The sequence below is a fragment of the Stigmatopora nigra genome, chromosome 15 (assembly GCF_051989575.1).
Source record: "Stigmatopora nigra isolate UIUO_SnigA chromosome 15, RoL_Snig_1.1, whole genome shotgun sequence".
NCBI lineage: Eukaryota > Metazoa > Chordata > Actinopteri > Syngnathiformes > Syngnathidae > Stigmatopora > Stigmatopora nigra.
The window spans coordinates 9,255,578-9,327,666 of NC_135522.1; the positions used below are offsets into that span (position 1 = coordinate 9,255,578).

The window sequence follows — 72,089 nt, forward strand, 5'->3', positions numbered from 1 at the left end:
TATTAAAATTACAAATCCAATTTGAATTGAATTTAAACTAAAAAATCCCAAATGAAAACCAATATGAAGTTACAAATGAAAAAAAACAAGGAATAATGACAGTCAATTGCATGTTCCTTCATTTTTTCAACCTTATTTTGCAAAATTCTCGCATCAGATGGACTTTTACAACCAGGCCTGGCCTGTATATGCATCAAAATGACTGCTCAATTTGATTCACCATGAATGGGCTGTCATTTGATTATGCTGGCGTATCAAAAACTCCATATTATGTGTTATTTCCTTAAACAAAGCTGAATAGTGTGTCCTTATCCCTCCATTTTTTCCACAGCAATTCAGTCGAAATAACAACTCGGTGCAAGCCAACAGCCTCAAAGACCTTCTCCAAAGTAAAATCGACGACTTGGAGAAGCAGGTGTTGTCCCGAGTGAATAGCATTGAGGAGGGGAAACCCGGACTCCGGAATGAGACAGCTCAGCGTGGGAGAGTTGAATCCACACTCACATCTTTGCATCAGAGAATCACCAACCTAGAGAAAGGTATGTGCAACCAAAACATATACAACAAGTTACCTTGCCAATATCTGGTAGGTTTAGAAAGGGTTCTTCGAGAAAGGGCTGTGTGAGATCAGATCTTTTCTGATTTGGCAGGTTCATCGACTCGTGAGGGAGCAAATATTTTGGGAGGCTTTGCTGTGCTTCCAGCAGATTAAACTATTTTATCCCTACATTTGAAAGCTAAAACTAAAAATGTGTTTAGGACAGCCCTGATCTGTTGGCAGTGGCGACTGTATAGTCGCACGAGATGACGGTTTTAAAACGTCACTACTCCTCAGATGTATTTATCAAATTGAGATTAAAGCAAATCTAGAGCGTTTCGATTGTGGATTTGTTGTGTAATGTATAATTCCAATGTACTAAATCCCTCGTGTGAGTGTTAGGATTGATCTGTTCACTGGACACTGGAACATTTTGATGTGAGATGAACAGAGAAAGTAGCTTCTGCTCATTAATTTCATCTGAATATTGATTCTAAAAAGATATCCCTGCAAAAGCAAAAGATACCAAGAGGGAAGTATCAAACAAAAAAAAACACAAGTAAACACTGCATTCTAATTGCAAATGTTAATATAAAAAGGTGTTAGAGATGAAATCATCAATGTTTAGCAATTGTCAGTTTTTCGGAGACATGTTGCAAAAGAATATGAAAGAAAATAGCTTGAAGGCTCTTTTGTTTAGCAATAACTTTTCATTTTGACAAATTTACAGAAAACACAACACTACAACCATTCCTGTCACAACATTTTCAGACACTGAATCAGATTAGATTGCATGGATTAGATTTCAGATTACTTATACATTCAAATTGCCATAGTCTGACAAATGAATACACAGATCTATTTAAATTTCAATCAAATGCTAATCTTTTCAGTAATAAATTCCCATAAATGGACTTATGGATGCCCTTATTGTCATATAAATGTGGTGCCAGTCCTAACTGGCTTTAGATGTGAGGTGGAAAACACGGCAGAATGGTCACCAAGAAAACCGAATGCATATATCGACAATCATCCATTTAGAGTCATGGCATGTATTATATATGCCATAGGAATCATTAGTCTTCAGTGAAACTAACAAGGAGAATCTGGAATGAAGCAGGCTGAGCAAGTTAACTGCACATGAGCCTCACTCACATCTTTTCCAACGTGTTGCCTACTCCGTCATGATGTACTATACATAGAGAATTGTTAGTAAGCTAATAAAAAATGAATTGAACAATTCTCAGATCAAATAAATAAATTACTTTTATGCTTTGGCTCTATAGCAGGGGTGTCAGACTTGGGTTGGTTCGTGGGCTGTGTTAAACGTCAACTCGATTTCATGTGGGCCGGAGAATTTTAGATATAATATTTAGATTTTTTATTTTATAAATGGATTAAAAGAACTGGATTAAAAGCCCTGAATATTCATTTTTTATAGATCTAAAACAATGTTTATTTAAGCTTTTTTTTTTAATATATTTTTAGATTTTACAAAATGATTTTTGAACTAAAAACACAGTAGAATTGATTTGAAAAAATTACAATTATTGATTTAAAAGGGGGATAATCAGGAAATGTAATATACATCTATACTCTTCATTTTAATTTGATCCTAGAATAGAAAGTCATAAATTACTTTCCCGGGCCATACAAAATGATGCGGAGGGCCAGATTTGGCCCCCGGGCCGCCACTTTGACACCTGTGCTCTATACTTTTGACTTAATCATAGTCAAACATTGACATTGAGGAATTTTGTATAATTTACTTGCCTTGTGTAGGAATGCAAAAGACTGCCTCTGTACTTAATAAAATGACTGTAGATCTCAGTGCCTATGTTTAAAAAAAAATGGAAACGGGTTAGGGAAACATTTGTGGATAAAGATATCCACCCGCAGTCTGCAAGATGACTGCATCATCTAAAATACTTGCCATGCAAACACAATTTTTATTTCCTCTAAACAGGTCAGCGGGAAAATAGGCCTCTGGATAAATTCCAGCTTACATTTCCACTGAGAACCAACTACATGTACGCAAAGGTGAAGAAAAGTTTGCCTGAGATGTACGCCCTCACTGTTTGCATGTGGCTCAAATCCAACGCATCCCCCGGCGTGGGCACACCTTTTTCCTACGCCGTTCCTGGTCAGGCTAATGAGCTTGTGCTCATCGAATGGGGAAACAACCCGATGGAGATTCTAATCAATGATAAGGTATTACATTTGAATGAATGACCTTATTGTAGTCCACATTTGACATTATGCCTCCGCCCTCGTAAAGGTTGCAAAACTACCATTCCTGATCAATGATGGCAAATGGCATCATATCTGTGTGACCTGGACAACTCGTGATGGTGTCTGGGAAGCTTTCCAAGATGGTGTCAAAAGGGGGAGTGGCGAGAACTTGGCCCCATACCACCCTATAAAACCACAAGGACTGTTGATACTTGGTCAAGAGCAGGTAATGTCTTTAAAGTGTTTTCATTTTCACATGTACAAGCAAGATTTGTTTCCCCAGGGCCAATGACAGGCCACAGTTGATAGAACTTGTTAGAGTTCAAATCTTGGTCCAGTACATTCATTCATGAATTTTTCATGGGAAAAAACCCTGTTAAGGGCCTCCTTAAGGTGAAATATAAACTGAAACCTGGGTCTGTTTATTACACAGTGACTGTAAACACAGTACAGAGTAAAAAAGTAAATAAACAAACACACATTTACACTAGGCCGCCTCGTGGTGTAGATTCCCATGAGTGGCGGTATGATTGTGAGTCCGAATGGTCGTTTGTCTCTCTGTGTGACCTGCGACTGGCTGGCGACCAGTCTAGTGTAGTTTACCTTTTACCCGCAAACAGCTGGTTTAGGCTCCGGAACCCCCGCAAACCTTTCGAGGATGGGCAGTAAGTAAGATGAATGAATGAAAAATTTACAATAAAATGTTGGGAGATGTAGTTGGCACAAGGTTGGCATTAAAAAAAAAAAGTAAAATAGAAAATGGTGTAAAAACAGTTCAGTTTATTTCAATTTTACAAGAAGTTATTGGAGTTTTTTCATTTCTTGTTCACTGAAAGCAATGACATGTTTATACTATATTTGACTAGATGTAACCAGTGTTGTTGGTGCCAATACTTTGCTACTTTTGTCATTGACCCTTTGCTGTTACCTTGGTAGTCAAATATAGTAGGGACAGAGTGGTCAAAACAAATACAGTTTTTTTTATACAGTAGTTTGTTGTTAAGTTGACAATCAACTTTTACTGTTGATTTTCCATAAATTTCGTTTGAATTTCGTTTAAATTAAGTTTGCCTGGTTGTTTGTTTTTATTTATTTTTACAATTTACATGGCTTATTGAGGTTTTTTTGTGACGTAAAGTTATAAGTGGTGTTGATTATCGATGGAACCAATTCAGGATTCGAGTGGGTGAATATGTAACTAATTTCCCTCTTTTTAATGGAAAAAATTCAGTCAATAAAGGTTGGTTCGAGTATAATTGACAAGATTAGTTGACATGTCAACATTGTACACAGCTTTAATTTACTTCTAGCTGAATGAAAAGTCCTCTCATTTTAAATTGTAAAGGACACTTACACAGTGATTCCATCTTAAAAAGCATCTCATTTGGACCTGAGTAAGTTTATGTAAATATTCTAATGGAATGGTACATAAGGCTCCTACAGAACTGGGTGACCTCAATTGGAATGATGGTTAATTAAACCTGTTTAGCATCATAGAGTGTTCTAAATATTGACAACCTGAGACTGTTAAAAGAAAATTCCATGCGAGAAGACATTTAAAATGGCAAAATCTGGAAACTAAATGAAGCACCATGATGATTTAGTGGCTAATAAAATATATTTACAACATATAAGTTAGTGTCTCACATGTCTAGCCAAGTGAAACAAACAAAAACTGTAAAAATTCCATAAGAAATTGTAAATGAGATTGAGATAATTTATTTTCTCCATACCAAATATGTGGCTCTTTTCTTCCCTTTTAGTGGATTTAAATGAGTTTGTCACAAGTACACTTCCAATCCATTGAGAAAGACAGTAGATGAGTTAAGGGACTAATTCAATCTGTTTTTTTTTTTTTTTGCTACAGGACACTTATGGAGGTGGATTTGACGCAACACAAGCATTTGTTGGAGATCTGGCCAATTTTCACATCTGGGATCGCAAACTATCCATGGGAGAAATATACAATCTGGCAACCTGCAGCAGCAAAGCACAAGTGGGTAATGTTTTTGCTTGGTTGGAAACCAGCCTTGAAATTTATGGAGGTGCCTCAAAGTGGACTTTTGAAGCTTGCCGTCACCTCAACTAAAGACTAGGTGAGAGAAGATCAATTAATTTGTTGAAGCCACAGTGGTCACGAGCATCTATGAAGGAAATGGAAGGAAACAGAAGCAAATATTTTAATGACTACTAGATACGGAGAAACTAAAAATAAAATGAGCAATCTTTTTTTCTTCAGATTTTCTCTTTTTGGAAAGCTGTCTTTGGTATTAAACATTTACCATATTATGATGCTTGAATGCAAAACAGGTTTATCTGTGGCCCGGGTTTGATGTTGGATGATATTCAATGCAACGGAAATGAAAGGTTCAATGCAGTAGAAGGTCATGTATTCTTTGTAAAAAAAAATTAAAAAAAAGATGTCCTGCAATTCAACCAAACATCTTCCTCCAGAGATTCCTTCTGTTTTGCTTGTGGAAGATTTTCACTGTGAAAACGGACAAGTCGGACTTCTTTAAAGACAATGTTTTCATCAACAGAACACTGGATTTTCTCTGTTTTCATCTTATGCCAACTGACGTTATTTCTTGTGAAGGTTGACATGCCCATTGCCAACATTCAAGCCTGAGTGCCTTGGGCTGTTGAAAAGAATCTCAGAACTTGCCTGAGTGCTTGTTTGTATTCATTTAATTTCTTTTAATTTCCTTAATGTGTTATCATAACACTTTTTTTTTGGCGTTGTCCTAAAATACAATTTATGAAAGAGAATGGAGCAGATGCTTGTACATTAATGGGAACGTTATCTGTATAGTAACAGCATGTCTTAACTTCTGTAAAATGCTGGGTAAGCATCTATGACCTTTGCTTTTACTGGTGGATTTTAGAATGGAAGTTTTATACAGTATTGTTATATGCTTATGGCATGGCAGCACTAACAGATGAAAAAGTTCTAGTTTTTGTAATAAATTGTGATACTTGACTCAAAAATGTTTAACATATTTATTCTTACAAGTCGTTGCATGTAGATGATGTCAATGCACGACCTTGAAAGAAAGAAGAAGAAGAAAAAACCTTTTAAGAATGGAAGCTGTAATTCAACTCAGTAAATATGGTTGAAACCTTTTTTTTTCCGTGTGTCTTATAAGTTGGTTATTTGTAGTAGAAGCTTTTTTGGGGTTGTCTTTACTATGTCAAAAAAATAATAATAAATGACAGTTCCATTGCCATGCCAATTTCTTTAGAATGTGGATGAAAACAAAAATTAAATAAACACAAACAAATCAAAATAAAACATACAATTACATCAATAATCGTCATTGAAATTGTATACTAAGTGTAGATTTTAATATACACATGATATAAAGCAGGGGTCGGGAACCTTTTTGACAAAGAGAGCCATAAACAATACATATTTTTGAACATTATTCCTTGAGAGCCATACTCAGAATTTAAAAGTACAAATACATGAAAATGTGAGCATTTATTATTCATTTCACCACTTTGAAAGTAAAAAAAAGTCTGAATTATTTTTGAGAACATTATTTCACTGTTGCTAATCAATGAGTATCAATGAGAGGATGCATGCAGAAGAGTCTAATGAAGAAAATTATGATTTAAAAAGTCGCTAGAGATAGTTTCGATGCCACAGTCCCATATTTTACCACACAGGTTTGCGGAGAGCCATATACACCCATCAAAAGAGCCACATATGACTCTCGAGCCATAGGTTCCCTTCCCCTGATATAGAGTAAGAAAAAGTAGAAAAAACACAAATGGACCCCAGCAGACAACATTTGAAAGCCTTCCTATTCAGTCATAACACATTCTATTTCAATTAACATCTGCCATTGATTTCACTTTCTCCTTTTTGTGAAGCCGGCGTACAGACATGGGAGGCAGCACATTTTGTCTCCAGTTTCCCTTTACAATAATCACACTGCTTTTCAACAAGACATTGCTATTGTAAAGACATCTTTCAATACGCGTGTACAGTTTCTGTGCAATTCAATTACAACTCAAATGATTTCCATCCTAGGCTACATTTTCTTTGTTGTTACCAAGGCTATTTAGTTCCACCACAGCCAGGTCAATTGTCCAAGTAATTGGTTTCCATTCACTAGCCTAGTTGTCTTGACATGGATGGGCTTTTCCCTAGACATGAGATAACATAGATCATACCCACTGTAGGGCCATTACCAGCAGCTAGTGTGACTCTTTGGCAGTTGGATTTCAGCATGGATTTGCTCTGTGGTGAGCTAAAAGTCACCTCCAAGCATAGGACTGTACATTTAATTCCTTTCACAGCCAGAGATCTGTTGACATACTAGGCTTAGGTAAAAATGTACTATTTTATTCCCTTTTCCCAGCACCACTGACCTCTAGCCTTCTAATCACCTTCAAAAACCTCATCATTAATATTTTAATGCTTCACGCATTGGTACCGATACAACACTTATGTGGCGTCATCAGTATCGGGAGTACCAAGAAAAAAAAAAAGGTGCTGATGCTGTGAAATATGTATTTTTTTAAACTTACCAATATACCGTATTTTCACGACTATAAGGCGCACTTAAAAGTCTTAAATTTTCTCCAAAATAGACAGGGCACCTTATAATCCAGTGTGCTTTATACATGGAAAAATAAATAAAACGTGTCATTCATTGAGGGTGCGCCTTATAATGCAGTGCGCCTTATAATGCAGTGCACCTTATAATGCAGTGCGCCTTATAATCCAGTGTGCTTTATATATGGAAAATAATTAAAATGTGTCATTCATTGAGGGTGCGCCTTATAATGCAGTGCGCCTTATAATGCAGTGCGCCTTATAGTCGTGAAAATACGGTACCCAAAATTGGTCATCAACTACGCACACCACCATAAAAAAGGGGAGTCCCTGTCCTGCATTCCCAAGACAATGATAGACATGCCAGAGCCTCTCCCATCTAACCATGGACACGAGGCGGGGATTACCCTGAATGTGATGACCCACCTGGGGTAGAAACCTTGACAACAGAACTGTGAGACCGACCCGCTAATCGCTCGGCCTCCAGACCGTCTCATCCTTCTGATGTGAATTTTAATTAGTCTATCACAAGTAGACATCCAATCCAATTGAAGGGGGATGGTGGTAGTGAATGAATGGTTGTTCTTTCACTGCCACCCCCCTACCTTGGACTGTCAGCACAGTCAATTACTTTACCTCCGAGTAAGTAGAATTTTAGTATTAATGGGGAAAAAAATCATGTGGCGAGGCGTCTCGTGGTGTAGAGGTTTACTCGTCTGACTTTGGTGCATGCAGGTGTGGGCTCGTATGATTTTGACCAGTAGCAGTAGCTCTGTCAACTCTTATTTGTTATTTTGTGTTTTACATCCCCTCTACCTTTTTTTATATTACATTTTAATATTATCTTAATACATTTCTTTTTACTTTACTTTGTACTTTATACTTTTTACTTTAATGATGAGTTATGAGTATGTCAATACTTTAGTCCTTTTTTCTGTTCATGTTTCATATGTACTGTTAACGGATGCACTTTTTTATATGTATCGTATCTTGTGCTGACCCGGCAGTTCTATATGTCAAATGTTTAAAGACAATGTGGCCCCCGGGCCAAAAAGTTTGCACACCTCTGGTTTAGGGTGTAGTCTGCCTTTCACCCAAAGTCAGCTGGGTTAGGCTCCAACAACCCCCGCAACCCTTTCTAGGATACATGGTATGGAAGATGAATGAATCAGTCAATATATACAGCACATTCTTTTACAATACAATCAATATTACCTAGCTAATAGGCCATTTTTCACACTGAAACATTTTTTTCTTTCCTCACAAGGCAAAGATAAATAGACTATAATCAGAAGTCACAGTAGAGCAGTGGCCAATTTCACCTGTTAGAAGAATGCTTACTTCACTCTCTACAGGGGAAACATATAAAATGTGTCACCGAGTGGCTAATGAAAAATTCATGACAAGGGAGAAGGAAAATAAACATTAGCTCAGTGTGGGCTTCTCTGGATTGTAACTGTCCCAGTGAGGTTGAGAAAGGTCTTTCAACTGCAAGATATAAGATTGTTGACATATACACGACCGTTGTTGTTTTTTTTTACCTAAAAAAATGCATACTTTGTGGAATCTCGAGGTTCTACAATCCATTGCTTTACTTGAATATAATATGTTGAATGATGGAACAGCTATTTTTTGTTGATATTTATATTTATGGAGCTCGAGTATGGTTTATAGAATCTCTGATGATCAAATGTCATAGATCACATTGAATTTCTAATGCTTTTTTAAGGTTGGTGGAGATCATATTTGAAGATATTTACCTTCAAGCTCTGTAAACAATTCGTGTCTGGCATTCATAACCAACAACACCTTTTTTTCGATTGTTCTAAAATCTGTGGGCAAAGTCAGTGTTTGGATGAGGTAGATATCCTTTGGCACGGAAAGGTGAAAAAAATATACGTGAGGAAGAAATTCAAAGTTGTCCTTATTCTCAGAGCTCCTTTAACAGTATTTCTCAACCCCCTTTGCGACTGAATGCATAATTAATTCCCCCTTGACAAGGGAATTTCCCAAACCAGTTCACAATTTCAGCCTCAGTCCAAGTATATGCAAAAATGTTCTAATTTTAACAAATGACTAGTAAAATATTCTTGCACTATGCCAACTCAATGGATATTAGACATGTTTGACACAAACAAGCTCCTTTTTTTAGTGTGTTTATTTATTACACAAATAAATGTACTTGGGAAACATGCAGAAATTGATACATCAAATACACTTATTGAATCTTTGGTAATTAAGTGACCTTTAACTATCCCAAATTGGTGGTATAATCTAATCATTTTGTGTAAGTGTTAATAAGAATTGGACATCTATTTCTTTTGATAAAACAGACACTACAGTCTTATGTTGGATGGACTGCTTCCAAACTACCACATTAAATTCCTTTTCCAGTGATTGACGGTTCTATCAGAAGTATACCTTTATTTATTCAAATTCATCCCTAAAAGTTTTAAGATTAGAAGTTTGCGTTATTATCCAGTTAGAGCACAGCCTGAGATTTCTGACACTAATCAACACATTTCACATTCAAATTCCTTGACAATTTCCGACATTTCTTTGTATTCAAGATACAATGGTCCAGATTCAGAAAGAAAATCTTTTGGAACATGTCCCACAATAGGTGTGCTTTCCGTTCCTCTGATTTCTAAAGTTACAATAAAACCTCTATTTCAACGGCATGCCGTTCTATTTTTCAAATTTTCTCCCATAGTGTCGTTCAATTAGAGGGTGCTGCTCTATTTTTTGACTAGGTGGTCAGAATTTTAAGATGTGGTAAATTTTATGGATGAAAAGAGAAACCAGGTAACATATACATATTTATTTAACAAAAGAAATCACGACCACATCAATGTGGAGCTTCTTCAATTGCTTTTTGATGGCATCGGTAATGTGACAACGGTTTGAATCCCAGGCAAAAAGGCGCTTGCTATCTGATCGCCTTCTCAGGTTGAGAAAAACCTCAATTTCACCGGCATGCCGCTCTATGTTTCAAACATTTCCCGTAGTGACGTTCAATTAGAGGTGCCGTTCAATTAGAGGTGACGTTCAATTAGAGGTGACGTTCAATTAGTGGGTGGCATTCTATTTTTTAATTCTTCCAGTGAGGTGCCGTTTTATTAGAGGTGCTGTTCAAATAGAGGTTTTACGGTAAATATGGTAATTGTGTTTTTTTTTCTCCTTTGCAGACTTTGAAATTTTGCCTATCCAAAGTACATTATTTAAATTACAATAGAAAATTAAAGTGATGTTCCTAAACTGTTGAAATCTGGGTTATACACTTGCAATGTTATGGTCTCGATTCAGAAAAATCTTGGTTTTGTCAATCTCGGAAAATGCCAACACAAATAAGCAGAGAGTAGATGAAGAGATATAATTAATGATTTGAATTATTAAATAAAGCCGCTTGACTATGGGTATGGGTAGGCGTGGGCTCGGTTCTTGCTGGTGGTGGTATGATTGTGAGTGTGAATGGTTGTCTGTTAGATATGCAGTACGGAAGATGAAAGAATGAATGAATTATTAAATATATTTACACATATCTGGAAATGTACTTGGGGATAGTAAATTATGCAGCCCTCTCATACTGCTTAATCGAACTACTGAAGATTGATCATTGGCAATGATAGACATTACATCTATTTCAACTGGTTTGGAGTAACAAGTCAAATGCATTTTGATTGGAGGAATGACCAAATTATTTTTTTCTGGTATCAAGAGAATGACAGTTTTGCACGGTTTATTTTTAACATGACTTTTTTCTCTGAAAATTTGAACCTTATTGTTCAATTTCATGCACAAAAGCTAATGATAGGCATATAGAGTTTCACAAAAACCCGCCTGAGATCATTAAAGATTAACAGCTCAGTTTCCTTACAAGAGAGAAAAGCAGTCCTAATTCAAGCATTCTCGGATATGCCTCTAAGCAGATAGATACACACTTATTAGAGCAAAGTCCACTTTTAAGAGAATAGCCATCATCTTCCACCGTTTATCCCTAGTCAAACCCAACAAATTATACCCTTCATCTACTTCTTCAATCTACATTCATATTAGCAGAAAAGTCAATTTTACAAGTCTTCACTAAAGAAAATAAATGCAGTAATACAATTCCTTACTCCTCAGTTAGTCATAAGTCGATATTTCAAGACTGTGTAATGTAGATTTAGCAATTTGTTTCTAAAGACAATATTCCTGTTTAAGGGTGGATACCAAAAACGTGTCAAAGATGGCCAAAAAATGCAGAAATTAAGTCTTGGCTGACTATTAAACTGATTCTGACTATTCCAGCTTTATCAATTGCCCTTGTGAGGATATGTGGTATAGAAAATGAATGGAAAAATTGTTGTTTTAGCATAGTTATGCAAAGTGACAAACATTGTAGTAATGCAAGACAAAGCTTACACTCAAAGCTGGCTCGGAATACTGCAGTTATATTGGTGCTCATTGACTGTTAATTAGACAAGTTGGAAAAGGCGGTAAGGCACCATTTGATCTGGTTTGCCATCCACCATTGACCCCCAAAGCAGAAGTTCAACTTGTCTCTGCAAGGGATCGTATGTGGGAAGACAGGATCTCAAATCCTTTCTTTTTAAAAAATAATTACTATCATTTTCTGCCAATCAAGGCCCAGATTTTGTCAATAGGCATCTTGTAACAGAAACTAGCACAACAGGCATATTTTTCATGAAGACACCCCTCACCCTCTGGGAAGAATGCCATGCAACTGATTTTCATAATCAGGTCAGTGAGAGACAGCCATGGCAGAAAGCCCTTTTGCCTTCTATGCTACCGCCTTTGCACTCCAGTTAGAGAGGAACACGGATGCCTGCACTCTGACAGTCGTTGCTAACAATAACAATTGCAGCACTGACGAGCCAACTGGTGTTTCAGTCTAACCTGACAGGGCAGGTGTTATATAAGGAAATCACTGCTGGGGCCGAGAATCCTTTTCACGGAAAATAAAGTGATACAAATACAATAAACTGTGGAAAAGCGGGAAAAAACAACATACTTATTTGAAAAAACTTATTTCATTGATTAGGAGAGTGAATTGGTTGGGACTATTGCACTTAATTGACCAAAAGAAAGAGATAAGATATGTTTTAGTCTAATTCCTGATATGTCCCCTACCTGTATTTATTAGTCAAGTTATATTTTAACTGAAGGCAAGAAATCTAGACCTTGTGCTTTCAATAAAAACAAGTATATTCTCCATCAAGAAAATCTCTTTACACAATCACAACATCTTATTTTTAGGTGAGTGTGGTTTTATGTATTCATGTTTAACTTGCACCGACATTTTTGCATTGGTTTTTTTCTCTCTATCGCTCTTTTTTTCCCCAGAAATGTTTACAGTTTACTGCACCTGATTGCAGTTAACCAGCAAGCCATTATATTTGACATCATTATAGAAAACCTAAACAGTCAAACACAGTGAAGCAGTGACGTATCAACAGAGGGTACTAATACATCTGTCTAGTCAATATGGAGCTTTACTTAAAAAATGTAGACATAGAAAATACAGAATTAGTAAATCTTCACTTGGTCTGATGTTTTCAAAACATCGGTTTTAATGCAGATTTACGTATGGCTGATGGGCCAAACCATATATATTTTTTGTAGTATCTTTATTTTGCATAACACTGCTACGTGTCGCTTCAGTTAAATATAAGTCACTTAACATTATTAATATGTGTTATCATTTTAATAACTGCTGGCTAGATTTTATTGAATAGTCTAAATAAATTCACATAAAAGTTTGACATATTGTGATTTTATTTATACAACTATAGTTTAGTCTCATATCGAAATAAAGAGAATCTCACAATGTCCGAGCCAACAACCCTGACCAATATTACATAACGGTTTCATCATTCATATCAAGAGCAAGTCCGAAATAAAATAACATTATTAAATTAATAGAATATTGTAGAAAAAAAGGGAGATGAGACTTTAAATTTGCCAAATGTATCCATCAAAAATTGCATTTTTATCATTTCAACAACTGCAGTCAAATGTAATTCTCTAACAAATAAAGAAAATCACCAAGAATGAAAATATCTCCAAATCTCCAAAAGCTTGTTTTGTTCACAAAGTGATTATTATTGTTATGTAGACACCTCAGAAAAGTTTCATCTGTCATGATCAATTTAAAAAAAGAGTCAGTATGACAACTTTTGGCAATGAACTGATGCAATCGGGCCTGTCCTCCTAGCAGGCAATGAGGCACACAGTGGGACAGCTTCATGAGCCATGAATAATCCATTAACCAAGAAGCACAGGAACAGATCTGGGTACAGGGTTGTGAGGCTTTAACTGAAACAACCTGTCAAATGGGGTCAGGATTGTTAACAAGATTGAGGCACAAGGTGAAAAAATTTACAAAAATGCAACAAAGTCACTTATGCAGCTGTGGATGTTTGTACTTCAGTACTCTTATTTCCCTGTTGTGTTTGTGGCCATAAATGTGAAAAAGTGTTGGAATTTAGGGAAAGAATCCCCAGTGAAATATGAAAAAAGGAAAATGACAAATACATTTGAAAGTTTTGTGATAAAGATTTGCTCCATTAAAGCTTTTGTAATGTAGAAAATAAGGTGAGGTGATGTCCCCTTCTCCTACTACTACTAATACTACTACTTCCACTACAACTCCCACTACCACTACCACTCCTACTACAACATCTACCACCAATTACCACCATCACTATTATTACTCTGTATTCTGATCCGCTGCCCCTTCTATGCACTTTATAGTACAAAAAAATGCTCTCACTCCTTAAAATATTAAGAAACAATACATGTCGAAAGTCCTTTTCCTGGGTCACCTTGTATTTTGACACATGATACAACAATTATGCCTCATACATATTTTCATGCTTTCACAACTTTGTTAAAAATGTAATTTAGACACACCATAAACCTACAGCGGCCATAAAAATAATAATTTCTCATACATACTATTGTACTATTGTACTAAGTGTCCAACTCAGACAAAAAATAAAATAGTTTAAAATAACAGGCAACCTACAGTGCCCATCTGTTGTGTCACAACTTTCACTTCGTATTTCTTACTCCAATTGTAACACCTTAGCGTAAACACCTACATATAATTAAAGTGGTAAAATACTCATGAAGCATATCGACCAAAATTAATGCATCATCAAAATTTTACCACATTTTGCAGATTTCCATTACAAATGGGAAAACAAACATACTTATTTGCCCTACATAATCTTGGGTAATTTGCAGTACATTAAAAAGTACTTGCAATAAAATGTCCTAGAATTGTATGTAAACCATTCTTTGACCCCTTTGCCCCTGTGTGCATTAATTGTGTCAAATCATGAAGCGGCTTGCCTTCAAACACGCGAAATGTGGGATGAACGAATAATCCTGTGTATAATACTGGCCCAGTATTGCTTTAAACATAATCCCAGGTTACAGTGGATGGGATGGATTCCTAATCCAAGGTCACATCATTAACTATGCCCCTCAATGTTTTTTATATGTATAGTTTTATATTGGTATTAATGAAACTATTGAAATCATAAAAGATTAAAGGTTTTATGTCAGATAAAAAATATTTAACCTTGGTTTTTATTTATTTTTTTACTATTTTTTAGAGGATAGAAGTAAAATGGGAAGCAAGAAAATGTCACATTTCCTGCCTTTGTTGATATGAACAACCTGTTTGCCGTAAATGTAATATCACTAATTACATGGCTTTAGAACCTCCTTCCCTCGAAACATAAGGTTAGATGGGATCAAGCAGAAAAAGACCAAGCCACAGGAGAGCCTGATCTGAGGCTTGCCCCTCCCCTACTTTGTTCAGCGTCCAACCTGCATCCATTGCTCAAAAGCTGTCATGCTTTACTGCATTCCAGCTTCTTATAATAACCATCTTCTTTATCTCTGTCTCATGTTCCTCCCAAGGCACACGTGAGATGCCCATGACGATATCTGCTTTGTATAAAATAAACCAGGCTATTGTTAAGGAGCAAATATTTGAGTTAGATAGATGAAAGTAAGTCCTCCCATGAAGGGAATAACTACAGTTATTTAAACCACAGTTGGTACTGATATTGATCAGTGCAAGATTCCACTGGCAACACAATGATTCATAAAAGAAATGCCATCAATCCAGAATAGAAAAGTGTGTAAAGTCTGGATAAAGTCATCAATTATTACTGAGGAGGTAAAATTCACTACAGCAATGGCATAAACATCAGTAAGATAAATTACTGAAATATAACATTGACTTGCTGAGTGTATTTTTTTTAAAAATGACATATAATATTGAATCAGAACAGATTTTAATACTTATTTAGTGCATTGTATGTTTGATTATCAACTAGAAAATAGTAGTAAATTTGAAAAAATAATTTAACCCCCTACAAATGATGATATAATTGGAAACAGATATTAATTGAATTTGCAATTAAATGTCCATCTAATTCATAGCAATAAACCACAATAATAAAATAAGCATGATCATACAACATTAAGTTAAAGTAGGATAATTCCTTTCTGCTGTTTACAATGCCCAATGGAACTCTATAAATGTGGTGACATTTTCACATTGTTATGTTTTTTTTTTTTTACTTTATATGTATTCTCCAGAGCTGATTAGTATTGGAGTACCAAGGCTATAACATCTTACAAAATGTGAAAGCTGATGGCTACAAATCTAATTTGCTTCCATTTCGATGCGGGGTGTCTATTGAATTATTTATGTACTGTAATGCTCAAAACAAAATATCATTCATTGTTGCTGTAAAAAGGTAATATGGAAGAGGCAATTGCTGCTGTCAAGCATCTTTGTTTGTGTTCAAGAGGCTTAGAAGGCTCCCGCTAACACTCTTTTATCATAAAGAGCTTTAGAGCAAGAATTTATAAGAAATTGAGGAAGAATCAGACATGTGTACTAATATCATTTCTGTCTTTCAGAGTAAAAGCAAGAGTAAATATTCGGTGTAAATAGCAATTTATGTGTTAGAACTCAACAGATTCCAAACAACAGCCTGACTTATAAATCTTTGAACCGAAATTATGTTTGAGCGAGTGGGCGCAGCAAGTGGGAGGGCGAAATCATTTCAGTCTAGGTCCAGTGCTCATCCATCGTAATGAACTTTATTACAACATGATCATTAGGTGCATAATTGAAAAACAGTTAGAAGCCGAATAGGTCATTTTCCAAAATGCATTTTGTAGAAGTGGAAAGTGTATGTGGAGTCAAACCATCTGAAATGTCGATGGGGATGATTACAGCCATTAAAACGGGCCTATTTAACTTTGCAAGCGGTCAAAGAACCCTCAAGAGAGTTTTTTTTTTGTACCATGACATTTTATAGATGTTCACCGGATTTCCTTGCGGCAACCATGACCTAAGACTAACAGCCCCCAAAATGTTCCCTAGGCACTGGAAAGTTGCCCACAAAAACATTTTCTTTCCTCATTTTGGACTTAATGGCTTCTGTCGTCATTGCGTGTCGGATAAAAACTCTATATTCTGGTTTTCACCCTATTTAACCTCAATATATAACATTGTAGGTAGTTGGCAAAACAACAAAATAGTATGGTATTACCTCCATATATAATAAATCCCACTGGAGTATAAATTGCATTTTATGTAGAGCATTTTTTTTTTTATTTTATCACAATCCAACAACAAATATACGTTATAGCGACAACAATAAAATGGAAAATAACAATCCAAATAGGAATTTGTTAATATAGTAGTTTTTCAGATAACTAATATCAGAAAAAACAACATAATAAGCTTGTTGGTGGTCTGATAGAAAACAAAAAAGAATGTCACATGCCCAGTGAACTATGAAACTATGAAAAACTATGAAAATAATTGTGATCTATATCGTCTTAAACAATACAGTACATACGATCAAAAAAAACATACCCGACAGAATCCTCCTGTAATGTTTGCAGAGTTTTATGACCTATAGAAAAATCTCCTAAAGGGAGCCTTCCAACTAAACTGATGGACCACAATCCCACTCCTGACATTTCTTTTGATAATCCCAGTGGCAGTTCTTAATAACACCCCTATCATACTACAATAATAATAAAAAGAGCAATCATATATAAAGGACATCTTATCCTAGATGCTTGGAGCAGTTCAGAATAGGTCTTACATAAATAGTAACAACAACAACAACAAAAACTAACACACACTAACATCATACTGCTTAAACTGTGGGAATCATGTTGGACGGTTGGTAGACTAGTTGGCAAAACGTCCAAACCACTTGAACTGGGAGGGTTGGCAGTGAATGGACTTCCTTAATTTGCCAGAGACAATTTAAATGCATTAATCTTCAATGGCACCCCCATGTTTTTTTGCACTTAAGGTCAGTTATCATATTTCTACAGAATGGAAAACTGGTAATGTCAATCTGAAAGGGATTGCTTTCTTTTTAAGATAAGGACGTCAGGGCTGAAATGTGTTTGTATATGTGAGTGAAAGTTCAAATTACTAAGCACCTTTGCAAGAGGACAAAATCAATCACAAGGCTTTAGCATGTTCAAGGCTTCCTCTTTGATCCCCATTAAGATACGATATTTGATTGGAGTGAGAAGGTCCTCAATTGCAAGTGACACAAAGATATTTGTCATGGTGTGAAGGCGGAGGACAGAGCAGAACATCCATCATCTTGTGACACTTCTCTGACTCACATTTGAAGTTATGGCTAGCAAGACCTCAGTCCTTGATCTCTAACACTTATTGCTTTAATGGCATGTTATCCGACTGCAGAGAGCTTGTGAATGACAGCTATTTATACAACGTTGATGGACAGGCTCGAGGTTATTCTCATATCTTGTTCTTACTGACATTCTCTGTTTTTGCTGTTTTTCAAACTTTCAAAACATATGTTCAATCAGTCAGTTCATGTTTTTCCAAAAACATACTTGAAATTTTAAATAAAGTACAAAAAAAACAATGCACATAAAAAAAAATGTCTTGGTAAAAGAATCAATAAAATTACAATATAATGAGCACATTTATTTAGTAGGTGCACAGATACAATACACTGATATGGCACCAAAATAAGGATGTTGGTATTGGAGAGTATACTAAGAAAGTTTCAGTGTTACAGTGTATGTACTTCAAAATCTATTTTACAATGACCGTTCCCAAGATGGGCGAGGGCTCCACATGCTACCATTAAAAATAACTAAATAAATAAAGAATGCTTGTCACTTTTCCTAAGAAAATGATAGTCCAATCATGTGGCATCCAATCATCTATCTGCTGTAAATTTAAGAGTTTATCAGTAGTAGACACCCATTCATTTCAAGTGAGGGGGTGGCAGCAAATGAATGTGAATTCATATGCAAAATTACTTACTATGTATTACTATACTACTTACTCTATGGAAATTTAGTATTTAAAGTATCTATAATATCATCTGATACCACACAACCAGGTATCGGAACCAGTAATAACAGTCGAAAATTGTATCGTTTTGGATTATTATAAATGCAATGTTAAAATTGTCATCAAAGTGTTACTTTATCGTGATAACTCCAAAACAAAACAAAATATTGAACGGCATTGAAGCTTGGGAACTACTATATTGAAAAAAGCAAAAAAATCATCAGACTGTTTTCCTGTAACATATTATTCTCCAACATTCATTGATTTATTGAACAGCTTATCCTCACTAGAGTTGCAGGGGGTGCTGGAGCCTACCTAGGATGCCCTAAGGATACGGAAAGTCATTCATAACGCTAACCCTAACGCACACACATACTCAGGGGCAATTCTACAAGCCCACCCTGCATGTTTTTGGGGCGTAAGCGGAAACCGGAGTACCTGAAGAAAACCCACGCAAGTGAGGAACAACAATATATGTATAAAGTATATAAAAAAATGATGGTGCTTATGAAAAAAAAATCGCGTTCTCATTTTTCTCATAGCAGAACAATGACAACTATGATGGGGATGGTATACAATCATAGGGGCATCACTTATTGCTTAGAGTCAAGGATAAAGTTGCGAGCAATGTGACAACATCGAAATCATCCACCTATTATAACTTGGAGACAAAAGAATGTTTCACAGTGAAGCCAACAACAATGATTGTATTGTATGTTTGCATCAAGAACAAGATTTTGCAATGTTCTTTCGTGTTAAAGGTTTGTGTTGAAAAGTCTTATCCATATGTTGAAAAGGTTGTATAACTACATATGCGCTTGAATATGAATGTCGTCATTTCAGTATTAGTTTCCCATGATTGTGCAAGTTAGGTATTCGTACTGTCACTTCACATGTACTTACTAAATAGGAATTCACGCTGAACATTCATACCTAAGGACATGCATGTTGTTGGGCGGAAAATGAAATACAGGATGAATAAAAAAAATACTTTTTTAGGCATGTGTTGGGAGATATGAGCAACTGATGGAATTGCATGACAGCAACCTTAAGTAAGTAAACACATACCCATTTCATAGTAGCCATGGTGATTTTAGTATAAAATATATCAGGTTCCAGGCTAAATTGTTATCAATTGCAATCTCAAGGGATTATATTTTTTTTATATTTAAAATAAATTTTAAAAATTGATTTGTGCTGGAAGATATCATCTTAATCATGCAATCTTTAACACATAAAAATGCCATTATTTTTTTCTCAATTGCATGTTTTGAAGGTTTAATTTATTCATTTACAACAACTCTTGTACTTTGTCAAGGTCACGGGGAGCTGGAGCCTAATTCATCTGACTTCAGGTGAGAGGCAGACTATACCCTTGTCAGGCGAAAAAAACAGGTGGCACTCAGTTATCATTTTCTATGAACAATGTCCTTCTTTTTAATCAACACTCTTGGTTTTATTGGATCGTTAAAAAGGTCCCCTTTTCTAGTGTCACTCTATAATAGACACATATATTTAATATTTAATTTTGGTAATCTAACATGAATCTGGCAGTTCATTGGTTAGCGCTTTATCCTCACAGTTCTGGGTTCGATCCCATGTTGGTCCTAAATATGTGGAGTTTGCATGTTCTCATGTTTCCTCTCATGTTATCCGGTATAGGCTTCAGCACTCCTCGCAACCCTCATGGGGATAAGTAGTTCAGAAAATAAATGAATGAATGAATAATGATAAATGACTGAATAACATAATTCTATTGTGGCTTAGTCGAGCACATCTAAAATTATTGTCTGCCACTTGCGCAATGTACAAAAGTATATTCCTTGACACCCTGCCACTTAAAATGAGTCGGTTATCTACCACATACCATTCATAAAAGAATAAATCTACCACTAATAAATTAATTTCAATTCACAGCAGAAGAATGACAGGCTTGGAAACTAAAGCTCAAAGAGAACATTTTAGTACTCAGCATTGGCACATTTCTTTTTAGTACTACTCCCCTTTACCAATGATGTCATTTTGGTGACGTATACATATTAGTGAAGCAATAGTAGTAAATTTAAATAAAGGGAAGAGAAAAGGAACATCTGGACTGCATACAATTGTTGGAAAAAGCCTGGTTAACACAAGGGAAGGTTTGATGAGGATCAAATCCAATCAGACAAGATGGAAGCTATAAAACACAGGGAAAGAAACCATAGCAGGGGACAAACAAATTACAGACCATGACAGACAGGCCCTGACCATCCTATGACCCAAGGGGTGGGATCACTTTGCATCCAGTGCAATATTTTACTGTCATATTTCAATTCCGAAGAGGCACTCATATATAATAAAGCAAGTAGTATAAATTCTGAGAACTTGTTTTTCATTTGATCGTATTTCTTGAAACTACACTAGTGTGTTATAGGCTTTGCTGTTCTTGGCAGGAAAATCCCTGGTTAGAGCCCAAGTTAGACTTTAAGGCAATTAAAAGCACAATTTCTGAGCCCAAGAGGATTGGCAATACGTACATGAAATGCTGGAGTGGGATTTAAAAAAAAAAATAGTGTCACTCTTTGCTCTGTTTACAACATAGACTGTGATAGAAAATTGTTTAAGCAACTAACAGTAGGGAAAAAGTACTTGATGAAGCCACTATTTTTGTCTTTTATATATATACGAAGCTCTGTGAGTTGATGAGGTTCTCGGAAGCAAAAAATAGAGGTGGACTATGAACCTTTAAGCTGCAGGACACCTAACACCCACGCAAGGGACCAGACCAACTCCAAATTGCACCTTACTGCTGCAATGGGGCATAATTGGTATGTTTGAGGTACGAACATAAACATGAATGGAACGAGACAGTTAATGAACCTTGAATTTGAAGGGAGATGGAAAGAGACACAGATAGCCCAATAAAGGATAAACAGTATGACACTTTTCATATTGTAAAGATAAATTGCCTGGGCTGGAACTAACTAGCTCACATGGGCACAGTATAGTAGATTTTTTTATATTACAGTAGGAGCCTTATGTAACTTTATTGTAACCTGATGCAAATGTGTATATTTGTGAAGCTGGTAATGACAAATCCACCTTTCTGGGACTTTCTCAAGCAGATAATTATAATTTATTTATGTGGTGAAAAGAGCAGTGATGTGAGTTTTCCATATTCTCACACATTTTTTATAGTTTTCATATTATGCTTGATCAATAAAAAATATGCAAAGTTGAAAATTAGCCTTTACCATCCACAATGTGATTCACTTGACGATGTTAGCTGTCTAATCTCATGGCATCTAGTCATTATTCTACTGTGAATCAAAGTGAGTTCATCATTAGTAGACATCAAATCCATTTGAAGTTGAAGGGTAGTTAGTGAATTAGTGTTCATTCATTCTTTAAAAGTCCTAGCGCTGTCAATACAGGGTGTCTCAAAAAAAGTACTCACTTTTAGAATTCAATTGTACTCACTTAGAATGAAAGGTCATTCTAAAAGTGAGTACTTTTTTTTTAGACGCCCTTTAGTGGTCATACAGTTAATATTCATTGAGCATTGGAATATAAAAGTACATAAAAATGGTATTGATAAAATAATATAGAAAATAAAATGTCAAAAATTGGTAACATTTGATTTAAATCTGAAATAAAACAAATACATGTTTTAATATTAAAAGTAGGGTTGGAGTCGAGGGTTCTAGGTCCGGACCTTCCTTTGTGGAATTTGTATATTATGCCCGGGTTTGTGTGGGTTTTATCTGGGTACTCCGGTGGTGTGACAATATAAATTGCCACTAGGTGTTACCTGTCTCCAAGTACCTTATGATTGGCTGCCAACAATACTGGTTTGCCCACCCCTGGTGTCCATACCCATGTGAGGATAAGCAGTAGAAAAAAATGAATGAAAAAGGTGAGAAAGATCATTTTAAAGTTTAAAAAGCACAGTAAATAAAACAAGGGACAAAAAATACTTGTCAATTACTGACAATTAATACTTTTGACAGGCATTTATAACAGTGAGGACAACAATATGTGTTTTTGTAGTCTTTATGTGGCACTACACTAAAACCACTTCAACTTGAGCTTTCCTTAGAGCCTAATCTTTTTTTGTACAGTCATGTTCAATTGAGGTGGTATAATAAGAGTTATCTTTTTCAATTTTAGAAAGTCTTACATTTACATGCACGCCCACACGTATAAACACAGCTAACAAATGGGGCAACTAGAGCAGATGACACCTGAATGCAATCACTCCTCGACAAAGTGAGCAGATGAAAAGTGACTGGGAAACAAAGATGGCAGATGATCCCATGAGAATCCCCATCGCTCTTTAAAATGTGAACTCGCCTTGATCGACCAGCTCTCTTCATCACTAATACAACTTTTGCACCTTTATCTGCTGTCTATCTCTACTCACAGCACATCTGTGTTCTTTTTTCTACAGACACCCACACTGCTTCTCCCACCTGCCACCCAAAACCAACGAATGGTCGCTGAGCGACAGTGGCCTGACTGGAATAAGAAAAGACAGACAACTTCAACTTCAATATTGTATTTTTGCAGGAGTTATATTAAAAACACTGCAAACGACCTTCAATGCACAACCAATAATTTAATATGATCTGAAATAATGTGAAACACCAAGTAAAAAACTTTTCTCTCAGTATTTGAAATCATATAAAAGATTCAGGCAAAGGTTTGTACATTCTAATGCGGGGTAGGGAACCTATGGCTCGGGAGCCACATGTGGCTCTTTTGATGAGTGCATCTGGCTCTTTGCTAACCTGTGGGCTAAAATATGGAAACCGCTGGTGACAGAACTGAGATATTACATCTAGAAATGCTTTGGTTTTTTTTTTTTTTTTTGCTATACTCTTCTGGAATACATCCTCATTGATTGGCAACAGCATAAGAATCTTTTAAAAAATATTGTTTTTTCAGTTTAAAAGTGGTGAAATTACAAAAAAAAATGAAAAGGCATTCATTTACATGTATGTATTTTGACTTTTAAATTCATAGTATGGCTCACAAGGAATAATATTGGAAAATATGAATTGTTTGTGGCTCTCTTCGTGAAAAAAAGGTTCCCGACCCCTGTTCTAATGCCAAAAAAATATGCTGTAACCAAAATAAACTAATGTGTCACATTACCTTATTTACACCGACACAAGCTCAAATATTTGGGATATTCATTTTCATTATTCTTATTGCATAAAAGATGTATTTAATTTTTTATGTGTATCCCAGTGTTAAGTGGTTAGTTCATCGGGCCTCACTGTTCTGGGGCCGTGGTTTGAATCCCAAGAGTCGCGACTTTGTGGAGTTTCTTCCATCTGACTTCACTGTTGATAGGTTTGAGCCCAACTTAGTGGTGATGTGATTGTAAGTGTGGGTGGTTGTACATTTTATTGTGGCATGTGGTTGGCTGACAACCAATTTGGGGTATCCCCCACCTACTGCACGCGGTTAGCTAGGGTAGGATACAGCACCCCTGACAGTCTATGTTGGTTTAAGTGGTATAGAAGATGAATGATTGTATATAGAAAAGTATAAGAATGTAAACAAATGTTTTTGTAGGAGTGTATGAACTCAAAAATGCATTGTATAATGCATGAATGCAAGGGGAAAATGCATGGTGTCACTGACAGAAAACAAAACTGTCTTAGAAAAGCAATAAAAAAAACATTAGGCTTATAAGCAGAGTGCTCTCTTCATTGAAAATGTTCAGGCGTTGGCTAAAATTGAGATGAGATTGATGGTCCCTCTTATTGCAGAGAAAATCAATGCTGAAGATATGAGACGTAGTGTGAAGTAGTTGAGGTTAAGGAGACATGACTGTACTAATTGTCTTGATAGTAAGAGAAAGTGGAAAAAAATGGGAAACAAACCTGAGGGCACAGCATTCTATGCTCTTGTTAAAAACAATAAAAATAAAAACTATTCAAGTAGCTTACCTTTCTATTTCTTTTGGGATAGCTTAACTGCAAAGAACCTTGTAAAATTGTTAAAGCATTCTTGAATGTGTTTGTCAGATTGACAAAGAATGTGACACGTTTCATTTATGCAGTTTAATCCAGGTGTTTTTTCTAAGCATGATTAGCAGAAGATAGTAACTAATTATGTATGGTAATTAAAATCTTGCAGTGGTATTTGTAATAACTGGAAAATGGGCATCCTAAAGGTTTTTGTGATCTGTTAAAGTGTGCAGGTGAACAAAATAATGTAGTATATATTCCAAAATATGCATTTGTTGTTTTCTTTGCTGTGTGCTGATCAGGCTTGGTGCCAATTTATCTAAATGTAGAAGAAACACAAAACCCAGCCTTTTTTTAAGAGAGAAGTACACTGACATCTAGTGGAAAATCTAAACTATCTCAGTGAAGGCACAACCTGAAGCCAATGTGATTTATTGAAAAGCACAAAAGATAGTTCAGTGATTGATAACACTTTCATGACATCTCAAACACAACAGAGATCTTTTTAAAAGTGTTCATTTTTTAAACCAACAGCAAGAAAAATAAAAGTACTGCCTGGAAATCAATGGGTTTGAGTTCATTGTAAAGCTGCTGCTACCTTGAGATAGTTGAGCTGGTGTGTGATTGACTAGAAAGAGTAGTGGACATACTGAGCTGAGAGAAACCACTATGATTGGACTCCAGGCTGGTCATGGATCCCCTAAAAAAAAAATCAGACATAGTGATTGCTTTACAAACACTTACTGTATTTTCACAACAATAAGGCGCACTTAAAAGTCTTAAATTTTCTCAAAAATAGACAGAGCGCCTTATAATCCAGTGCACCTTATATATGGAAAAAAACAGAAAACCAAAAACTAAAAACCACCACTGTCGGATATTAAAAAAACACAAACGCTTGAACTGAAACAATACTGTTAAATATGCAGATGCCATCTTAGTTTACAAAACCTTCCATCATATAGCTCCTCCCACACTGCAAGATTTTATACAAAAAAATCCAAAACATCAACAATGGCTGGCTCTAGAGGTGACTGTGTAGTGAGTGCTTCATACCTGGAAGTCAATATGAATTACAATATTTTCACGACTATAAGGCGCACTTAAAAGTCTTAAATTTTCTCCAAAATAGACAGTGCGCCTTATAATACAGTGCGTCTTATATTTGGAAAAAAATGTCATTCATTGAGGGTGCGCCATATAATGCGGTGCGCCTTATAGTCGTGAAAATACGGTACATCTTTATTCAGAAAACATCTAGTATAATGAAATCAAATCATATGGACGACCATATAAATCAACTGACCTGATATCTCTGGAAGCCAGCACTTCAGTATAGTACATAATCTTACACTTGTGTGAGGAAACTTGTAGAGAAGCCAGCACATCATCCACACAAGAGAGGCTAGAAGATGAGGCAGCTGGGCAGCCGTAAAAGGACCACTGGAGAATGTAATATCCAGGCCAGCGAGTGATGTGAGAGCCCTGTTAGAACATTTCAAAGGTTCAGGATCAATATAGGCTCGGCTACTCCACTAATAGGGAAGTGTGGACAGGTGTCAGATGTGGCACATTAAAAGCAAGTCTAAAAATAGAAAATCTTTGTGCTACTTATTGTGTTCATTCCATTTACCTGTGCACTCTCTCCTTCTTTGCAGGTGAGGGATTTCTCTACCAAGCTGTAGTCGTGGCCCAGCACCCAGCTCTTGTCTAATAACTGCGAACCCCCAAAGGATGTTAAACCACTGGCTCCAATTATGTCTTTCTTTGGCAGTTGTGGGGGCCTCTTTGAATGGTAGATGTTAAAGAGCACGTCCCCTTTACACATATCAAAGTCCCAGGTGATTACGGAGGAGGCTTCTGTGATCTCAATTAAAATCTAAATACAGACAGAATAAAAAAAAGAAAAGAAAAATAGGAGATAGTAGTCAGTAGATAAAAGTAAAAGTGATATCCACTTAACGTCTCCATTTATTTTTCTTAAAATATGTGTAATTTCATTCCATACTATACAATGTCACCTTATATTTTATAATGAAGTATATGTACTACGAAAAGCAGCATTTGGAAGAGATATGGTTGTGAAAGATGCAATAAAGTCAAAGAATTGTGTTGAACAGCTCACTAATAAATCATTTTCACAGTTAGCAAATGGAAAATGTTCACATTTGTATTTTTGTAACAGTAGATGATATAAAATTTTCTCTTTGGTTTTCTGTATATTACACAAATTAAAGCGTGGATTTGTCGATTTACATAATTTAAAATAAATCTAAATCAAAAACCTTTATATACAGCTGCGTATAACAAAATTGGTGGTGCTACTCCTCAAAGTACGTTTTCCCAGTAAAATAAATAAAAATAAAAACATAAGTCATATAAAAATATAAAAAGTCACATCCTGGCAAAGTAAATTCTAAAATATTGCACAATTGCTAATAAAAATGGCAAATTATCGATGACAATTAAAGGATATATTTGTACATTCAACTCCTTTCATAGTGCAAAAACAAGTTACAGTGTTGATATTGAAGTTATTGGTACCTCATATGGAGCTCCCTTGAAAATATTGGCACTTTTATATATGGATTCTGTCAATAATCGGTTGTCTTCAATCTCCAGTTCATCTGCTGTCCTGTACAAAGACTTTGGTACTAAACCTCCTTCTGGAATGTCACACTGAAACATGAACAAAAAAACGGTATTACATACAGTTCTATATGCAGATTAAAAAAAAATTAATAATCTCACCAGACAGTCCCCTCCCAAAAAGTCAGGGATGAATTTATGATCAATGTAGTCAACCAAACCACCTGGACCTTTAAAATCATTTGCAGCATAAACAAGGAACTTCTTACGGGTGTTTTCATTGATTAGAGGGCTGACCTAAAACATAAATCACCTCTGAGAACCAAACCACATGTTGATAACACTGTTTATATTCCACATAATCTCAAAATTCACAAAGGGAAGTGGGGGCAAAAACAGATGTATTCTCAAGCTATGTGTAAAAAAAGTACAGCTAAATTTTATCTACTTTTCTAATGATTTTTAAAATTTATTTTCAGTAGTTAATTATTGCAAAGAAATAAAATTAACAAAAACAAACAGCAAATCAATTATTTTTTTGACAACATGCAAAATGCAAAAGCTTTTTAGAAAAAATGACGTTGATTTTCAAAATTAATTGTTATATTAAGTAAAAATCTCAAGCCAAAAATGAAAGCTTTCAACATTTTATTATTTTTCATAAAAATTGCTGGAAAAATAACATCGTTTTTAAGTTATTTTTTGTTTCATAGGTTTGATATAAAAATGTGTATTTAGTAATTTGGTAAAAACAAGCATAGTATGGAAAATTTGTCATATTTGGCCACATCTGTTGCATTGAATGTATTGGCTATAATGTTAAATGAATGCCATTTTTTCCTCACCAGGGCCCACAGCACAGGGAAAATTCTGGGCGCTTTTAACATGAGGAGACAGCCCAGAGTCTCCGGGTAATTGGCCTCCACTACTTCGATAATTCTTAGTAGTGCCTTAAGTCCTGGTCTCCAAAGATGACGCATGTTAAGACCCTCTAAATCGACCAAGCAAGTCCAGCAACTGGAAAACACAATCTACATTATATCCTATATAATACAAATTAGTTTTTATCTCATTGACTTCTATTGACATCAATCGACATTCAGTTAAGTTGAGATGCTTAAATACACTAATAAACCTCATCAGGCTTGCTTTTTGCCCCCTCCTATCAACTCAGCCCAAAGCTCAGGGCATGAATTTAATATCTACTACTGATAAACTGATTTAAATTTACTGCAGAAGCATATAAAAAAATGTCACATGATTTCTCATCAATGACACTGAACGAGTTAACATACTGCCATGTATAATTTCTGGCACCTGATTGGTCGACCAAATGTTGTTGTATTTTCCTCACAGCGCCTCAATCCCTCTTCATTGATGGCAACAACCTGCATAATGGAGGGGACGCATAAATGTCAGACATGATACCTGTAGGAAGAATGGTTGAATCATTTTCAGATGTAATCTTAAACCCTTTCACCTGCCTAACCAGCACCTCTTCCGTTAAGGAGCGAATCAATCCCTTCGTGTCCATATGACCCAAACGTAATATGTAGAGAGGACGGCCATCTAAAAGACATAAACATATTACAAATAACACACAAATACATAGTGCAGATATCACATAAAAAACTGAGCATTCACTGAAAAGATTATACATCTTTCATTGGTTTTAGAAAAAAAAACCATTTACATTTTAAAGTTAAGTGTTCACATAGAGAAGCACTCACACGTTAGTTAATAATTTACTTGCTTAACAAGTTGCAATAAATACTGAAGGAAGAATCTTTATCTCTAAGGGGCAATTTTCCCAGAACGATAACGGAAGAAAAACGCAAAAAAAAAAAAAAACTTTATCGTCTAGACTGCTGATGTCAAACCAATTTCATAAACAGCCAAGTGGATGCTACCTTTGCTTCCAAAAAATGAAGACACATGTTCACCAATCTAATCTTCTACATGTCTAATCAATTGATAGGAGTCATGGGCATGTTTCAGCAGAAAATTCAATGGTTAAAATGTATTGTGTGGGGAAAAAAGCCAGGATGTTTTGTGAAAGTGACACAGTAGCTAAAATCTGTAAACTCTTTTGGTGTGGAAATCATGATGGTGGGTTAGAAATGCAAAACTGACATACACAAGTATTTCTAGGGATGCCCCAATTTACAGAATCGACCCCATCTTTTAAACCCCAGACCTGACCCTTCTCAATTTTGGTGACATCTGCCTCCAGGGTTGCCAGATCAGAAAGACACATCTCCAGCTCAATCACACCAATAAACCTGCCCAGTTAAGCCAAAATTTTACCAAAAGTAGCCTATTTCATCAGCTCAACCAATTGCATTTCTGTCATCCCAATTGGTTGTAAACAGATCAATTGAGGGGGAATCTATTCAATCATTCAAAACTGAAGACCAAGAGCAGAAGGGTAACACACAGGAATCAACGTTTGCTAGTGCTGCCATCTGCACACAAGTTGTATGTAATACATCAGCAAATTGGAATTTTATGGACTTTTTTTTGTCTCTGAGTGCACGTAAATTCCTAGATGCAAAAAAGTAACATCAGAATACCGCTTTGGCGTGTTTGTATGTAGGTATATGTAGAAAATTATCATTCAAATATTGACTATACCTTTGTCATTGTGGTGCCAGCCTCCAGTATAGTAATCCTGAAGAAGTTGGGGGCGTTGCCATGAGTCCAATACATAATCCACCTGGTATTTCTTCCTCCACGTCAATGATTGACACAGAAGGTCTCGAGCCTTGTCAAAGTTAAAATCTGTGGTTGTTAAAAAGCGCAACACGTGCTGATCCTTTGGAATCTGTTATTAAGCAAAAAAAGAGAATTTAAATCTTGAAAATAAAAAAGTCAGATGTAAAAAAAAACATTGAATAAGGCCATGATAAAAATAAAGGGATTCATTTTGTTTCATTTGTCAAATGTCACCGCAAATTGAAAAAAAAATACTCTATTTGTACTTATAACTAATTGATGTGCAAAAAAACAAGTTGATGTATGTAGATAAAATGTACCTGACCTTGCCCTTGTGGGTTTCTTGGAGCCATTTCCGCAGTCGAATAAGACAGCTTTCCTGCAGAGGCGTTAAATCACCTAGGTAACGTCTGATGTAATCAGCATCCAACTTGTCTGCAGGCCAAAACACAGGATCAACTTGGCACATAGTCCATGGCATGCATTACAGAAACTCCGGCACTTTCACCCTGTCTGGAAATATAACTACATAAACTAAAATCCATCTAAAAAAATACACACTCTTGCAATGTAATGCAATTAAAATGGATTTAATCCTACCAGTAGCAAGTCTGTAATGTTAGGTATTACATAAATTCAACGAACATGTTGCCTCATGTTGATCTGATTGTCCTGTAGAGACACATAACTTTTGTCAAACTATGAGCAGTTTTATTTTTTCCACGTACTTCCCTCTACAAACAATTGGAACATACCTTTATTTGTAATGTTGCACGAATACCCAATTTGGCACTATTTATATACACTAATTCTAAGAAATATTTCCGATAGAGCATAATATTTACTTTTAAAAATATAGTTTTCAATTGCCTTACCTAAGATGGTCACCAACAACAAATCAATTGCAGCCTATTTTTTTCCCTTTGGCCAAAATGCGCCCCCGCACCAATTAGTTCATCACTTGTAGACATCTAATTCATTTGAATGTAATTGGCTGCCAACGCTTCCATTGGATTGGATGTCTAAAAGCCAAAGATTTAAGCAGTATCTGACTAAGCCATGATTTCAATTGTTTTACTGTCTAATGAGAATGCAGTAATTTAATATTTGAAAAAAAACTATATTTTAAGCTTTTTTTGTTTTTTAAGTAGTACCTATCGCTATTGGGCAGGCCGATGGCTGAGTGATTAGAGCGTCGACCTCACGGATCTGTTGTCTTGGATTTGAATACGGGTTGGTGCATCTGTGTGGAGTTTACAGGTACTGCCGTGGCCTGCGTGGCTTTTCTCCAGGTACTCTGGTTTCCTCCCACATTAAAAAAATGCATAGTGGACTAATTGGACACTCTAATTGCCCCTAGGTATGAGTGTGAGTGTGAATGGTTGTTGGTCACCTTATACCTTCCGATTAACTAGGCACCGATTCAGGGTGTCCCCCACCAGTCAGCTGGGATGGGCTCCAGCACCCCCAGCAACCCTTGTGAGGATAAAGCGGTTCAAAAAATGAATGAAAACGGTCGTTCCCATATCTAAACATGTCAAAATTGGTATTAGGTCCCAAAAAATGGTATTGGTGCAACACTATTTGGCAATGAATACACCCTTGAATACAGTAAACAAGTATTCCTCTCTAATTCTTAACATACATTTAAAAGATATTTATACATTTGTAGCTTTGAAGAACTATACTACAAATCCCTGAAAGGTCTTTTTGGCACTTTGGTCGTTAATATGTTTTCAATCTAATGACGGTAAATCCCAAACACTTACCATCAGGAGAGGTCGTCAATATCTCTTTGGTACTGTCCACCTCATGAGCCGGGAGCATAGGTTTAACACAATTTCCAGGGATGATATCTGTAGGAGAGGGTTCAGTCCAACGAGGTATATGTTTTATGCCCTCCTTTTCAAGCTCTTTGAGGTGATACTGGATAATTTCGTTCCCCTACCAAGATTGGATAAACACAATTTAACATCAATACGACTGAACATTAGCAGAGACAAAAAAAGTAGTTCAATCAATTACAGAACACATTTATCAAGCCCAAAGTTTCACAAATTTCAATCGTTAGTCAGAAACCCAGATAAACGAAAATACAAACCTTTTCTATGTTACTGGCATACTGCTTAATTGCTATTTTCTCTGCCATTCCTTCAAAGCCATAAAATGATTTAACATCAAGACTAGCTGTTTGTTCAAAATATGTCCATTCTTCATTCTCTGGATGAACCTGTATAAAAAAAAAGACCCACATTTTTGTTTATTTATTATGCTGCAGTTTCATTGTGGTTGTCCATAACATAAAAAACAGCACAGAAGTAAATGTTGTTAAAGTATATTATCCATTTCAAACACAGAATCAATATAATAATCTGTCAACTACTTCTGAAATACCAAATTTTCATCTTAACCATAGTTAAAGAGGTATTTCACAAATCTTTCTTTGGAAATAGTAGGTGTCATTTAATGAAGAAGTAAAGTGCTCGTTTTACATATAATTCCTTGAATAGAATATCTTTAGTGATTTAGATGATCTGGATTTTGAGTCAAGGCTTACCGAGTATTTGCAGTACTCTTGGGAAATGACTCTGCTGGAAAACGATTCATTTATGATCTCAATGGCAAGTGTCCGCTCTCTGCGGTTCAATGTGTTCTTTTGGATGAAATACAGGTAGTCTACACCAGCAATCTGTGTAGAGACAAAGGAATTTTTTTTGTCAACCCTGGGAATTTTCAATAAAATACTGTTAGTAAGTCAACACAACTTTGAACACATGCCAGTATTTTATTAGGTAATGAGAAAATACATCATTTTTTTAAATCCTCCAATATTTTGACCTATTTTTCAAAAATGTTTTAAAGGGCGAATGTAGTAGTGCTCTTTCAGTATAGTTTAAATGCAATTGCTTTGTTATGTTATATAACATAGAGTTTATGAATAGAGTGGATAGAGTTTATAAGTAAGAATAACCAAGGGATTTCAGATATTTGTAGAGAAAGAAGAGTGACGGTGATAATAATAAATTAATTAAATGTTGCATAGGGCACACGTAGGTCAAATTAATGGTGATAACAATAAATTCATTAAAAGTTGCACAGGTCAGATATAGGTCATATTAATGGTGACATTTTTTTCTGTTTTGACCTTTTTTTTAGTAGCGTTTGATCAATGGCGTGTTGACTAATTGTATCCACTGTAACTGACGACTAGCACCTACAATTTAAAATACTTTAAAAAAAATAGTATCACAATGTCATGTTTAAAAAAAAAACATATTACATCAAAACCAATTTGAAAGATACCCGTTTAAGTAGTCGAGGAGCGTCAATGTCAATCGTGCAGCGTCTTTCAGTAACCAGTGTTGAGCCGTCCTGGCTTTGGTTTTCACTGATGACCTCACTGTCTATAAACACTGGAATCAAGGAACACTTTGGGAATCTTTTGTGGTAAGCCTGTTAAAGAATAATTAAGCTGCATATTTATTTTCATGTCGTAGTGACAACAAAGACAAGCAGGAACAAAAGAAAAAGCTTTTTCTTCCTGGCTTTACTTCACGCAAAAAAAGATGTATTATTCTCTAGTCATATTAGTGTGCTGGCAGGTTGGTAAAAGCACAGCAGGGTATTCTGAAATGTCCCTTTATGCCCACCACAGCTAACATAATATTAGGGTGAATTATTGTTTCTTAAATTCAGATGAACAGTGTTGCTTCAGCGTGCACTTGCTGAAAGCATCCCAGCATGAGAAAAACAAATGACCAAATTACAGCAATTTGACAGTTATTGACTTTTTCTTTTAACAATAAAAACTCTGTGGGCTTGTAAATGATTACGACAACAGTATTTTTATGCATTGTTACACGGGTAACATTTTATGAGGGTTGCAATAGATGAACGAATCTAAAGTGAAGGGGTGACAGTATGTTATATATACGAATATGATACAATATAACCTCTCCAAAATAATTTTAGGAAGGGCGACAAGCACTCTTTTTTTTGCAGCTGTTTGTGTGGCTGGTGGCCGTTTTGTGTAGCATGACCGGTGGTTGGAAACTTGATAGCAAAAAGTACATATTGCACAACATCGGTACAATATTTCTTAGTACTCCTCAATACCAATTACATAATTCGTGTACCATTTAGCCACCAATGCGAAACACCATTCAAAAGCCAAATACATGTAATCACATGCATTGAGTTTGGAGGAAGGGTATCTAAGACATGTCTTATTTCCCACAAAGGGTGCCAAATTGAAGCATAGTTGCAACAAGCCTGTTTATTTGTTTGAGTTAACAAGCAGCTGTGGCAGGACGCGTATGTTAAGCCTAATCATTGTTAAAAGTGTCAAATATGCATGTTCAAAACAAGAGTGAATATGACAGTTGGCACATCGGGATGTCGTGGAACAATCGAGACATTGTTCAAGCTCGAAGGACAAACTGACAAACTAGTTCAAATAACACTGTAAGGCAGGGGTGGGCAAAGTATTCCACAAAGAGGCGCTGTGGGTGCGGGCTTTCGTTCCAACCTCTAAAGAGGAAACCTTTCCACAAATCTGGTATTTAAGAAGTGCAATTAGTGGATTGCAGTCAGGTGCTTCTTGTTTCAGCAGAAACCCCATTGGTAAAACTCTATGAGCTGGATGGGTTGGAACAAAAACCTGCACCCACAGCGACCCATGAGGACCGGTTTGCCCAACCCTACTCGCAGGTAATTTACCAATAGTACCTTGGCGATCAACATAATGAGCACCCCTGCTTTAGACTTTGGAAACTTATTTTAAGAAACCTTTTCACGTTGTCAAACCGTGACTGCATGTTTACTTGGACTATGTATTCAACGTTTCACAGCTGATGTCTACAGTGCAAAGGGTGACGGTCCTGCTTTGTGCAGATTACATAACTAGTTTAATGTATAACTTTCGAGCTAGAAGTCAAAGCCAAAAAAGATTGCTTGCTCTGGTGAAAATAAATATTTACTTTCCATACAACTCTTCTTGTATATATACTAAACAAAGATGTCTCAATGAATCCAGCCAACCCTATAAAACATTTAGGTAGAAACAGCCGCCTGTGAGGGCGGCCTGGCAGGTGAGCGGTTAGTACATCGGCCTCACAGTGTGGGGGACCTGGGTTGAAATTCAGGTCGGTCAACCTGAGTGGAGTTTCTATGTTCTCCCTGGGCATGTGTGGGTTTTCTCTGGGTATTACGGAATCCCCCACACTCCAAAGACATTCATGGTAGGCTGATTGGACACTCTAAATTGCCCCTAGGAATGAGTGTCAGCGTGAATGCTTTAGCCAGTCTACCATGCATGTTTTTGGAATGTGGGAGGAAACCACAGTACCCAGAGAAAACCCACACAACCCCAAAAAGCATGCAAACTCCACACAGTAAGAACTGTATATATATGTATATATATATATATATATATATATATATATATATATATATATATATATATATATATATATATATATATATATATATATATATATATATATATATATATATATATATATATATATATATATATATATATATATATATATATATATATATATATATATATATATTTTTTTTTTTTTATTTTTTTTTTTTTTATTTTTTTTTTTAAACATACTAATAAATGTGAAAATGTATTACAGTATTAAGGGTCCTCTGTGTTAAAAAGAAGTTTCATAAACTAACAAGTCACTGTGACAATAAATGCTTAAAGGTCTTAAATGTAAACTTTTGAAAAGCTGCGCACTGACCACAGTTACTGCAATGATTTAAATATTTTTTTCTTTTGACTCTTGAGGAAAGTATCTTATAAAAGTTTTTTGTTTTTTTAAACTAAGTGGATTCAATAACAATGGGATGGATACATTATCGGAATAAGTAACCATTTCAACTCACACTAGCTACAACAAATATGGCCAATACAGTAGAGAACCTGCCACAAAAAGATACAACATGCAGTATCAATGTTTAACTAAATGTTAACAATAGTACTCACTGCCATTATTAACTCGAATGAATGTTTGTAGACCCGGACAGGTGACTGGTATTCTCGAACCATGGTTGCAGTTTAGTCAATTCCTGCTGAATAACAAGATAACAACTTGTACTCTGTTCTAATGAAATGATTCACTGAAAGAAACTGAATAAAGATGACAACAACCATCACATTTACATAACTCTGCACCATGCTTATTATCACAGATTATGCACCCTCACAGTTGTTTGCATAAAGCCTTTTGTTCCAGAACATATACTTACAGCAATCCAATGTTGATCACTTGGTTTAAGATGTTTTAAATTTCTGATCCATTAGAATGTTGTCCACTTTGTCAAAGCTGGCAGGTAGAAATGACATGCTATGCCTTTTTGGATGTTGTAAAAATGACGAGCACTTTGGCCAGATGGTGAATGAGAGTGAACTCCACCTCTTTCAAGCCAACTGGAAGCCACACTTGCTTTTCACATCTAGTAACCCTGATGCAAAAAGACCGTTATGTCATAGGTTAGTGTAGCATGGGATCTAACCTTGAAAAAAAAAATGCTTTCACAACAGACTGACATTTAACTGTAAAAAGGAATAGCAGAGGTTTCTCCTGAGCCAAGGACCACATTATTTTTCTATTATGTTGAAATTCCCAAAAGTAGACTGATATACTTTTAGGGTGGGACTGTCTGTTATTCCCAATAAAATTTGCGAGACATGAATCCGTACGAATTCATGAGTCATAAAATAATTCGGAAATACTCTACGATATAACCTAAAGGTGGAAAAAGTTATTTCTAATTAGAAATAAACAATATTAATTTTATTTACTTCTGTAGACAACCTACCAAAAACTTCAACCTCACATACTATAAGCATAGTTCAGTGCAACATTTCTGTAAATACACCTTTACATGTCACACCATTACTATGCCTTCTTTTTGCACTAAATCAAAATAGTTAAACCTAATTTTGCATTGATACATTAATATTGAGGGCAGCCTTGGCAGAAGAGTGGTTAGCACGTCGGGGTCACAGCTCTGGGGTCCTAGGTTCAAATCAAGGTTGGTCCACCTATGTGGAGTTTGTATTTTCCCCCCAGGCCTGCGTGGGTTTCATCCGGGTACTCCGGTTTCCTCCCACATTCCAAAGATATGCAAGGTAGGCTGATTGCACACTCTAAATTGCCCTTGAGTATGAGTGTGAGCATGAATGGTCATTTGTGTTTATGTGCCCTGCGATTGGCTGGCCACCAATTCAGGGTGTGCCCTGCCTCTGGCCTGAAGTCCGCTGGGATAGACTCCAGCACCCCCCGCGACCCTAGGATAGAGAGATTCAGAAAATGACATGAAATGGAAAAAAACTTTATATTTTTGCCTGAAAGAAATCAGTTTTAAATAACCCTTATGAAATAACTTGTTTTCAATATTTAATCGAATAAATCCAGCAAGGCAATTTCATTACAAGGAAATGATTTATATTTGCCCGGAGAAACATTTACAACGTAAAAGCCTCAAAGAATATTACTTTGCATGCAAAAAAAAGAATTATTACCGTGTTTTAGATCGGGTTCCTGACGTTAGATGATAAAGATGAGGTGTCAATCGAATACTGGAAAGGACCAGGCTCGTGACAGAGTGATTCGATAACTGTAATATCTGTAATTATTCATTTTAATTTCTTCCCCTCAAATTACCCTTTAGTTTTATTTGCGATCGTTGAAGAAAAATAAAGAACACTGTCATCATGCCTGAATGATTTGTGACATACAGCTTTCAAAAAGCATGACGTCATTACGACTGACGCCAATGCGCCGCGATCTTGCAAAATAGGTTTAAAAAAGTTTGTATTTTTACAAACTAGGACATTATTAAAACAAATACTCCAAAATATTTCATTCATTCATTTTCTGAACCACTTATCCACACAAGAGTCGCGGGGGTGCTGGAGCCTAACCCAACTAACTGTGAGCATCAGGTGGAAGACGCCCTAAATTGCTGGCCAGCCAAACGCAGGGCAGAATTGAGAAACACAAACCATGAACGCTCATACCTAGAGGCAATTTAGTATCTTATATAATAATACCCTTATTTTGAAATTCACTGGCCACATTACAAATGTTATTTTTCAAAACTGGTACTTGTTTTTTAGTACGTTATTCATTTGCAAGTATTTCTATAATGTTGGAAATATTATTATATTCCATGATCATTTTCATTTGTCAAATAACCCATTCTTAGATGCTTAAGATTGTAAAGCTTGTCCCCAGAATGTTAAGAGCTTCAATTATTTTCCATTATAAAAGAATGCAGGAAACAATCAACCCGAAGGAAATTGCTTTGGAAAATGTCAACACTTCCAAATGTCTGGCTCATCACCTAATTTGCAGACACTCTGCTACACCTTGTCTAATTACCACCAAGCTTGATAGTTTTCTGAATAGCATCAATTTTCTTAACTGTTCTCTCACAAAAACAACACCATCAAACTAGACGTGTGTATAATAATGAAGAAAAATGATGACAGGAATTTACAATTACAGCAAAAGAAGCTCAACAATTCAAAATGTTCACCACAGGCTTCATATTACTTGTCTTACTAAGCTTTTATGAGAAGGAAGCAATTTAAGGAAGAACTAGAAGGGAACGAACACATTACATAAATCTACTCCTTATTTGCTATCTGCAACTTTATGTGACATTAGGTTAAATTGAAAATGCAAGGGGTTCATTTAATTTGCCGAATAATGTGTAGTTCAACTTTTGTCCACTGGAGGTCCTCCGCCAATTGTAGCAGTGACCTATTTTATCTATTCCATATGCATGCAGCTAGGGACACGATTCCTGAAGTACTAGTCCTCATCTCATCTCATTTTAGGAACAGCTTCATCCTCATTAAGGTCACGGGGGGTGCTGGAGGCAATCTAAGCTGTCTCTGGGACAAAGGCAGAGGACACCCTGAATTGGTGGACAGCGGAACACATGGTACAAGGAGACAAAGGACAACCATGCACTCTCACATCCATACCTAAGGGGGGATTTGGAGTTTCCAATCAGCCTATCATGCATGTTTTTGGAATATGGGAGGAAACCAGAGTACCTGAAGGAAACCCACACAGGCCTGGGGATAACATGCAAACGCCATACAGGTGGACGTGACCCTGTGACCTGGATTTGAACCCAGGACCCCAGAGCTGTGAAGCTGGCGCACTAACCACTCGTGTACCTATACATATATTCACAGCAGAAAGATGAAAACATCCATATGATATGGGGCTGATTATCAGTGTCAATATTGGCCAATGTGTTAGGAAATTCACTCAAGTTGGTCTAGGGGAGGCGTGGCCAACACACCTTGAATCAAATCAAATAATCAGGATCAGTAGGAAGCTTCTGGACTGCTGGTGAGTCATTTGATTCAGGTGTGGTAGATGAGGGAGATATGGAAAATAGACTGGATAGGGGCTCTGGAGGACTGGACTTGGCCACTCCTGGTCTAACTTGAACCTGGGTAAACCCTACTTTTTTCATTTATTTGTATCAAATTTGATGTAATGCCACCAACCTCTACTTGCTCAAGGCCTTATCCCTTGCTTTGAAGGTTTGCTTTCTTAAATTGCAATCTTAAAATTGAATTTCTATCAGGGGTAGTGTGGACATTTTTGGGGACATGAAAGTGTTGATAACATCTAGCCTGATACATATCAAAGCAAAGCTTAATTTTATTGTAAAAAGTTTGTCATCGAGAGATGAGGAGGAGAAGTACAAGAGGCAGATTACTACTAACACGACAGGATCTTGTTAGAGAGTGAAATGACTTTCCTGTTGTCATGCAACTACACCCCGTTGCCAGATGTCACTGTAGTGATTCACTAAAAATTGCTTACATGACATTTAGATACTCTGCAGAGTCTGCCAACAGCTGTGTCCGTAAACGCGACTGTAAAACATCAAAATAGCTGAAATCAAAACAATTAAAGCAATTATCCAGAAGATAACAGCTGGATAATTGTCACTCATTTCAGTATTTGGTATTTAAATATCACTAATAATATACAGATGTCCTTAAATTAAGAATGCGGAGAAAAAAATATCCGTATTTACATCAGTAAAATCTAAAGTTGTACTTCTTTCATCCAGATCAAAATATACTGGAAACTTTTTAAGTTTGCTTATGTTTATTTTCTTATTTTCTATTCCCACAAGCCATGCATGTGCAATCATCGTTCAATTATTGGGCCAAATGGTCAAGGCAGCTTAACACAGTAAAACACGGAAGTAAAAGAAAAGTCACGGAATTGTGATGCTAACTAAATAACATTTCTCATAATGCCTGAGGCTTCAGAGGCCTGATACGTGCAAAACAGTGTGTTATTTCAGAACTGGTTCGACCACGGTGCATGCATGAACCGAGTAACCTCTTTGAAGAGGTCTCCAACCAGCTTTCTGGTCTGTACCAGAGTTTCCTACTTCATATTCACACCAGCTTCAAAAGATGTACACGACAAAAAGCAGGTATGAATACGCCCTCAGTTTATAAGTGATGGTGATGATTATAAAATGTCCCAATAATTAGCTAGTTCATAACATGGCTCAGTGAATCAAGTTGTTAATGTCATCCAGAAGTAATGTTTAAAGGTATTTTTGCAGCATTGGAATTGGGCAGTCCTAAGAAATATCACGTCAATGCTGTGAAATATGTACACATGCTGCCATAAAAAAAGCACACTTGCCACTCTTCCCAAATGTGTAGCTTCCAATCAGCCTTCTGCTGTGAATTTGATGTTTCAGAACCCGTATCTGCAGGTTCGATCCATTTTTTAATATATCTTTAGATTTTAGAAAATGATTTTTGAATTAAAAACTGAAAAAAATGATTAAAAATTACAAGTATTGATTTAAAAGGGGGAAAATCAGGAAATATAATATGCATCTATACTCTTCATTCTAATTTGATCCTAAAATAGAAAGTCGGCACTCATGATTTACTTTCCCGGGCCACACACAAATGATGTGGCGGCCCAGATTTGGCCCCCGGGCCGCCACTTTGACACATGTGGTGGGATAAAAAAATGTCACATTTCTTCATTCTAATAACTTGATTGCTTGTGGAATGTGCAGCAATATTCATAAAGCATTGGCTTCTGTTTAGTCAAGTGTCGAATCTTATCGTGCAGATTTTTCCAAGGTGAAATTACACAAGTTCTCAATTGGAGCTTTTCAGGGGATAAACAGCATCTTTAATCATATCTCAACAGCTTAATGATTCACCACCCAGATGTTTGTTTTTGTGCAAAGCCACTTAGTTGCAAGGACAAAAAAAAAATGTAAGCAGCACTGCAATCATATAAAACTAAAGAGAGCAACCTTGCCTTCCCGTCCGCGCCTTTTGAGAACTGACTGTAATTTGTGCAAAATTCTCTAGCAAATAAAGTCACTTATAATGATTCAGAGGTCATAATATTCTTTGTGTCTTGCGGCCATATTCAACCTCTCTCTGACTTCTCTACAGCCTTTTCACCTGCAACATCGATCAAGAGGTTGAATAACTCATGAGAAGTTGCACTATGTAGTTTCCAAGCAACATTACATACACCCACCTCTACAAGAACTTTGACATCAATGTTTTGACAACTGTGCAAAAAGCATGTTTTTCTGGCATTTTTGAGAGATGAACCTTTTACTGTTTGATTTTTGTGGAAGATAAACTTTTTAAGTTAAACCTTCAGAAAACCCCAATACAAAGTCACATACACATGTGGTTAATTCTTTTTTGTCATCTCACTCTTACTTAAGGTCTTCATTTTTAGTCATAAACCCGGGCATCTGATTCATCTGCTGTCTAAATCCTTTTTTCACTCATTTTCTTTCTCTGGAAATTGAACAGTTTTGTGTCCCACGTGGACAATTCCTCTTACATTCAATCACCTCGATGACAACTTGACAACCCACTCCGACAAAAGGGTCAACAAGGTTGATGAAATGTCTGTCATACATCTCTGGTTCTCTCTTCTTTCATCAAATCTTAGGCTTCCTTATTTGTTCCATGATTGTATGGAGTCATCATGTCAGTTGTCTGGGAAACAACCACTTTTTCTTATGTGAATTTTAGTGTAGTCTTTGGATTTTTGTTTCTGGATTTAATAGAATTTTCTATGTAAAATCTGTGTCTGACTTGTTAGCAAAAAAGTCTCACAGGCTGTTCTGAGACCAGCAAGGAAAAACACCAAACTGACTTGTGCTCATGTACGACTGCCTTTGTTCGACCTCATGTTTACATTTCTTTGATTAAACATGTTTTATTTCTCATCTCATTTTCAAAACTGCTTTATCCTCATAAGGTTGCAGGGGGTGCTGGAGCCTATCCCAGCTGACTCCGGACCAGAGGCGGAGGACACCATGAATCGGTGGCCAGCCAATCGCAGGGCACAAAGAGAGGTACAACCATGCGAACTCACACCCATAACTAGGGGCAATTTATAGTGCCCAATTACCCTACCTAGTGTTTGGAATGTGGGAGGAAACTGGAGTACCCAGAGGAAACCCACTCAGGCTCCTAGGAGAACATGCAAACTCTACACAGATGTACATGCCCTAGATTTGTACCTACAACCCCAGAGCTGTGAGGCTGACATGCTAACCACTCGCACCACCGGGCCATCATAGTTTATTTTATATCTTGTCATATTGGTGGTACTTGTAGAGCCAAAATACTACTCTTAAAAGTAATTTCTCACAATAATTTTATTTCATTGAGGCAGTGGATGAGTGATTAGGGTGTCAGTGTCACAGTTCTGGTGTCAAGGGTTTGATCCCAGGTCAGTCCTCATTGTGTGAAGTTTGTATGTTCTCCCCAGGCTAGTGTGGGTTTTCTATGGGTAGTCAGATATCCTCCCACATCCCCAAAACATGTATGGTGGGCTGGTTGAAAACTTTAAATTGCCCCTAGGTTTGAATTTGAGCGTGAATGGTTTTCCGTCTCCTCGCTCCCTCTGATTGGCTGTCCAACAATTATGGGATAGGCTCAAACACCCTCCACGATCCTTGTGAGGATAAGCAGTTCGGAAAATAAATGCACAAACAATTTAATGCATAGTAATCTTTTTATTCTGTCCTCTATATTTTTTTGATTTTTGCTTTCTAGCAGATGAATCAATTGTGATAAAAAAATGTCAATAATCCTAACACCTTTTGATAAGGAATTTTAATACACTTCTTTCTTGCACAAAATAGCATTTTTAAATGAAATGAAGCTTCCAGAAAATCTCCATTCATGAATATTACAAAAAAAACATGTATTGATAATTACTACTTCACTCAAAGTAATATCCTGACTATACAAGTACAGGCTTTAGGATTTGTAAAATGAGACAGCATTGTCAATTTCACTTTTCTTTTTTTTTACTGTAGTTCCACAGAGAATAATGATTAAGAAACTGAAAAGGACTTCAACATTCTTTTTAGTTCCCTCTGAGGCAATTTCCCACTGCAGGAACTCTCAAAGCAATTTAGGACTTTCTGCACCTTCAAACTGTTTTTGACTGCCAGATCCACCCATGAAGAAATTCTTTTACATGGGCAAAAAATCAATGACAACCTCAGGGTAAATACTAGTGAGGAGCAATGGAAAAAGCAGCATGCTGTTGATTCTAATTTGGAATTTGAAGGGGCTACAGCTGAACGGGTTTGGAAATCGCATTGAATAAGTCAATGCCTCAAGGCCTCATCCGCTGTCAGGACTCAATTAAAAACAATGACAAAAACAAAATATTAAATCAATGAAAATCCCTGATCAATTTATTTATTATTTATCATTTGTTTGAACTTTATAGAAGTGCTTAAAAATCACAAATATCTACTCCAATATAAATCAATTCTCAACTACATTAAGTCATCTACTTAAAACAAAAAAAATGTGATTTTTTGTTGTTGTTGTTGTTGTAAATTTAACCTCATGACTGCCTTTGACTGTGATGGTCATTAATATTTTATACTTTTTTTTACAAGATAAATGGCAAACATTGAGTTAATTCTTTTAATGTTGGCATCAAGGAGTAAATGTTGTACAAAAAAATTATGTTTTCACAGTCTATATATGAAGCAAAACATAAAAAAAGAACACATTTATCCATTCATTCATTATCCTTTCTTTTTTTTTAAATCCTAAAACAGAAAGTTGGCACTCATGGTTTTTTTCTCTTTTTTTCCTTAGTTGTTTCTATATATTTGTAGTCAAGACCTTCCAATAATCACAAAGTAAAGTGTGGCCAATTTGTGACTGGGGGTTTGAATCCTGGTTGGGAAACATTTTCCATTAGTTGTTCCTATGTATTTGTAATCAAGACCTTCCAATAATACACAGGGAAAAAAGAAGCTGAGATTAATTGTTGTAGACTGATGAGATTAACCTTTAAGCAAATGCTAAAAAGGCCAAGTTTTCAGAAAGAAAATATCTGCTTATTAGCCAATCAACAATTTCATCTGTGAAATGTCACAGCTTGTGCTTCATTCATTTTCAGATCCGCTTATCCTTGCATAACATAATCTTGGTTACACGACGAGATGTAATTTTTAAACTGTCAAATTAAATTGCTATGGCATTTTGCTGTGAATTAAAAAAAAAAACCTTAACAATATTAAAAGGAATTAAACACAACTAAATCAGTTTGTAATTAGTTTTGACAAACTCATAGGTGTTCCATTAGTTAGCGGTTTTACGTCAAATTCAAATTACAGTATACAAGTCATTTTCAGTCAAAAAGCTGCTTTACAGAATTCTCAGAGTCCATCACATTATTGTCGAAAATAAACAGTAAAACAGTCTCCACAGCAGATATATATTTTTTCTATTGGAAAGACAAGGTTGCGTGTTTCCTTGCAAGACAAAATGAAATAAAATGACCATTTATAGTAATGCTTTTTTTCCTAAAAATGACCAAGTATAGTGAAGGATTTTTTCTTAAAAAATGACCATATAAAGTAAGGCTTTTTAAAAAAAAATATCACCATGTAAATATGGCTTTGTTTTTGAAATCACCATGTATAATAAGGCAATTTTTTAAGACTTTTCTATATATTTGTAGTCAAGACCTTCCAATAATGAACCAAATAAAGTGTGACTGATTCGTGGTGTAGAGGTTAACTCGTGTGATTCCCATGTGAGAGGCTGGGGTTTGATTCTCAGGTGGGAAACATTTTTCCCTTAGTTGTTTATATATAGTTGTAGTCAAAACCTTCCATTAATGACAAAAGAAACCGTGGTCAAATTGTGGCGTAGAGGTTAAGTCACTTGACTCCCATGTGGGAGACCTGGGTTCAAATCCCGGTTTGGACACATTTTCACTTAGTTGTTTCTGTGTTTTTGCAATCAAGACACTCAAATGATTACAAAGGTAAGTGTAGCTACTTGGTGGCGTAGTGGTCAACTCACTGGACTCCTGTTGGGGAGACCTGGGTTCAATTCCCGGTCGAGACACTTTTTCACTTAGTTGTTTCTGTGGACTTCTTGTCAAGACACTCAAATGATTACAAAGACAAGTGTAGTCACTTGGTTGGCACAGAGGTTAGATCACTGGACTCCCATGTGGGAGACCTGGGTTCGATTCCCGCTGCCGTTGTTTGGCTGAAAATACTTAGAAAGAAGAATTGGTCAATGGAATAAGAAGAAGAAAAAAAAAAAAAAAAAAAACTTTTTTAATTTATATTAAACACTTAGTCATACTTTTCAGCAAAAGGTTATATTCCGAACTGCCTTCGGCAGTTCGGAAGACACTTGATGGACCTGTCTGTGCGAAAGGCGTTCTCGGGTCGGCCTTCGGCCGACCCTCGACCGCTTGCTTGGTCAGTGAACCGCCGACACCGGGAAGCGAACTCACGTTCTCTCCGTGCAAAGGCGAGTGTGCAACCCACTACACCAACTCGTGCCCCACTTATACATGGGTGTTGAAACGTTTTATCCAAGGAAATGGGGTGAAACACTTAGTCATTTTTTGGACAAAATGATTCATCCACAACTCAATACTTATACACTTAGGCATTAGAACTTATTTTTTTAACTGAATAATATTGGGAAAATCTTTGCTGGCACTGGGATTTGAACCAACAACCACAGATGTGAGAGACTGATGACTTAACCACTGGGCCACCACCCTGTGGGAGAAAGCAGTAGTACTTGTACTTTCATCTCATTCATTTACCTGAATAAAATTGGGAAAATCTTTGCTGGCACTGGGATTTGAACCAACAACCACAGATGTGGGAGACTGATGACTTAACCACTGGGCCACCACCCTGTGGGAGAAAGCAGTAGTACTTGTACTTTCATCTCATTCATTTACCTGAATAAAATTGGGAAAATCTTTGCTGGCACTGGGATTTGAACCAACAACCACAGATGTGGGAGACTGTTGACTTAACCACTGGGCCACCACCCTGTGAGAGAAAGCAGTAGTACTTGTAAATTTATCTCATTCCTTTACCTGATGACTTAGTTGAAAAATCTTTGCAAGAAGTAGGATTTGAACCCAGGACCACAGAGGTGAGAGACTGATGACTGATCCAATGGGCCACCACTCTACAGGATTATGCAGTAGTATTTGTTGTTTTGTCTCTTTCCACTCCCTGATCATACTTAGTACTTTATGGTACCTTCAAGAGGGAAAAGTTAGGTAAGCAGAGCAAAGCAGGATTTGAACCCAGGTCCACAGAAGTGGGAGGCCAATGACTTATTCACTGGACCACAGGTTCCCAAGAGTAAGCAGTAGTATTTATTGTTTTGTCTGTTACTACTACTGACATTTTAAAAGCTAAGCTATCTATTAAACAAATAGTTTCTATTTAGTTATTCATGTGTTTGTGTGTGAGAGAGATAATAAGAAACAGCTAACACTACAGATGCCCCATTCCGACCCCCCACTGCTGACCTAATACATGCCGGTTAGATGTGCTCAGAAGAAGTCTCTGAGTCTCTCTCTCAAGCTAGCTTGGCAGGGGAGCTTTATTTAAGTTTTCCATGGCAACAATCATGCACCAAACCATCATGGTATTCCCAATTCAGCTGTAGAAAGCCTTGAAAGAACATGCCAGACCTTGATAACAATACACGGGGGAAGAGGATGGGGACTCTACCATCGTCTTTTCAGCAAACCTCAGAGACTCATCAACCCCTTTCCGTCACCTTGTCTCAACATACAAAAAGAAAAATTGTGAGGAAACTTATTAAGACTTGAAGAAAAATTTGAAGGGAAAAAAGGGGCAATGAATTACAGCCATTTAGCTCCTAAAAAACAAGTTTAATAGCTGTTCATTAAAGTAGACTGAAAGTTTAACTCATTGGCTGCCACTGACAGTGCTTGATGTCCAATCCATTTCAACTGTGGGGGGACGGCAGTGATCGTTCATCATCTAATGCCATTAATGCTACTGAAACATGATTACGGAATGCCAGCCATCCGACTTTAACTGAATTTGTTGCCTGTCAGTGTCAATGGCAATGAATTACAAATATGTTGATGACAAATAATGTTAGTTTCCTCGATTTTATTAAACAATTATATGTACAAATATGGGACATGGAAAATACTACATTTTAACTTGATGTAAATGGCTTTATGTGTATCTGATACAAATGTTTACTATGATCACTGAAAGGATTCACGTACTATCAAGACACACATTTTGAATATTTTCAAGCATGATCTCCCTTTTTGAGTGCAATGTCATGTGTCTGTTACTTGCGCAATCCAGTATTTGGCATCTTCAATCAATAACTTTAAAATGGTCCCAAAGCTTCCATTTTTGACTAAAACTCACAGCCTAGCAGATACAAAATAGAATCATGCAAGTCCCTGAGTTATTGACTTTTTTTTCCCTCACCTACTTTGATAGCCACGCTATAAATGATTTTCCACATTGGCTCCTGTCAAAAGGTTTGACTGCAAGCTACTTAGTCAGACATAATCTCCTGGGGATTCTCCAGTCACAAGCAATCACTGCATAGGGCCACCTGGCCATCTCGAAAGTCTCGACAGGGGCAAAGGCGCTGGTATTTGATGCTGGCACCTGCACAGCTGAACAGCAGAGGGTCCTGCTGTAGGCGACATTCTGCATGTTCTGCTGAGAAGGCGGGGAAGAGATGATTCATCTCTGACTCAAGCCCTGCACATTGGAAATCTAGCCTTGGAGACAAAGACAAAGGAGGAAGACCCAATGTGCTTAGCATGAACATATTTTCAATATGACAAGATACAGAACAAATACACTGGAAATGACAACACTTTATCATGCATCTAATCGCAAAGACTCTTTGTGGTTACCAATTTAGAAAATATAATTAAAACATGACATTAATGTATTTGAATGAAATGACAGTGTTGGCAAACTGCTTAGTGTATCAGTCTCATGGTTCTGACAAGGGTTCTAACCCAAGTTTGGACCTTGCTTTGCGGAGTTTGGATATTCTCTCCCCAGGGTTGCAGGGATTTTGTCCGGGTACTCTGGTTTCTTCCCATATCCCCAAAATGTGCAAAGTAGACGGATTGGACACTCTAAATTGTCCCTAGGTATGGATGTGAGAATGAATGGTTGTACGTCTCCTTGTGCCCTGCGATTGCCTGGCCACCAAATCAGGGTGTCCCCCATCTGGTGCAGTAGTTGACTGGGGTAGGCTACAGCACATTTGTGGACCTTGTGAGGATAAGCGCTATGACATATGAATGGATAAAATTAACATTCTTCAACAATTATCTCTTTTTCAAAGTAGTATACGGCGAAATGTGGCCAGCCAATCACAAGGCACGAGGAGACGGACACCCATTCACACTCTCACTCATATCTATGAGGTATAACAGAATATAATATATAAAATATAGCACCTGGTGTTCATATTGGACAGTCATTGTCCAAATTTCCGTTTGTGGCAGGAATTTAACGCCATCGTAGTACACTTTACTTCAGTTACGTAAGCCATCTGCCAGTCTTTCCATTTTGCCCATTTGTGAAAGGAAAGAAAAACCTTACGCATTGAAGGCTTCTTTAATGTTGATGAAACGATACAAGGCAGGCTCGCAGATCAACCCCACATCTTGGCAGGCCTTCACACATGATTCGCCCTGCAGCGAAGCCAAGAGCTGCAGGGCGCTGAGGGGGGGCCAGGACGTGTAGGAGGTGATGTTAGAGGCCCAAGTTAGGATACTGGAGTTGGGCAGAAGCATGAAAGGAGCGAGTGGGCTGCCCTGCCAGACCTTTGACGAGTTTACTGGAGGAAATGGAACTTCAGGAGAACAAAAGTCCTGCAAAACAAATATCCGTGAGCCATCCTCTTTTTGGATGGAAAACACATGACAGTAATTAGAAATTCCACAAGTGAGTGCTGACCAACGGCAAATTTATCAGGGGGAAATGACCCATTTTGGAGAAAGAAAAAATAAAAAAAAACATGAGAATGCAAAGGCTGCTTGACACATCTGACAAGCACTTGTAAAAATTCCAAAGTAATAATGTGAATGCAATTATTCTACCCAACAACAAGTGAGAATTGAAATCAGAATTAGGCTCCTGCGACAGCCTGGATTAGATTCCCTCCCTCTAGCTAGAGCTATTCATAAGACTCAGGTAATAACATTTTTCTGACATGTCCCTCTGGCCTCTGGAGGCATTTATTAAAGTGCCTGCAGCGTCCACATGCAATGACTAGTCTTCCAATTTTCCTACATCTGCTCTCCCGTCTTTTAAGCAAAATCAGGCCAACATTTTTATTTAAACCAACATAGAGGTTTGTTGATTTGTTTCATAAATCTGCCTTTTCTACGCAAATTCATGACCTTAAGAAAAATAATTATATCCATTTTCTTCCATCCATCTACCCATTTTTTCTAAAGTTTTAAGGAAAACCAAAATCTAGCATAAATACACATTATAGTATAGCCAGATATAGGAAGTAAAATTATGAGGAATAATAATAATCCAAGACTTTAATATATATATATATATATATATATATATAATTGAAAGGCTCCCTGCCACTTATTTTCTTTGAAATATACACAAAGAAAACAGTTTTACTTAATTGTTTTTAAGAAAGCTGATTGCAATGAACTACATTCATATATTTTATTAATAAAATTTCAATGGTTGTTGATTTGTGAGTTTTGATTGTTTATTTTTTTTATTACTCTTTCACAGGATTCTAATTCTCAGGCAACTCAATTTGGACTCTAGCATTCCCAGTGACCCTTGGGAGGATAAGCAGTATAGAATATGGATGAATGAATGTTCCAATGACAAATTTCTTTTTACTTAATAAGAACAAAATAATTTGTTTAACAGAAAAAAAACGTTTTGTTGAAGTAGTATTTTACACATTTCTATTGTTGGACACCCACCTGGTTTTGAATGTAGGCATGGATTCTCTCTAACATGCCTTCACACGTGTATTCATATGGCAAAAAAGGCTCCACCTGAAAACATAGATGTGAAGCACAGCTGAAAAAACAGTTGAGCCAGAGCGTGTTATTTTTCTCCAGAACCAAGCCAGTTTAATTACTGCCACAGCGCAGGATATAGTTAATCAACACTGACATATTCATTAACGTAATTGTGGAAGGCTTATATCGTTCCATACGCTTCATATTGGAATCAATGACCTAATACATCACAGAGAGACAAGTTTGAAAATTGATTTCATTATTTTTGGTGACAACTTCATCAATATGTCAAAAACATACATTATGGTGACAGGGGCCTGGGTCCATTTAGAGTGGTTATTAGCAACACTGCCTGTGTCTGTCAATCATTTTATAGCTTTTAATGTTATTCATTCATTCATTTTCTGAACCGCTTTATCCTCATTAGGGTTTCGGGGGTGCTGGAGCCTATCCCAGCTGACTACGGGCCAGGGCACAAGGAAACAGACAACCATGCACACTCACACCCAACCTAGGGATAATTTAGGGTGCCCAATTAGCCTACCATACATGTTTTTGGAATGTGGGAGAAAACCGGAGTACCCGGAGAAAACCCACACCCGGGGAGAACATGCAAAGTCCTCACATGTGAACTGGATTTGGACCCAGGACCCCAGAGCTGTGAGGCCAACACACTAACCACTCATCCGCCAGGCCTTTTAATGACAGTTGATAGTCATTTAAGAACACTGATCAATAATTTGGACTTCTCTTTTCTTGCGAAATGTTTACTATATATATATATATATATATATATATATATATATATATATATATATATATATATATATATATATTTAATGTATGTCAGGAGTGTATTCAATGCTTTGACTCCTACTAACAGACATAGATGTTACATCTATTTACACTAGAAACAATGGTTTAAATAGATTATTTATTGATTATTTTTCACTGCACTAGACAGCAATAGACGTCAAATCTGATTTTGACCTGGTAGCAATCTAATCACGGATTGGTCGATATCCGTCAATGGCAACCAATGAGTTAATCATCATAGTGCAGTTGATGTTACCAAAGACTGCATTTTATATACCAAACAGGTTATTGTGGAAAGTCACCAAGACTTGGCACATAAATACTAATAGCACAGTGACTTGATTTATTAGGGGGTGGTTTACAGGAAAGAGCTTCCAGATAATTAGATTTAACAGAGTTGTTTTAATGAAGTCTGGGGTTGTTATTTAGTTGTCCAGACCTTCGACCAGTTGTTATGTTCTCTCAAAGGGTTTAGCCACAGCAATTAGCTGATGGAGCTGGGAAGCAATTATGCAGGTAACCTTTTTTTTCTGCAGGATGCTCAAAGAGGCCATGTTGGAAGTTTACGATCAAGTATTTCAACAAGTTTGCCTTGCATCTGCATTTTGGAATTTAATTCAATGAAATGTAATCTTGTGAGAAAAATGCTATGCTTTATAGATATTTATGGGTCTTTGAAGGAAGCTGGATTTTTAGGCTCCGTTCACTTTAAAGAGCCATTTAATGAATTGGCTCACAAGTCCCTCTGTGTAAGAGGATATAACTTATACAATCTAGAAAGCTCAAGTCTTGTTTATCGGTATGTCTATTCCAAGTTCATTTTCGCTGGCAAGAACTAAATTTACGGCAGAAGTCAAACTATAGGCCTGCCACATTTTCAGTGGCGGACAAACATAAATAGTGAGCATGGACTTCCTATTTTTAGTCAAATTAATGTTATAAAATTCATTTTAAAAGGATTCTAATGGTGATTGCTTTTGTTTGTGTTATTTTGCGTAAAACAAATCTGAAGTAAATGTTTCCCCTTTTTTATCTGAAAGAATGTATACATAAATAACCAATGAAAAATGAAGAAAGAAAGAAAGAAATAAAAACTGAATATCTACACATTTTTATCAACTATATCGACATTAAATCCATAAGAGAATATGTCTTTCCCTTTTTTAAACAATATATAAATATTTACAAAAGAAATAGGTCAGCAACATCTCTCAATAATTCACCAATTGAAATAGTTGTCAATTCATTTGCACCTTAATTGGCAAAGCCAGAATCCATTTTCAGTCTTAATCAAAGTTGATTAGATGTCTACTGCCTTCAATGATAGCCAATTACTAAAATATTTATTTGAGTTGGCCAAAAAAATGGCACTGTGAAGAGAACCATCAATATGATACTTACTAATAAAGACATTGCTGCCCTAGAAAAATAATAACTTGAGCCCAGAAGTATATAAAATGAGAAAAAGCATAGTTGCAAACATACGTTGAGCTTCATGATGTCCCGGACGGCTGCATCGAACTCTTCTGAGTTATTAAAATCAACCGTTATGACATGTGGCCTGCCGATATACTGCTCAGCATAGGGATGCTGAGAAGAAACCTAAAAAGATGCACAAAATCAATAGCCTTTCAAAAAATGAATAAGTAATGAAAATGAAAATATATGTTCCTTTAATTTCTGCTGAAGTCAGAATAAATTACTATACAACGCATAACTAATTCTGTAATACATTTATTAATCATTCCGCACCGTGCATCCTCGCAAGGATTGCAGGGGTTGCTGGAGCCTATCCCAGCTGACTTTGGGCAAAAGGTAGCTTACACCCGAGACTGGTCGCCACTCAGCCGACACCCGGGACTGGTCGCCAGTTAGCTGATACCCTAGGCAGGTTGCCAGTCAGTCAGAGGACTAAAAAAAAGGTAAACAACCATTCGCACTCACAATCATACCGCCACTGAATGGGAATTGAACCCATGCTTGCCGCACTCAAGTCAGGCGAGGTAAACACTACACAATCAATCTGCCATGTGTTTCAAAAAAGAAAAAAATGTGTTAAAAGCAAAAAAAGTGTACCTACTTCCCGGGAGGTGGGCTTCCCTCTGAAGAAATCATGATTGAGGGAACTATGAGGAGGGCTAAACCTGGGTTGCAGGAAAACACAGCCATTGGCGATGGCTTCCAATGGGGCGGGCCCCTCATAAGGGAACCCAAATCCGATGAAGAGCTTTCATGGAGAAATGGAAAGTAGATCAAAGATAAACCCATGAGTCATTAACAATGTAATTCAATTCGTCAGCAGTTTAACGTCACTACCTTTGCCTGCCTGAGGAGGTGCTGGAGCTCATGCTGACGGAGAAGGCCGTGGTTCTTCACAAAGGCGGGAACCTCTGGGGGACGCTGAGCGTCGTAGTACACTGTCCCATGGATCTCCATGTGGCGATGCAGGATGGACAAGAACGTATCCTTGCCCTGTTGGGGTATACGGAATTTAGTTCATTAGAGGTCAAGTTAGTAATTGTTCCGTAGCAAAATCACTGACGCTTTTAGTGGCTTGCTTTGTCAAAAACCGTGACCGGACGTTTGGTCGCTGGTCTTTTGGTCGCCGATCTTTTGGTCGCCGGTCTTTTGGTCGCCGGTCTTTTGGTCGCCGGTCTTTTGGTCGCCGTTAGGATTAGGATTAGGGTTAAGGTTAGGATCAGTGTTAGGGTTAGGGTTTAATATCTAAGTACATTTGATAACCATAACCCTAACGGCGACCAACGGGGACCAAAGAGCGGGGACCAAAAGACCGGTGACCAAAAGACCGGCGACCAAAAATGCTATGATGCTAGGAAAGAGGCTTTTGCAAAACTGTAAAGTTGTCGATATTTTTAGTAGATTGTGATCATTTTAGATCAAGTGATATACTCTCCTTGGACTCATTGGCTGACATTGGTGGCAATAGATGTAAACTGCATTGGTTGCCATACTGGGAGGGATGGCAACAAATGTTCATTTGCTGGCAGCACTCCCAGTTGAAATGGTTTGGCTGTCTACTAGTGATAAAGTCATTTCAATTCACACATGAAGGATGACTGGACATCATGTGATTATTAGACATTTATCATCGGCGATGACAGTGAAAGAATTAAATGATGAAAAGATTTTTGTCTGGTTATTTTGTCATTCAATGACTTTTAAGGCTTCCCTTCAATGCTGCAATAAGTGAAAAATACACCATCACAATTTATCAAAACAGAAAAGTAGGAAAGGAAAAATGCTTTGATGGATCATATGAGTCAAATTGAAGTTGAATCGAGTGGGCTGACCAACATAATTGTCTACTTAGGAGCTAGACAAGGATGACTCAAACGCATTTCAAATTAAAGTTGGAAACAGATTCCCAGTGATGTCATGAATCATTTACTATAGCTGTGTCTTCAAGTCATTAATCATTTAGAAATTTTATCTGAATCTAACTCCACAATTCATTTCAAGATATGAAAGAGGGAACAAAGGTTTTGTATTTTTGAATACTGATGATTTTACATAGCACATGGGTTGTGAATTAGAACCTAAAAATGGTAGAAAAAAAACCCCTTTTTACTAATTTTCTTTTTATTTAAGTCGACAGCTGCATGTTCACATCACACACATTGAATTTGTGTTCCTGCCAACAGTTCATGTTGGGATAACACCTTTCTGACTACATTTAAAAAAAAAAAAAAACCTTCTTTGTACCTTTGACAGAAATAGATTCCCATTCCAATCTGATTGGACCACCCCAATTGAAATGGATTTAATAATACACATAATTTTTCATCAATTCCTTTCAAATGCCACTGATTTTTTGAAGTGTTTTCTGGCTAAATTAACACAGAAATTTCTAAAAGAAAGATTCGATTCCTATCTTTTATCGTAAATTTAAAAAAAATATTTTTAAATTCTTTATGGTTAAAAAGCATGAGGCTGCTTTGATCTGGAATGTCATTAATAAAAGTTATCGTCTAGTGGTTAAAAACTGTTGATAAGTTCATAATACTTACATGTAGCTGGGGTCATCAGTGTAGCATGTTGAGATGATGGAAGCACCAAATATGTAAGACAAAACATACGTGTGTGCTTGAGAAATGAGACAAACTACCCTCTAAAATGTTATATTTAATATAGGATATAAGAATATGTTTAAAACACTATAGTCTGTTCATGAAGAATTGGATGAAATATAACTACATTTGTAACATACTGTATTTAAACCTCTTGAAGCACTCTTACTTGGATTAACGAGACATTATTGAGTGGGAGACGAAGTTATTATTTGATCTTTACCTTCCACATGCTGGCCTCTTTACCATAGACAACGGCCATGTTGTTGACTTTGTTCTTTTGAATGTTAAGTCTCGCAGTGTCATTCAGCTCCTCTGCCACAAAACCCATAAAAGAGTTGTCTGGGGTGTGGGCTACCAAAAGACAAATGAAACAAACAATTGAGGTTATGTGGTTAAAAATTACATTACAGCTTTTGAGCGGAAAATATATATAGAATGAAGCATGATTATTCAAGAAAAATATTGCTAATCCTCATAAAAGGGTGCTGGAGCCTATCCCGGCTCACTCCAGGCATCAGCCGGGGGGGACACCCTGAATCGGTGGCCATCCAATCACAGAACACGAGGACACAAAGGACAACCATTCACACTTGTACCACGGGGCAATTTAGAGTGTCCAATCGGCCTAAAATGCATGTTTTTGGGATGTGAGGAAACCTGAATACCTGCAGAAAACCCACACAAGCCCAGGAGTATAATTCACACAGTAATGACCCACTTGGGATCAAACCTTCAACCCCGACAGAGAACTAAGGCACCCAAAGTTATTTTTTTAGTACTCCTGCACGCCGATTACATAGGGACACCTCAGTACAGATTGGAGTGGTAGATGTGCCATTTTTTGTTTATTTATTTTATTCATTCATTCATCTTTCATACCGCCTGTCCTCGTAAAGATTGTGGAGGTTGTTGGAGCCTATCCCAGCTGACCAAAAGGCTGGAATGGTCGCCAGTCAGCCTTAGGGCACACGAAGAGACAAATGACCATTCCCTTTCATAATCATGTCGCTACCAGTGGGAATCCAGCCTGCGCCTACCAGCATCGAAGTCAAACGAGTGAACCACTATAGAATAACTATACCATCAGGTGGCTACTTATTTATTTTAGTTGTTGTTGTTGTTGTTGTTGTTTTTTAGATTTAAACATCATATTTAGTGGTAATATATTTGTATATGTTTTATATAACATGAAAGATTTTGCACTGACTAGTTTGCCACTTTAATTTTGTTGTACATGTACAACTAAATTAAAGTGACAAACCAGTCTGTGCAATTTTATTCGACCGGAAGTTCGAGGCCCCGAAGGGGGTGAGACCGAAAGTCGTTGAGAGGGAGGATTCTGTTAGTGTCTGCGTCGCGTCTGCGTCGCAAAATTCATGATTGGCTGGTTGACGTCACTAGATGTCGTCACTAAATGACTAATGTAGCGATATTGTCCGATTCTGACGATAACAGACCAACTTTTGGCTTGCCTTAATGCAGCTTTTCGGGTCATAGGTAGCATACAATGAAAATAGTCACAAAAATAAAATAAAAAACCTGATTGACCGCCTCCGGTCGATTATGCTTACTATGTTACGTTTATTTTGGTTTATTATGGCCATTTATATTTGCAATTGCAATTCACACAGCCTGAATGGCTTGGTAGTAGATGATGTGTGCATGACACAGTGTGAATTTGGCCAGGGAACTACTATCCAATGTTGGCATTTTTCTGCAGAAACAGCTGTTCTGAGGCCCACTGAAATCTCTTTGCCCCGAAGCTCAGTTTGAAGTAAACAGACAACTCATCACTCTCACTGTGCCAATTTGAGCAGACATTTCTTGTATGTGGGGAGATGAATGCATATATAACAAGAATTTCAACATACGGAACATGGTCATGTATTGTTGGCTGTTTAAGTTCCAGTAGCCCCAGTTGGTTCTGTAGCCATTCATCGTGGCATATTCCTCATGGTTGTAGGCTGGCTCTGTGCCAAAAGTGTCGATCACACGGATGTGACACCTGGGACAAAATGTGAAGAGGAGCTATAATAAGAACAAAGAAGTTGCTTGCTTTAAGATGCACTCGCCTTGTTGATTTGAATGACTAAAAATAAATGCAGCCTGATCTCGCTCTCTGTCAGAGCAGCTAATATGAAACAGAAAACACTTCTATTAAAGATGTTAGTGATCTGTTCTACATTGGATAACATCATCACACAGTATCCTTACCCTGGACACATGATTAACTAAATCTTCAAAGGCAATACATTGGTACATCTAACTTACAAAATCAAACGGTTCCAAAAGTAGCTTTAAGCACACTCTTAAAATCTCTAAAAACACTATTAGAACTACGTGATGATGAACCGTTGTCAAAGGCACAGAAAATCATCCTGAACTTAATTTTCTTTTGTACCCAGGAACAAAAACTTCCCACTGAGACTTCTGAATAATTCATAAGTAGAGGTAGCACTGGTAGGCATGTATGGAGCTAGATTTCCAATCTATTCAAACTGGGAGTCCTGGAATGGTTTGGATTTCTATGAGTGACAAACTCATTTAAATTTACAGCAGAATGCTGAAAAGACCCACGTGATTGGACGTCTATTACTGGCAATAGCACTATAAGATTTCATTAGTTTGATCAAATAGTCAGTTATATATAAGGTTCCAGATAAGAAGGAAGGATAGGTCAGTAATGCAGAAGTATATTTCTTTGTGGCACTGATTCACAAACAGATGGAAAGAGAAACTGCTTTGGTCAATGGAAAGTTAAACAGCATTCATATTTATTTTTCTTCTCCCTTGCCTGTTATTTTTTAAGATGCTTGAACACGAAGAATAATACATTTGAAAGCCTTTTAATGCTGAAACAGTTTCAATGTTCCACAGAGGAGTTTGGCATACTCCCTTTATGGTTGTTAACATAGTACTGTTTATTAAGACAATTCAGCTCACATAACACTCATTGAAAAAGATGGATTTTGTACATTTATTGCTTTTTACAGCTCGCAAACAGGTTAAGTCCTATCTAAAATTGGTAGTTTATTTTAATTCAAAATTAGCCACTTGAATAAAGCTTCTCATATTTTATTTTAATTTTTAAACGTGCTAAAATCAAATTGCTGTGTTTCTCATTTAATTTTAAATGGGCTAAAACATCCAAGTAGATCAGCAGTCAACATAAAATGATCGCATAGGGAAGCCTATAATCAATTTACAAAACCTAATAGAAGAATAATTATCGGTGCCCTGCCTGAATCAATTTTCAGTGCCAATTAAGAAAATATAAATAATATGACAGCCTCTCAGATGACTACAAGTGTTTATGAAGTGTTGTAAAATGCTCGTCTATTTTTTGGAGGGGGTCTTAACATCTACTTTAGCATCCTGGGTGCAGTACTTGATCGCTTTTTACGTATTTGCGATATTGAATAACTTTCCCAATGATATATTAAGTGTATACTTTTTTTATATTAACTATACATATTCTAACAAGATCTGTAGAATTGGAAAGGTGTTTACCCTGTTTACATAACATGTACCATATTTTTTTTTATTATAAACCACTATTTTTAATTAATAATTTCAGACCTTGAGTGTTGAGTGGTCCACTTGAACATTTATTTTTATAAAATAATGAGAAATCCTGATTCCAACTGTGGTACATTATCCACACTAATATTTTGTAAAAGTGACAGCAACCTTCAAATTACTTTAAATCTATTTTAATGTATTTTAATCAGACAACACGAAGGTAATGGCATTATACTATACACACCTTTATCTGTAAATTTTCCATACCTTTAAATTAACTACCCACTTTTGTGAGTTATTTTCATCACTTTTGTTTGAAATTACATTTAGTAGAAGTTTTAGTCTGCGATCAGCTGGGTATACCCCGCCTCTTGCCCGAGTCAGCTGGAATAGACTCCAGCACCCCCGCAACCCTTTTGAGAATAAGCATTTCAGTCAATCATAGTATTTTTCTCGACATACTGAATTTACTCTAAAAAAATGCAATGATTTTGTTGCCAGCCTAGTAGTGAACCAGAATTAGCAATACTTTATGACACGTGTTAAATTGGCAGCCCGGGGGCCAAATCTGGCCCATGCATCATTTTGTGTGGCCCAGGAAAGTAAATCATGAGTGCCAACTTTCTGTTTTAGGATCAAATTAAAATGAAGAGTATTGATGTATATTACATTTCCTGATTTCCCACCTTCTAAATCAATATTTGTAATTTTTTAATCATTTTAACTGTTTTTAGTTCAAAAATCATTTTGTAAAATCTAAAAATATATTAAAAAACTAAAATAAAGATTGTTTTAGATCTATAAAAACTGAATATTCAGTGCTTTTAATCCAGTTATTTTAATCAATCTATCAAAAAATATTTAAATATTATATCTAAAATGGTCCGGCCCACATGAAATCAAGTTGACGTTAAAGCGACCCGCGAACCAACCCGAGTCTGACACCCTTGCTATATGATAATGTGTCTAGTGAACTACACAAAAACATGAAAAGCAACAGAAAAATAATGGTTATCGAGCCATGCAACTGCATCTGGTTCACTAATGACTGTGTATCGAGCCATAGTCTTTAGCTCCAATAGATGCTGATGCATTTAAAGTAGCTGGCTCAGTTGTCAATAAGCAAGGGAAGACAGTCATGAGTTCCGTGGTGAAGATAAATATGTAACTTACATTTCGCTAAAATATTAAAAGCAACATACTTAGAAAGAGCAAAGTACTAACTTGTGCTTTTTCAGTGACAGACCCAAGTGCTGCTTCATCTGTTGCAGGCCATGATAATCTGTGTAAATGAGGTCAAAGGGTAGAGGGCCATTCAGAGGGCAGCTGCCTTTTCCTGGTGGAACTCCCAAAAATCTGCACATAAATACAATCACAGTATTGTGCATAAATATTTACACCATATTATACATACAGTAAGTACAGTGGAACTTAAACATATGCATTAAAAATGATTTGTTACTAAATTTTAGCTCAGTTTACTCAATCAAGTTGGCTGTTTGAAAATAAATTAATTCACATTTTTTAACACAGAACTGTGAAATTGAACAAAGAGTGAAAACTAACATGACAATTTGCATAACCATGTTGTAATTTAATCATTTGCATAGTGACTTAATGCTGCCCTTCAATTAACATTCACCCATTAGTACCCGACATAAAAAGAACCATCAAAGTAGCTCATTTCAACCAATATTAGATGCTCTCACATGATCAATCAGATGTACTAAAGAAAGTGTAAGTGCATGTGTGTGTCTGTGTATGAAATAATTCCACTTGATGTATATGTTAGGCAGTGAAATTTCAAAGTGAAAGAGTTAAAAAGAAATAAAATACCACTTGTGTTTTCAATGCTTTCAGGAAGATGGTGAGATAATTGAAGTGTACATAGTGCAAGTCTTACAATAAGTCAGAGAATTTGTTCACATAGTTTGCTGTGAATATAATTTTTTTTAAAAATGCCATTTTTTCATCACCATGACTTTGCAGCACTTGTCACATACATCGGGGTGTACAATAACCATGTGCAATATCTTAGAATGTGCAATATTTTTGAAATTACCTTACCCGGATGTGACTTTTTATATTTTTATACTACTTATGTTTTTACTGGGAAAACGCACTTTGTTGAGTAGCACCGCCGATTTCGTTATACACAGCCGTGTATAATGACAATAAAAGCTTTTGATGTGATTGATTTGTAAAATGTTGTCTTCAGAAGTGTAGTTGTGATTTGTTTGTCTGTGTATTACAGGATTAACACAACATGAATGCCATTTAGGAGCGCCCGGATATCTTCCAAGAACTACAAAAAAAGCATTGTGTGGTCAGTCTCTCCTCAAAATTTTTGGAGTTTGCATGCAGGTACACCAGTTTTCTCCAAAATCCCGAAAAACATGCAGGGTAGGCTGATTGAACACCCTCAATTCCCCTAGGTATAAGTGTGCTGTGGCATGGTTGTCTATGTACTTGTGCCCTGCGGTTGGATGACCACCGATTCAGGGTGTAATAGGCTTTAGCAAGCCCTGCAACCCATTGTATGTAAATTGTATACATGTATTTACCCTGATAAAAACTAATGTGTCATATAAATATGATAAAGATTACATTAAAAGTCTGCCTTACGCCCTAAAACAGCAGGATTAGGCTCCAGCAACCCCCGCAACACTTTCGAGGATAGGCAGCATGGAAGATAAATGAGTGAATGAATGAATATTAAAAAAAAAAAGTCTGGCAAGACCTATCACGTGCATCATCATAAATTACAGAAATTGCTTTAATTATTTTCCAATAATTTAAATCACAAATAAGTAGTAGTTTCCTAACAAATGAGGGCAGGATGATAAAAACTCTTTTGCAAGTATTATAAGCAGTCATTCACAATACATGATGTATTAATTATAGAATAGTTAAGACAGAGATGTATCACCTGAATTTGCCTATGACCTAGTTGAGTCGTGTATAATTTATAGAATGTGAAGAGTAGCTAATCAAGCACAAGCCTATTTCTGCTTGCACATACGACATTACACAAGGGGTGCTCACTACATCGATTGCGATCAATCAGTCGATCCCTAAGTTACTATTGGCATACCAGCTGCGAGTAAGATTTGATCCAGTCTATTAGTGTCCTTCGGGCTTGGTATTGCGACTTTGCTATGTGGCAGCCTCAATATTCCCATCCACAATCATTAGGCTCTCATCAGGACCTTAAATGTGGAACCAACATAAAGGACCTGTCAAAGCTCATTGTTAAAGTCATTGCTTTGATGCTAAACAGATAAAAAAGACTGTTTCATTTCGGCACCCTTTGTTGGTAACGATACATGTTGAAGCTGCTCGGCGAACTCGGTGCCAATTAATTAATCGACCAATTACATGTTTAAGACACTAGATTGGTGAAAATGCACATTCTTTTTCGCCTTGTATAAAAATCTGCACCCAGTGCAGCCATTGAGAACACTCATGCATTATGCCATCTATCGCAACAATTAGTATACGTAATTATTTGCTGTGGGTGGTTGTTGACACTAAATTCGTAAATTAGCAGGATTGTGTCAGTTAATAGCCATTTAAGATTCAAAGAGATGGATTTCTGCAACCATGCCTACATAAGTGTTGTTTGCGTAAGCACACCTCAAGCCAGAGCATAACAGTATTTGTGATAAATCACTTTATGGGGTATACTGGAAGACTTTTCTTCAGCTATATACCATTACAATATGAAAAGATAATAATCTCAGCCAATGGCTTTAGCAATGGGCCAAGTTATTTAATGTTGCATAGCTGAACTGGATGAATGTAAAAGTTCATGTAATATTACAGGAACCATGAGTGAAGTGTTACGTGACATTGCTCCTAAGAGATCCACTGATGCTACCGAAAGGTTTAATTGGATATATGCAAATTTGGTAGGTAGGGAAAGTAAAAGGATTAAAGTGCAATGAAGAGTTTGAAGGTGTACACATTGCACACATTTTCCCCAAGAGAAATTGCAGTGAGAATAGGATTTGTCCAATTGCTTTTCTTTTGGGTTTTTTGTTTTGTTTTTGTTTTTACTTTGAAATCTGATTAGATTTTTTTTAAAGGTATATTTTGCCGAAAAAAAGAAATTTAACCATTAAATGACAAATGATTATTTTTTTAGTATTAAAGTGATTCCTAGTGGGTTACACAATGTGTGAGTTATCATCATTAGTTTCTAAATAGAATCCAATTTCTCACCAAAATGTATTGTGCTTTTCTATTCTTATGCAGTACTCCAAGTATGCAGTATACCAAGTTTTTACAGACGTAGTGACCCAAAATGCTGTCATTTTTATCAAAGATTGAAAATCAAGTAAATAAATAAATAAATCTTAAAACCACCATCTTTTATTACCCAATTCCGGTCCTGGCAGAATGATAAAATTGGGCTCGAATTACAATCATGCAATCAGTTTGGGGAAATTCCTATTTGGTATAATATAAAAGAAAATAATTTTAGTATTCCAATATGTTTTCAATCATTTCCCCATCACATTTAACTCATTGGCTGCCTAGTCTAGTGCCTAGACTTCCAAATTCATTTTTGCTGATTTAATTCATGTTCAATTACCCACAAGTTTAAAGGTTAATGCAGACAGACGTCCATAATGTGCTACCTTTTCAAATTTCAATGATTTTACCACTAGCAGAATCCAATTCATGTGATCTCCGAGAGTTTTAGCAAATTAATTTTAGTTCATCCACTGCTAGCCCACCCATTCTGAACAGATTGGATGTTTGTCACTAAACTTTAATGCTATCAGAGACAAGAAATAAATAAAAAAAATAATATTTACAAACACAATCCGAAACTGTAACACAGAACCTCATCCACAGCTAAATAATTGTTGATTGATTGGGTTAATTTCGAAACCTCAAACATTAATGTCATTCCCATTGATTTCACCATTGACAGCGTCATTTTCAAGTTGTAAAGATCCATTGTTATCTTTTGTTTCTTCCCAGCCATTGCCTGCACATCCATTATCGCCACATAATTATGAGCAGAGTATACAGCCTGAATCCAAGACTTAAGTACTATATACAAATGAATGACATTAGGTATTGGAAATGTTATACTGCGAATGGCATAGAATATGTAGTCGTTTAAGGTGGTAAAGATCCTCAGTACTACATTTTAGGAAGAAGCCAGAGTGAGGAACTGCATTGCAAAGTCAAAAATGCATTTTCTTCATATTTCCATTTCCCTTTGGGCTGCACTGTGTATGAATACATCATTAATTTATGTAAGAAATTAATTACTTAAAGATGATGTGTTTGACAATGATATGGGTCTCACTGATCAAATGCTTTTAAAAAATACATTTGGACCACTTTTTTTAAATATTATCTCATTTGGCAAAGGATATTTTAGACATGACACAAATACAAAAATCTAAATGTCTTAGAATGAATGATTTAACAGTGATATATAGTACTAAATACCTTATTGAAATATAGTGATATTATTGTGTTGATTATTAACTGTAAAATAAACAGAATTGAACAATTCGGAGACATATTCAGAAATACATCAGAAACATACTGCTTATTAATTGATTATTTCAGTTCCAGATTCAGTCTGATCAAATTGTTTTTCTAGGAACAATGCCAATATTTGTGGAATAATTAATATTTTCAAACATTTTTAAGTGTAATAAACTAAATTAAATCAATAAGAAGGTTGCTAGGAAAGGACATGGTGGTTTGACACATATTTTTTACACAACAGCCAAGATATAATCTCATTCCCCAATGGGTTTTCATGTCAATGTAAACGTGTATTGAAGGGTGACAGGCAGCCTGGGAACCGGCGATGCATGACCAGTGAGATGTGATGTTGCCAATGTGATCGAATTAATGTTGGGCAGTGAATGTTGATTTATCTCGGAGAAAGCAGACAATCAAATGCTTTTCATCATTTACGTGACTTTGGCGGGCACCAAACTATTTACCAGATTTTTCCCTCAACATCCATTGAACACATACAAAAATATAAAGTCATAATTTTCTGAGATAAAATTTTCCATATTACAAGATTGAAGTCGTATGTGGTATTACATAATATATCACGTAACTTTAAATATTAGTACGAGATTAGTCTGAATATTCAGAGAAAAATGTCATATGAAATTAACGTCAGTATATAACAGATTTGTGCAATATTGCATTACGCAATTTTATGTAATATTTCAAAATCAACTGGGATTTATCCAGGACCTAATTATAACCAGTGCAGAATGAATTTCGATATAAATGTCATAATATGAAAAAAATACTTCATATTACAAGATTAAAGTTGTTATCTTACCTATTTTTATGTTACGTGAATCGGAAGTTAATTATTTTGGTGGGTTGCAACTTTTGACAATGTAAAGTGTGTATGAAAACAAAACTGCGTTTTTAATATGGAAGTAAAGCTTTGTGATGCATTTGAACTTTGGTGCCTTTATCCATGCATATGAATGACAGAATGAAAATACTAAAATTTGGTAGTTACTGTAACATTCTTACATTTGAAGAATGGCTATTCTCGATATCTTTAAGAATCCCAAAGAATAGAAAAGCTTGTTGTACTTCCATTGTGCATGAAAAGCTACAAGCCAGAAGAAATATATAATAGCATGAGGTAAAGCCAGTGTCAGCAGGAGAGCGAAAGTAAAAAAAATAAGAGATTAGAACATTCTGTGGTACATTCTCTGCAGTGATGTGACAGTGACTCTAACTAAATGCATCACTACTGATGCCATTGTGTCTCCAGACTATCCCTGAAATACAACATTACTTCCTACCTGTATGTGTATTTTATGTCCCTCGACACATTTACTTCCTCACTGCCTCGTCTCATTGACAGTGAAATGCTGCAGCTTAATTAGCCATTCTTGCTCTTAGGCCATGCAAATGTTAGAGTCATCTTTGTGTCCATGCAAAATTAACTCAACACACACACTCCTATTCAAACATTGCCACATTGACCAAACAGCCAACAATGTCAGCACCACTATAGTGAGTGCCTCCATCCTTCCTTATTTATGTTACGGTATTTTCACGACTATAAGGCGCACCGCATTATAAGGTGCACCCTCAATGAATGACATTTTTCCATATATAAGGCGCACTGTATTATAAGGCGCACTGTCTATTTTGGAGAAAATGTAAGACTTTTAAGTGCGCCTTATAGTCGTGAAAATACGGTAATTGCTATTGACTTCCAGGTATGAAGCACTCACTACAGAGTCACCTCTAGAGCCAGCCATTGTTGATGTTTTGGATTTTTTTGTATAAAATCTTGCAGTGGGGGAGGAGCTATATGATGGAAGATTTTGTAAACTAAGATGGCATCTGCATTATTAACAGTATTGTTTCAGTTCGGGCGTTTGTGTTTTTTTAATATCCGACTGTGGTGTTTTTTTGTTTTTGGTTTTCTGTTTTTTTCCATATATAAGGCGCACTTGATTATAAGGCGCACTGTCTATTTTGGAGAAAATTTAAGACTTTTACTGCTGTGTTTTTGCAAGGGTTTGTGCCACTACCAGCATGACTATATGCCGAATCAACGTCCAACATAATGCTTGCAGAAATAGCACACTCCTGCAATAAAGTATGCACAATCATCCATCTATTTGCTAGTTAGACCCTTTATCCTCCTCAGGGTTGCAGAGAGCCAGTCCCTGCTGACATTGGGCAAAAGACTGCAGACTGGTTGCCAATCAATCACCTGGAACATAGTGTATAGAGAGGGAGACATTCACCCCTGCACGGAAGGCTTGGAAATCATTACAGAGCTAGGAACTTTAGTGTGCAAAAGTTCATTTAATTTGCCCATAATGTCATCATACAAATTGTCTTCAAAAGTATTACATTTTGTAAATGCTTCAGTAAATTCCTATCACCACCCACGCTGATTGGTTGCCATACTATACTTTGCTATTAGTCACTCTTTTACCTGTAGTCTGAGTCATATTTCAAAAATGAGAAGGATAAAGGCTAACCAAGAGCAATTATCAAATTGTCTGAGTGGATGTTATAAATAGAAGGTAGATATTAAAAATGTATATTTTAGGTATTTGCTGTATTATATCAAGTTAGTCAAAGCTTTACGGTCCAAAAGCATACTATATTTTATTATAGTCATATTTAGCAAAATTCCAGCTTTGGATATAATTGTAAACGGAATAATACAATTTGAAGACAACAAATACTAAGTGTATATTTTGGGATTTATGAAAATAGCTGGTAAACCTGTTTGACTGTATAAGGTTACACTTCTTTATACAAGAATGGTACTAAAGTTATTTTGTTTATTCTATCTGGATTTTGAATGCAATCAACCTTTGTAAATAATAGTTTTTTATCTCTATAGAAAGTCAACTCTAACATGAATTATTCTGAAATTACTTTTTAGTTTTCTATATCAGACTAATGTGCTAATTCAACCAAAATTCATTATTGCTTTTCATTAAATGCACACTGAAACCTATTCCTAAATGCTTGGCCATATCCAATTAGTTATTTAGACAAGTCAAGACTGTCCACATTTCATTCAAAGCATAGTGCATTCATAAATTAGATAGTTTAATCAATATGCTGGTGATTACAGCTAAACTGACCATTTAACAATCAATTTTGAGAGACCTGCAATTCCATTCTGAGGCCAAAAAAAAGAAGTGCTGCTACCAGGGAATATGTGATGTTTTGCTTCTCGCATCAAAATTTTTTGTCAAAATGAAAATGATTGATAATTAAAAAGACTGAATGTCCGACACAATAAATCATTAAACACGAGTATGGGAAGCCACACCTTTTTGTTGAAATGAAGTATACGTATAATCGTTCTCAATTATATCCAAAAAACACCTGATCTTCTAAGATTCTGGAGGGAATAAACGGAGTAATCTAACCATTCATTTTCATACTATCATGATCCTCTTCCCAAAACACGGATATTGAAAGCTAAGTGTAAGAGATGTAAATAGAATGAAGCCTGAGGGAATCTGTGGGAGCACAACCCACATAACAGTAAGTCAATTTAATAGCAAGTGGGCGAGTAAAAATAAGGAATTGCGAGACATTACCACATTTTACAAAGTAATATTCATGTAAATGTTTAAAAATGCTGCCAATTGCCTTGCAATTTAGAAATGCCATGACTCCAAGTGGGATGTGCTGCATACTGACAGTGCAGTTGCAACCTAAAGAATAAACTTGGAAGTTTCTCAAACAACTTGGCTTCAATTTCCACCCCTAATTATATTTTCCTTCATGAAGAACATTTACTTCCCTAATGAATAGAGTACAATAGCTCCAGAGGAATGTTACTGATGATACATTTGTATTTACTAACAAGCTATCAAATTTATGTTTTCAAAGCAACATCTGCTGATGCACAAAAACTAGACATTAGCAGTTATAATTTAACAACCCTGACAACAGCATATGTTTTTTTGGGCTATTCATTTCTGGCTGCATGGTTCAAGCAGCACTATGTTTCAGGTCATGTGGGGTCAGGCACAATAATTTAGCTTTGCTGTTTTTATTGAATTCTGTCACAGCCGACATTTTTCAAGGTGAAATAATAACTTTGATAAGACAGTCTAAACAAAAAATGCTGACTAATTAATCATCCAATGAATCAATAATTTAGTTTCAGTATTAGAGTCATAGAGTGTCAACAGAAATACCCACAACCCAGAATCATAATGACAATACCTTTTTGTTACTCATCCTTAATGAACATAGAGATAATAAACTAATACGGCACACCCAAATAAACACCATATATTTAAACCTGCCAACGTAACTGCAGAGTGTAAATATAGAAGGAATATTTTTTGCCAAAACACATGCTGTAAAAAATAACTACAAAGAATGCCTTTCGGTTTTCTAGATAGATAAATAGCAAGAGTATGTTTACTTGTATTTCGTCGCTGCCTGATGTCACTGAGTTTTTGTACTGTTATTGTTTTGGTCATTTTGTGTTTAGTAAAGGTCAACATAATCTGATTGAAAGGTCAAAGTCCATTTTACAAAGTAGAAAACCTCATTTAGGTCTAAATTAAGATTTGGTACAAGTAGTAAAATGAAGCATTTGGGTCTACATGAGACCTTGTGCAATTCTCTAAAGTGCCATGATGGTCTTTTCCCAATGGAATTTACACTTCCGTGATTCAATACATCCTGACAGCAATTAGAGAGCTAAATAATGACTTGGCCACCCGTAAGATGCCCACTGCGGCATATTTCCCACCTTGTGCCTCTCTTGACTCTGCCCTTATCAAAGCACCTTTTCCTCTCCGCCTGATATTTAAGCTCAAAGGGCAGCCCTAAGTCATTAATGCTATTTCGTCTTCTCTATAACAGCAGAGAACCCTGCTCACTAACAAGCACACATTATCATCAGCCTGTCTGCACCGACTTCCTACCGCCCACAGAAAATCAAATATTGCACACAGGCGTTTTCCCAAAGGTGGAAAAATTCTCCAAGTTCACGGACCTGTCAGTTGCCTGAGCTATTCGTATTGCACCCTGCAAATGCGACAATTGATTATGTCTTTGACTTTTAGATCTAGCCAGTGAAATGCCTGTCTGCTTGAAATAGCTGCTCTGCATATGTGTTAGTGTGTGTGTGGGACCCATGACAGGCAACAAACCTGTTATCATTTTGGAGTGAGTTGCAGCTAAGAGAAGGTGCATAAACTGCAGTGAAGCTGTCAAGCCCTCGGGCAAAAATGCTCTTTGGAAGAAGTAGAAATGATGAACACTGGCATGGCGTGCTTCTAGAACGCAATTAGTGTATACACGAGGAAAAAAAAAGTGTACAAAACGATGTTGGAGAACATTCAGTCAGTAGAAATTTTGTTGGATAGATTTAGTGATGCATACGGTCATAAAATGTTTTAAATATGTTCATTCATTCATTTTCTGAACCGCTTATCCACACAAGGGTCGCGAGGGTGCTGGAGCCTATCCCAGTTAACTACGGGGACCAGGCAAGGGGGACACCCTGAATCACCCTGGTCAGCCAATTGCAGGAATCTAGGAAACTGACAACCATTCATGCTCAGAATCATACCTAGGTGCAATTGAGAGTTTTCAACCAGTCTACTCTGCATATTTTTGGGAGTGGGGATTGAGCTGGGTTCAAACCCCCGACACCCTAACCACTCGGCCGCCGTTTTAAATATAGAAAAGCAAACATTTTTTTTAGCAGGTAGTGACTTGAAGAAAGCAGCATATGCCATTGCCATGGTAACCGAATCGGTGTGAGCAAACAGGTCATCTCTCATGTTACTGCTTCTATCAGAAATACCAATGCTGTTCAGAATTGCATGACGCACAAATTTTACCTGAGTGAAAAATATATTCGGGATTTTTCAGACTATAACTTGCACCTGAGTAATAGTTGCAACAGCCAAAAAATACACAATGAAGAGAAAAAATATATACATCAAAGTCACACTGGAGTATAAGTCGCATGGTAGGGAGGGCATTTTTTTATGTGTTCAGAAACTAACAATAGTAAATTGGATATCAATAGGCTTAACTTAGAGAGGGAGGAAATGTATATACTGAGCACATGAGTATTACATGCAGGCCTAGCCAAACTATTCATAAAAAAAGTGCAAATTAGTAGTCTGGCAAATATGGAAATTGTACATTTCTATCTTTGGTGGGACAGTTTGGCACTAAAAACCTCATCAAATAAGTTAGGAAGAATGAGCAAAACTGTGAGCAAAATTTCGCATCTCCACACATTTGGATGAAAAACAAAAAGCAAAATTCAGACTTATTTTGCAGTTTAATCCAACAAGTGAAAGCAGGCCTTGCCACATAGGTTGAGACAAAGTATTTAGAGTTCCTATAATTGTTATCCTAATGTTTTCCAGTGTTAATTAATGCTTCAAGGTGCCCAAAAAAAATTGACATGGATAACAAAATTAATACATATTTCTAGGTTTAACAAATAAGAATGAAAAACCAGTTCTTACCCATGCAGCTCCTTGACAGAGACAGAGATCTTGAGGTTGTGACCAAGAACATAGAAAGTTGTGAGGATGTCGGCCCACTGCACCATCTCACCCAGAGGACCACCCTTCAGCACCTTAGGGCTGAACACATCACCGGATTCCTCTGTCAGAAATCCCACGTGGACAAGAATCTGTATTCATAGAAATGGACAAGGGTGAGCCCAGGGAAGGAAAATGAAGTACACTTAAGTTTTCTTACTCCATGTTGCGTGGTTGAGATTCTGTGAAATTCATATTTCAAGTTGTTGTCAAACTGCTAGGATTTTTATATCTAGAAGAAATGTGTTCCTCCGTAAAGAAGGAACTGATGTTTTCATATCATGCTTCAGAAGATTCTCAGACATCCTACTGTGGCGGAAATAGCAATGTGATATTTAATATGTGTAATATGTGGGACTGTGTGTCTTCTGAAAATGATGGAGCCAAATTGGCAACATTTAATATTTGGTCTACCGCACAAACAATTTGGGACACCAAGCAGTATTTTAGTATATATTAATATATCATAAATTATTTGAAAAGTAACTCTTCAGAATGTAGTGCTCTGGGATTGGGTTAAATAATTGTTTGGAATATTATATGTATATGTATTATATGTATTATATGTGTACTTGTTACCTATTTTCAAATTGAAATACTTCCCAGGCACCTGATGATGTAGTGGTTCACTCAGCTGACTTTGGTGGGGGCAATTTGGCATGAGTGCGAATGGTTGTCTGTCTCTCTCTGTGCCCGATGGCTAACTGGCGACCAGTCTAGGGTGTAGTCTATTTTTCACCCAAAGTCAGTTAGAATAGGCTCCAGCAACACTTGCAAGGATGCGCGGTGGTAAGAATGATGAATAAATGAATAATTGAATGAAATACATTTTTTCACTTAATGACTTCAGCGAGTGATTTTCCCTGAGTACTTCAAAATATTACACTCATCTGCTATGCCTTCCCCAAAGTCACTAAATGCGAAAACAGTTTCAAATCTAATAACAGCAAGATTTGTTTAAATCAAATGGGAATGAGTCAGTATACAGAAACAATAAGCTTGTTCTTCCATTCCCCAAATACAGAAGAAAATGAACAGTAAGACAATTCCGAATTTAAATGCCTTTTTTTTTAGACAATCCTTTGTTCATTTTAGCTACTCATGAACACAATGCATCAAAACTGGATAATCTGTGGTCTTTCAAATCGAGCATTGAGACAACAC

The 72,089-nt window shown here is 36.4% G+C and overlaps 3 protein-coding genes and 1 long non-coding RNA gene across 7 annotated transcripts in view; 2 read left to right on the forward strand and 2 right to left on the reverse strand.

Moving 5' to 3' along the window:
• nptx1l (neuronal pentraxin 1 like) overlaps positions 1 to 5,994 on the forward strand; it is a 7,552-nt gene extending 1,558 nt beyond the window's left edge. The window contains exons 2-5 of the mRNA XM_077735248.1: positions 332 to 539; positions 2,505 to 2,749; positions 2,817 to 2,996; positions 4,638 to 5,994. Coding sequence (XP_077591374.1) covers positions 332 to 539; positions 2,505 to 2,749; positions 2,817 to 2,996; positions 4,638 to 4,859 — 855 coding nt within the window. The 3' untranslated portion in view covers positions 4,860 to 5,994. The remainder of the gene's footprint in view (positions 1 to 331; positions 540 to 2,504; positions 2,750 to 2,816; positions 2,997 to 4,637) is intronic.
• A 7,100-nt stretch (positions 5,995 to 13,094) lies between these two features.
• LOC144208496 (SEC14-like protein 1) lies at positions 13,095 to 37,720 on the reverse strand. The gene is made up of 18 exons (XM_077734383.1): positions 37,537 to 37,720; positions 36,258 to 36,473; positions 35,995 to 36,080; positions 33,297 to 33,446; positions 32,551 to 32,682; positions 32,095 to 32,223; positions 31,763 to 31,937; positions 30,319 to 30,428; positions 29,913 to 30,102; positions 28,759 to 28,847; positions 28,596 to 28,666; positions 28,124 to 28,295; positions 27,441 to 27,575; positions 27,234 to 27,368; positions 26,323 to 26,568; positions 25,996 to 26,174; positions 24,669 to 25,389; positions 13,095 to 13,662 (listed from the first exon to the last, which is right to left on the reverse strand). Exons 3-17 carry the CDS (start codon positions 36,055 to 36,057, stop codon positions 25,284 to 25,286), a joined length of 2,082 nt encoding a protein of 693 aa, XP_077590509.1. The 5' UTR covers positions 36,058 to 36,080; positions 36,258 to 36,473; positions 37,537 to 37,720; the 3' UTR covers positions 13,095 to 13,662; positions 24,669 to 25,283.
• Positions 37,721 to 39,397: 1,677 nt separating this feature from the next.
• Positions 39,398 to 42,053, forward strand: LOC144209159 (uncharacterized). The gene is made up of 3 exons (XR_013329014.1): positions 39,398 to 39,492; positions 40,349 to 40,496; positions 41,494 to 42,053. It is a non-coding gene; the product is annotated as an uncharacterized LOC144209159 (long non-coding RNA).
• Positions 42,054 to 47,806: 5,753 nt separating this feature from the next.
• Positions 47,807 to 72,089, reverse strand: part of mgat5b (alpha-1,6-mannosylglycoprotein 6-beta-N-acetylglucosaminyltransferase B) — a 54,401-nt gene continuing 30,118 nt past the window's right edge. For 3 of the 4 annotated variants that reach the window (XM_077734755.1, XM_077734752.1, XM_077734753.1), the window contains 10 exons: positions 70,848 to 71,017; positions 60,058 to 60,189; positions 57,183 to 57,316; positions 55,532 to 55,662; positions 53,537 to 53,692; positions 53,301 to 53,447; positions 52,706 to 52,822; positions 50,363 to 50,437; positions 48,999 to 49,270; positions 47,807 to 48,157 (listed from right to left, as the gene is read on the reverse strand). In XM_077734755.1, coding sequence (XP_077590881.1) covers positions 47,959 to 48,157; positions 48,999 to 49,270; positions 50,363 to 50,437; positions 52,706 to 52,822; positions 53,301 to 53,447; positions 53,537 to 53,692; positions 55,532 to 55,662; positions 57,183 to 57,316; positions 60,058 to 60,189; positions 70,848 to 71,017 — 1,533 coding nt within the window. In that variant the 3' untranslated portion in view covers positions 47,807 to 47,958. The remainder of the gene's footprint in view (positions 48,158 to 48,998; positions 49,271 to 50,362; positions 50,438 to 52,705; positions 52,823 to 53,300; positions 53,448 to 53,536; positions 53,693 to 55,531; positions 55,663 to 57,182; positions 57,317 to 60,057; positions 60,190 to 70,847; positions 71,018 to 72,089) is intronic. The other variant, XM_077734756.1, reaches the window with a different exon arrangement.

Excerpts from the sequence above, each read along its gene's own strand:
- LOC144208496 (XM_077734383.1), bottom strand. The coding sequence starts at position 36,057 with ATGGTTCGAGAATACCAGTCACCTGTCCGGGTCTACAAACATTCATTC. Across the intron at positions 30,429-31,762 it reads ATTGACGACCTCTCCTGATG|ACAAGTTGGATGCTGATTAC; the intron begins GTAAGTGTTTGG and ends TTTGGCCTGCAG. Across the intron at positions 26,569-27,233 it reads TCAAGGGAGCTCCATATGAG|ATTTTAATTGAGATCACAGA; the intron begins GTACCAATAACT and ends GTCTGTATTTAG.